This window comes from Lontra canadensis, unplaced genomic scaffold (assembly GCF_010015895.1).
Source record: "Lontra canadensis isolate GAN:19392208 unplaced genomic scaffold, GSC_riverotter_1.0 scaffold171, whole genome shotgun sequence".
Classification (NCBI taxonomy): Eukaryota; Metazoa; Chordata; class Mammalia; order Carnivora; family Mustelidae; genus Lontra; species Lontra canadensis.
This window is the reverse complement of record NW_022631165.1, coordinates 2,059,630-2,128,525: the sequence shown is the minus strand read 5'-3', so window position 1 is coordinate 2,128,525 and position 68,896 is coordinate 2,059,630. Positions and strand designations below refer to the sequence as shown.

At 58.8% G+C, this 68,896-nt stretch overlaps 3 protein-coding genes across 3 annotated transcripts; 1 reads left to right on the top strand and 2 right to left on the bottom strand.

The window, feature by feature from the left end:
- Positions 1-4,249: 4,249 nt before the first annotated feature.
- PRSS22 (serine protease 22) lies at positions 4,250-9,604 on the bottom strand. Its single transcript, XM_032846126.1, has 6 exons — positions 8,579-9,604; positions 7,901-7,927; positions 7,442-7,613; positions 6,945-7,222; positions 5,725-5,882; positions 4,250-5,225 (listed from the first exon to the last, which is right to left on the bottom strand). The coding sequence occupies exons 1-6, from the start codon at positions 8,658-8,660 to the stop codon at positions 4,995-4,997; spliced, it is 948 nt and encodes a 315-aa protein (XP_032702017.1). The 5' UTR covers positions 8,661-9,604; the 3' UTR covers positions 4,250-4,994.
- A 20,849-nt stretch (positions 9,605-30,453) lies between these two features.
- Positions 30,454-36,792, top strand: PRSS27 (serine protease 27). Its single transcript, XM_032846129.1, is given in 7 exon segments — positions 30,454-30,577; positions 30,580-30,807; positions 33,659-33,685; positions 34,357-34,519; positions 35,304-35,575; positions 35,881-36,050; positions 36,493-36,792. Coding segments are annotated over 7 exon segments (1,284 nt in total).
- Positions 36,793-41,677: 4,885 nt separating this feature from the next.
- On the bottom strand, positions 41,678-64,392 carry KCTD5 (potassium channel tetramerization domain containing 5). The gene is made up of 6 exons (XM_032846127.1): positions 64,111-64,392; positions 54,295-54,403; positions 52,581-52,672; positions 50,715-50,810; positions 48,037-48,162; positions 41,678-42,458 (listed from the first exon to the last, which is right to left on the bottom strand). The coding sequence occupies exons 1-6, from the start codon at positions 64,360-64,362 to the stop codon at positions 42,429-42,431; spliced, it is 705 nt and encodes a 234-aa protein (XP_032702018.1). The 5' UTR covers positions 64,363-64,392; the 3' UTR covers positions 41,678-42,428.
- Between the last annotated feature and the right edge of the window lie 4,504 nt (positions 64,393-68,896).

Genomic DNA, 68,896 nt, shown 5'->3' with positions numbered 1-68,896 from the left:
ATCGGAAGCACAGGACTGGGGACTGGCGTCTGGGGAGGGGCTGGGGCTGAGTCCCTCACCTGTGGGGCTGCTGCTGTCCCTGGGTGGACCATGTCACGACTGGGCTGAATTCCAGGCGCCCCCTGGTATCTGAGGAGCCCGGAGCCCGCCATGCTGGAACCGGCTCTGGGAACCTTAAAAAAATCATGGCACGTGCTTTTGTAAAATACAATAATATAATTGTAAACTATAATAAAAATGAGTAACTAACAAATAAGGGGGGGAGAAGACATAAAACACATACCTACATTTTCTATAAAAATAAAAATAGGGGGCGCCTGGGTGGCTCAGTGGGTTAAAGCTCTGCCTTTGGCTCAGGTCATGATCTCAGGGTCCTGGGATGGAGCCCCGCATCGGGTTCCCGGCTCAGCGGGGAGTCTGCTTCTCCCTCTCCGTTGCCTTTCCCTGTTTCCTGCTTTGTCTCTCTCTAATAAAGAAATAAAATCTTAAAAAAAAATTAAATATACACACAGTTTATGACCCAGCCATTCCACTTCCGGGTGTTAGCTCGGCGGAAGTGAAAACACGTCCACTTTAGGGGGAAATAGCCAAACCCAGAAACAACCCAAGGGCCCATCAACATGAGAATGGGTGAGGTCTCTCAGCGCTGTGGCCTCTCGGGAACACCCAGGCACACCACCGGCAATAAGGGCACGCTGCCGCCGCCGGGGGAGCCCCCACAGACATCCCGCTGAAGCCGAAGAAGCCAGGCCCAAGACAGGACTTGCTGGGTGACTCTGTTTACCTCAAATACCAGGAAGGACAGAAGGCAGATCAGTGGTCACTCGGGGACTGGGAGGTGGGACAGAGGAACTGACCAGGAAGGGGCAGAAGGAGGATTTTGGGGTGACTGAAACGCCCTGCAACATAGTATGTTAAACAGTAATACATGTCCTGGGGAAGGAAAGAGCGCAAAGGAAGAAGCAAGAGGGGAGGGAGGGAAGGCTGCTCTTGTAAACAGGATGGTGACATGGTGGCATCTGAGTGCAGATCTGCAGGAAGCGAAGACTGCAGGTGCAAAGGCCCTGAGGCAGGAGCATGCCTGTGGTGTTCCAGTGCACACCTGGGAGCCCTGCAGCTGCAGCTCCCTGAGTGAGGGGGAGGGGGCGGGGAGGCCAGAAGGATGACGTCATTTCCTCTGAGGGAGGCGAGGAGCCCGCAGAGGGTTGTGAAGGGTGGCGTGAGACTCAGGCTTGGAGACAGCCAGTCTCAGAGCTGTGCAGCTGTGCGGAGACAAGGCTGCTGGAGCCAGAGCAGAAGCAGGGAGCCCAGTGAGGAGGCCACTGCTGGACATATGTCCCTGATGGAGGAAAACCAACAGGATTGGCTGATGACCTGAATGTAGACCATGAGGGCAAGAGAGGAGGTGGGGGGCCCACGGCAGCCACTCACCTGCTCTCCGCCCCTGTGGCCCTGGGGCCTGGCCGGTCCCCTCAGCTTGCTCACAGGGCGTCTGCAGGCCTCGCGGGGAGTCTGCTCCTCTCAGTCGCTGAGCAAATTCTCCCGATTGATCAGGCACCGTACAGTGTGTTTTCCCTGACCGCCAGCTGGAGGGCATTTCAGGGGGCTGCACTCGACATGGACACTGGTGAGTTCGCCAGGACCCCATCAGCTGGGGCAGCAGTGAGACTCCTTCAGGTGCCTTGGGGGGCGGCAGCACTGACAAAGAGACTTGAATCAGGAAAGAGAGACAAGGAAAGGCTTGTTCTTGGATAAATTCTTTACATCCTGGGGATCCCTGAAATAACATGGCGGGGCCTCTGCAGATCCAGGATTCTTATGGGCAGGTATGAGCTCAAAGGCTTCATAATTTGGATAAAATTCGTATGTGCAGGACGCCTGGCCGTCTCAGTTGGTGGAGCGAGCAACTCCTGATCTCAGGGTTGTGAGTTCGAGCCCCATGCTGAATGCAGGGGTTACTTAAAGATAAAATCTTAGGGCGCCTGGGTGGCTCAGTCAGTTAAGCATCTGCTTTCAACTCAGGTCATGATCCCAGAATTCCGGGATCGAGTCTCGCATCGGGTTCCCTGCTTAGTGGGGGGTCTGCTTCTCCCTCTGCCCTTCACCGTGATTGTTCTCTCTTTCGCTCTCTGTCAAATATAAATTTAAAAAATCTTAAAAAAAAAATTTAAAAATTAAAAAAATTAAAATCTTTAAAAGAAAACCTAAATGTGACGTGATTGACGAAATCTAACGTAACCGTTTTCATGATAACAAAAAGAGTTTTCTGTAAAAAAACCAAGAAGTTTTCTATGAATCTAAAACTACTGTGAAACAGAGGGTTTGAAGCAGGTGTAACAGCTAGGAATGCAATTAGTGACAAGTAAAAGAAGATGGATCGACAGCGGCTTATAAGCGCAGGGACGCATGGATGGAGGCAGCTGTCGAAGACCGGATAGTGGGCCCACCATGTCCTCACACCCACATCTCCTGAACCTTTGCTGTCATTTGGTGTAGCAGCTAGCTTGTCACCTCATGGTGATAAGATGGCTGCTGATGTTTAAGCATCACATCAACATCCAAGACTAGAAGAAGTAAGTGGATGGGAAAGGATGCTGGCTGAGTATGTCCCTTTTACCAGGAAAAAGCCATCTTCCCAAGAAACCACCCACCGGACATCTGCTTCCCTCTCCTGGACCAACACTCCAGTGACCTTGCAGGAGATTACGGAATTGAGCTTTTCGCTTTTCCAGTACCTTCAGAGGAGGAAGCAAGGGAGGGGCATGGGCTTACCTGGCATGGAGGCTGCCACCGCACAAGAGCTGGACTCAGTGCCTGTGTGCTCACTTGCTCTGGACGTGCAGGCAGAACCATGGAGTCCCGGGCGTGGGGGTGGACGTCTCATCAAGGGTTAAAGACCTGAGGCGAGAGCATGTGGAGGGACGGACTGAGTAGCCCGCAGCTAAGGCAGCTCCTGCTGGAATGACATTTGTCACTTTGGGGAGGTCAGGGGAGCTCTGGGAAGGGCTGTTCTGTGTGGGAGGCTGTGGCAGGTGGAGACAGCTGCCCCCTGGGCCCCAGGGATTTCTCCTGAGGAGACCACCAGCAGGCCCAGGGACTCTGTGGTCCCCAGAGGCAGGTGGGGTCCATGGAGCCAAAACAGCCAGTCCTCCCCACCCAGAATGGTCCAGATTTGGGGGGTGTTCCTAGCCCAGCTCCAACTTAGGAGCAAAAGGGCTTCTCTACTGGCACTGGGAGGACTCGGCTTCCATCTCCTGGATGCCCCAGCCCTGAGCAAAGAGGGGTCAATGCATACAGTGCTGCGGTGGGGACCCAGGTGCTGGTTCCCCACTTGGCGCCCAGCCTGCTCTCCCAGCCCGCCATCCAGCTCCTCCAGGAGGGTGCGCTGGGGGCTCCCTGGAGGCTGAGAGCCCAACTCAGAGAGAACCCACCCCCACTAGAGTGTCCTGGCAATACCCCTACCCGTTCCCTCCCTCAGGGGCTTCTGTGGGGGATCCTGTGTTACCGGGGACCAGGGAGAACATGAGAAACAGAAGACGGAGAGGGGAAGAATGAGGAGAAGCAGCAGGGGCAGAAGAAGGGGCGAGGGGTGCTGGGAGAGCTCGGAGGACAGAGGGAGGAGGAGGCACAGCAAGAGGGGGCAGGGGCTGAAGGCGGGAGAGGGGGCAGGGCGAGTGGCAGGTAAAGAGGGGACTGGGTCACAAAGGGAGGGCTGGGATTTGGATGTGGCGCTGACCTGAGTCACCATTCCCTCTCCAGACTGGTTCCCAGGTGAGCAGGAGGCCAGGGCCCTGTTTGTTTTTTGATAAAACCAACCCCAAGGCATCTACTGTGATCTGGTAACAACACAAGGGTCATCAAAACAACACGAACCAATGCTTGAGAAGCTGCTCCTTAGGAAGGGGGCCAAAACGCAAGCCAGCCAGAACCCCATGCTGCCTTCTCAGAAACTCACTTCATGGGCAATTTCTAGCCGGAGACACTTTGTAAGCAGTCTGCCAGCATGACCGCAACCTAGCTGCTTCCTTGACTTTTAGAATGAATCTCTTTGTGTGAGCCACCATCGGGTTCACACAACCACAGAGCCCTCAGTTGGCACATCCATGGGATGCAGGGAACCCCAGGTGGGTGAGGATGAGGTTCTTGGGGGGGGGGGGCTCTGGAGGGCAGGCCCAGGAGGCCAGGGCCCCTGCTGCAGAGGAGAGGGAGGGAGAGGGGCACTCCCGGGAGAAGGGGGTTAGCTGACAGACCCTCTGTGGCCCAGGACTTGCTCCCCCACCTGCCGTGGGCTCAGGCCAGGTGACTCTAGCCCACCGTGTCACCAGGCTTAGCGACCTCCCATCTCATTGTTTTGCTCCATCCTTGTAGGACTACTCACAGAATCAGCAGTGAGTCACTCCTGAGTCAGCTCCTGGGGGTGCAGAGGCCCTGGTTGCCTCAGCCCAAATCCGGGAGACCTGGCTCTCAGGGAAGGGAGGGGACACCCCACTCTCATATGGGCGGGTTTTTCCTCGCTAGCCCAGTTTTGGAAACCCAACAGGCAGGCTGGGGGCCTGGACTGGCCCTGCAGCCCGCTGGGCCTCCCGCCTCCTCTCTCTGTGGCCTTCCGGTGGGAGGGGGGCATAGGAAAGAAGTGCAAAGGCCGGGGGTCGGAATACTGAAACACAGGTGCACAGGACACCTGGTCCCTGGCGGGGCCACCACAGAGTCACACCCATCTGCCCCATTTTAATCCCAAGTGTACCCCTGCTTCCCAATGTCCCCACACCTGGAAAAACAGGAGCAGGGGAATAAATAATTTATTGAAATTAGAATAAATAAGATATGCGGGCAGGGCTACAAATAACTATAAAAATCGTTAACATATATACACATAGAAAGGTGCTCCCGCGGGCGGGGCGGGGCCTCGCTGCAGAGGCGGCGGTGCCGGCACGCGGGCGCCCCCCGGAGGCAGGTGGCTCACTTACAATGGTGGCCGCCCATCTCCCTGGATCCTAAGGCGCGCCGCCCGCGGAGGGCCCGCGGCCCGGGGAGGGCCCACTCCTCTGCGAATGCCCGCGGAGCTGCACCCCCTGCACGATCCGCATCACCCAGGAGCGGTGGGCGGCCAGGCTGATGTAGACGCCGGGCCGATCGCGCTCTGCGCAGCCCTCACCCCAGCTGATGATGCCCGCCAGCAGCCACGTGCCCTCCACCTGGCACATGAGGGGGCCTCCAGAGTCACCCTGTGGAGAGGAGGTGAGGTCAGGGACCCAGGTGGGTCAGGGCTGGGCAGAGCCCAGGACAGGCACCGCAGGTGGCAAGGGGTTCCCTTGTAGGGTGGGGGGTGCGGTGGGCTTCTCCGACCTGGAGGACAGGCCCTTGGGCTCACTGCTGGTGAGGGGTGCTTTGTGCCAGACCTCGGCGCTCACAGCCCGAGCCACACCGGCACCCCGGGTAGCAGGGAGGAGCCACAAGCAGGATCTAGTGTCCGAGCCACCCACTGTATGGAGCTGGAGCTGGTTCTGGGGGCCAGGACGGAGGAACCCCCTCAGAAGAAGGCAAGCTCCCAGAGAATGGGGTCCGGTACCCCAAGATGCTCAGGAGAGCTTTGGTGTACGGCCTGGCAGACGGGTGCCTGGGCCAAGCAGAGGCCCAGTTCTGTAGGCATCTCGGGAACTCGCGGGACCCAGCTCACATGGGGGGGCGGGCAGCAGGCAGTGCGGGAAGAAGGTTGGTTCTCACCAGACAGGCATCTCGCTGCCCCTCCAGGTAGCCCGCACACAGCATGTCCTCGGTGATGGCCCCCTGCCCTGCCCCCCTCCAGTACAAGCGGCCGCAGATTTCTGAGTCGATGATGGGAACCTCCAGTTTCTGCAGGGTCTGGGGTTGGGGCAGGGGCACTGGGGGAAGGGAACAGGGCATCAGGCTTGGGAAATCCTCTCCTTACTGTCCCCACGGCCCCTCAGTCCCCCTTGGAGGCCGTTCTCAAAGGCTAATGATCAACTCTGTCAGATTCTCCCAAACGCCTATGGAAAATTCCAATTCCCAGACTCCACCTCCGGATCTACTGAACACGAACAGGAGTGTGCATCCTGAGACCCTGAATTTTTGGAGACTGGAGATGCCCACAAATGGAGAGAACCACGGTTCCCAGCTTGTCCTGCCTCAGGCACCGCCTTGTCCAGCGTGGGGACGGGACAAGGGAAGTGGTCAACACACCATTGCCCTATGCTGGAAGCTATTAGGCCATGAGAGTTCCCCAAGCCCTGGGGAACTGGAGGCCTTGGGGACGGCCTGCAAACCCTCCGCAGCCCATAACTGGAGTTCCCAGAAAAGCCCCGCAGGATGACTATGGGGAGGCTGCCCGCAACCTCAGACTCGGGGACCCCCAGGAACCTGGTCATTTCTTGTACTTCTTTTGGAATCTGGTTGAGGTCCCATTTTTCCTACACGTTTTCCTCTTAGCCCCCCCTCCCCATTATCTACCTACCTACCTTCCTTCCCTCCCACCTTCTGCTTCTCTGTCTCTTACTTTATCTGCCTTAGGATGTTTTCCAGACTGGGTCTGACAACTCTGTTTTCTGGTTATGGAGACTATGTCCTTCTGGAAATTTTGCCTGCAATTATGGCATGCTGCCACCAGGAGGAGCCTGTTTCCCGCTTGGGCGTTGATCCGCAGTCAGCCTGGCCCCACACGTTTCTTCCAGCCCTTCCTCCATCACTTAATAGCCTCGCTGATCTGCCTGCTGTGGCCTCAGGACATCGCCACAGATCCCTTTTACCGAGAGAGGCCCTAAGCTGTCCGCCTAGCACTCCATGACTCCCCACCTCCGGACTGCAGCCCACTTTTTGTCTCTGTCATCAGAAGAGTCTTTTTCCTTCTGCTACGCCTCTGGCCTCTGCCCCCCACCGTCCCCGTGTTCCCGGCTACCCCCCGCCACCCGGGAGGGGAGAAGCCGCACCTCCGTCACGGATGCTCCCCCAGCCTGCGATCCAGCAGCGTGTGTTCGGAGAGAGGCGGACGGAGGAATCAGGCAGGCAGATGGGCAGGACTCGCTCAGAGAAGCGGATGGAGTGCTCCAGGTGCACCAGGGCGATGTCCGCACGGGAGCCCTCTCTCCAGGAGTACACGGGGTGGGACCGAACCCAGGCGATACCCACCTCCTGGGACCTCGGGCCAGGGTTCCCCAGCCGCCAGGCCCCCAGCAGCACAGAGAACTGGGATGGGTTGTTCAGATTGCTGGCAGGAGAGGAAAGGAGGAAGGGTCACTAAGGAACCTGGGGCGTAGGGTGCCAGGACGGGTCTGGGGGACGACATGCTCAGGAAGGCCCCTGAAGCAGGGTCTCTCTTCTGAGAGGCTCTGAGGCTGGACCGAGACCTGGAGGCTGGGGCTGAGTGGAGAGCCCTGGGTCTAGGGCAGAAAGCCTGGGCGTCAAGTACAGGACAGGCCATGCGTACCCCTTGAAGCAGTGGGCGGCGGTGACCACCCAGCGGCTGGTGAGCAGCGAGCCCGCACAGTGGTGGGTCCCGTTCTTCTGGATGCTCACGACCCAGGGCCACTCGGCATCGGTGCTGTCCTCACCACCCACGATCCGGTTCAGCCGCTGGGGCTTCCCACAGGTCGGGGGAGCTGGTGGAGAAGAGTCACGTTTTGTCACCCCCGGGGCCCAAACCTCCTGCCCTGCCTATGCCCCGTGCTGTTTCTCGTGTGTGTGTGGGGGGCCCTTCCCCGCCCTTCCTCTGCCCTCCCCTCAGGCTGGCCTTCCTCTGCGCTCCTCTCATCCGCTGAGGCTGCCCTGCTCTGGGCCCCCTCTCGGCTCAGCTTTCCAGGCCCCCTTTGTAGCCTGCCTTCCTCTCCTGCTCCCCAAAGACAGACAGACTCCCCCGCCCCCGCCACTCGGTGCAGGCCCCACTCACCAGGTATCCTGGCAGCATGGAGGGAAGCTGCAGGAGAGAGAAGGAAGAGTCAGGCGAGCGGAGAGGAGCCCCCAGTGCCCAGGGCAGCTCCCCAGACCTCTAGGGTGGGGCATTTCCTGGAGCCTGGGTAGGGCTGACAGAAACCTCAGGCGCCCTCTCTCAGTTGCAGCCTTATCCTCCCACCGGACTCCTGGCCCGCCTGCGCCCGCACTCCATCCCACCTGCCTGGCAGAGGACGGCCGGCTCCTGGGCACCTCTCACGGAGGCTAAGAGTCGGGGAGCACACGCCCACCCCTCTTAGGTTTCCCCCAGACCTGAGGGTGGGGCCCGAGACCCTCTCTATCCCCAGCCCGAGGCCTGCAACAGAAATGCGTGGATTGGAGAGCGGGAAGGAGGACGAGGACGAGAGGGACAATGGATAGCTCGGGGAGGGCTGAGGTGTGGTGAGGTCCAGGCAGGGGCGCAGCCTGCCTTGGTGTGTCCTGCGGTCCTGCTGGCAGCCACAGGACACAGCAGAGGAGCAAGCCGCAGAGAAGGCAGGAGGAGGGGAAAGGAACAGAGACCAGGTGCAGGTAGGGCCAGGAGGGACGGCAGGTGGGCAGGTGCTGAGTAGGGAGCAGGAAGGGGGTGGCTGTGGGGGGTGCAGAGGAGGGAGGGGGGCAGGGCCTCAGAACTCACCTGAAGAAGCCAGAAGCAACAGTGGGGTTAAGATCCTGAGACCGCCCCCACCCAGGGCTGGGGGAGCTCTGGAAACTAGCATGGCCAGCAGGGGCACGGGCACGGCTGGGAGAGCAGTCCTGCCTGTGACGGGGTGTGTGGAGTTCCCTACAGGTCACCCGAGGTTTTATCCTGGGAGGTGGAATGCCGTTGGACCAGTCCCCCAACTGAGTGAGTGGCTCAGTCCCTGCCACCCCAGGCTATAGGTCACAGGAGGGGTGGGACTGCTGGGAGGAAATGAGCCGCTAAGGGGACTGGGGGCTCTAGCTGAGACCCCTCCCTCTGCCCTGGAGCAGTGGACTCAGGGATCCGGTTTGGGAGCTCAGGACCCTGGCTCCAGCTGTGGGCCCCGGATCTACCATCTGGAGGAGCAGAGCCTGGACCCAGAGGTCTAGGCCAGCGGAGCTGACATTGCGAAAGTCCCCCAGTTTGGGTGCTGAAGGGAAGGCCTGGGGCCTGGGCCTGCAGCAGCTGAAGGCTAGGATAAGGGGTCTTGGTGGGGTCCTAGGGCCTTGGGGAGAAGGGGGCTGCCCAGAGAGGCTCAGTAACGGCTCCTTCCTCCAGGGGCCACCGTGACTCAGCCAGGAGACCTCATCAAGCCCCGGGCTCTGGGATCCCGTTAACCACTTCCTGGAAAGCTGTGAATCAGGCCCCCAGTGACTGCTTGTCATGTGGGTCCTGCCACTTGGTGGCAAACGACTCACCCCTCACCTGCACTGCAGGGAAGACCAGGCAGGGCCGGCCAGGTGCCCAGGTGGCTGACTGACGCGGCTGCCTGGGCAGGGCTGGGTGCCATCCCCCACACTCGGGTCAGAGAGCAGCGGGGCTCCGCTGGCGCAGGGGGTGCCCCAGATGAGACCCGGTGACCCGGGGTCCCCACCAGTTCCTCCGACTCAGTGCCCCGATCCCATGATGCCCCCACCCCAAGCAGGAGGGGCAGGCCGATTCCTCTTCTGAGACCCACCGTATCTCTGTCCTTTTGTTCATTTGATCAATAAGCCCCGTGTTGGGAAGGAGCGTAACGTAGTGGGAGCTTACGGTGGGCCCTGCCCCGCTGCATCTCAGCGGAGGAAACAGGGCCTGGTGGGGGGGGTGGGGAGAGCCTAGATTTGAACCTCAATCTGGAAGCAGGTGACTGGATGGGACTCAGCAGATCCTGAGGGATCTCGGTCCAGGGGCTGGATGGTTTTTACTCAAGGGCCTAGGTGCAGGGGTGCTGGGAGTCTCAGGGCCCCAAGGAGGTGCCCGACTCTGGAGGCGGCCAGCGAAGGCTGCCCAGAAAAGAAGGGCCTCGAAACAGAGGCCCGGAGGGCAAGTGGGAGTGGGCCGTGCAGAGACTCAGGCAGGAGGGTCCTCGCAGGAGAGAGGGAGTCTGGGCTGGGAGGAGCGGGGGGCCCTCCAGGCCGCCCCTCAGTGCACCCCGCTGGGCACACCACCTCAGCCTCTCTGGCGCTCCCCAGCTTGGCCAAAATGCTCTGCTCCCACAGCCTGTGTGGGGGGCCGACTCCAGCACTGCCTCCCCACCGAGGGTCTGCCGGTGGCAGGTGTCGGCACCTGGCCGCCTCCCCTGGAGACTGGGAGTGTCAGTACCAAAGGACCATCGGTGTGTGTTACTGGCCCCCCTCCCCCACTCCCGCTTCGGTGGGAAAGGCAAGAGAAAACTGGGGGTTAAACCGCAGCCAGAATCATACCTCCACATCAGGGCGAGCCCTCCCTCCGCTGCACCCCACCCACCCCGAACAGCCCCCACCTGATGCGCTCTTCCCAGGACTGGGAGGAGGGGGCTGCCCGAGAGCACCCTCGCCCAGCCGCCAAGGTGAGGGGCTGGTTCTGCAGGTGCTCTCCCTCTACACCTGCCTCCAATCCTGGGTCACCCCTGTACTCCATGGCTAGCCTCAGGCTCCTGCAACCCACCCCCTTTCTGCACTAAGGCGGCCGGCCTCCAGGCTCATTTGATAAGCATTTATTGGGCAACTGCCGTAGGCCAAGCCCTGTGCTGGGCACTGGGACACAGGGGTGGGTAAGACACAGGTCCTGTCTTCAGGCAGCCTGCATCTTCCCCGCGCTGGGAGGTGGACCACACGACAATGGTGAGTCAGGGACGAGGGCAGAGGGGATTCTGGAGGCTTCTACTGGGCTGAACCACTCCAGACTGCTGCCTCCCCAGCGTCCTCTGTATAACAACCTTTCCTGACACCTGGATGACTGCCCAGGTGACCCAAGGGGCAGGCATGTGTCCTGAGAGGTCACTGTCCCCAAGACAGGGTAGCCAGGCCGAGGGCCTCAAGCGGAGGGACCCGGCAGGTGCCATAGAAGTCCTGGAAAGCCAGCGAACTCTGGCATGGGTCCTAAGCAAGGCCCCAGTTCCCAGGCAGGGACCCTGGCGTGATTCAACGGTCAACCAAAGACCTGCGGTGTGCCTACTGTGTGCTGGAGGGACGCCAGGCATGCTGGCTGGGCCCCTCATCACCTAGGCACCACCCTGCCACCTACCTGTAGCCGTCTATCTGGGGTGCCCTCTCAGGGCCAAGGATGAGCCCAGAGGTATGCAGGACGCAGGGGGCTGCGGTGCTAGGCCCACCACGCTCCAGGCAGAGGAGCACCCACTAACACCACCCCCGGCAGGGCAGACACCCTCACGGGGCTGCGCACTCACCCCCAACCCACAACCACCAGGGACCGCTGGGCGCCACTGCACCAGCCCAGGACACAGCAGGGAGTGAACTGAAACCAACCCCAGAGGAAAGACAAAAACGATAGGAACAAATCATTTAGTCTGATGGACGATGAAGTCCTGGGGAAGCCCAGCCTGGAAGGGGATGCGGCCAGGGAGAGGGTGGCCCTTGTGTCGGGACACAGGACAGTGCTCCCTCTCCGTGGAGTCTCATGGGTGCAGTCAGAGGTCATCCCAGCCCCCTCAACCACACTAGCAAAGGCTCCACTGGCTGGGACTGGTGGATTTGAGCTGTGGAAGAGGAGAGGCACGGGGTTGGGGGTGGTGTAGGTGACACTGACCTGGGCTCCAGGGAACCAGACAGGGACAGAAGTGGGGAGGCTGTTCCACGGGGAGGGCACAGGGACAGGGTGCTTGGGGGTGCGGGGAGCGGCTCTCAGCAGAGGGTGAGAGGACCCATGTGGCCCATGTGCCTGAGCGCCCGCCCCACGTCCGCAGCAGCAGGACCCACAGAGCCCCGAGCGGAAGCAACCCCATATGCATCCATGGACGAATGGACAAACAGTGTGGCCTGTCCACCCACCCAACGGAATATCATCGATAGTATCCAGCCATAACAAGGAAAGAAGCGCCGGACACCTGCCACGGGGGTGGGGGCCGTGGGGCGGAGGACACTGGGTTCAGTGACAAGAGCTGGACGCAAAAGGACAAGTACGGCAGGATTCCACTTCCAGGAGGTCCCGGAGGTTGCAGAGCCACAGTCCCAGGACGTGGAAGGGGTGTGCCGGGGGCCAGGGAGGGGCCCGCAGTTAGGGTTTGGCGGGGGCAGTCCTTCGGGAAGCGGGGAAAGGTCCGGGGACATTGGGACATGTGCGCATGTTTAATGCCACTGAGCCGCGCACTGAGCAGTGGGGAAAACACTCAATCCTGTCGCTCTTACTACAACTAAAAGAACAGGGAAGAAAGTCTGAATGTGTCGTCTCCCCCCCCCCCCCCGCCCCGTGAACACTGGGCCGCAGCGGAGGAGTGGGAGTGGCCCTGGCCAGCACCCGGTTGCCCAGGCGATCACACAGGCCCCTGGCACGAGCCGGCAGAGCACTCACAGGAGCAGGGAAACGGGAGCTCCTCAGTTTAAGCATCTGTGAGGAGGACCGGCCCCACCTTGCCTGTCCAGGTGCAGGAGGCAGGGCACTCAGGTGTAGGGCCTGGCAGCCCGCAGGGCTCAGCACCAGTGAGCAACACCGGCCACATGTCTGCAGGCAAGGGTTTCTGGGGCACTAGTGGCTTTCAGGAACCATTTGTCCCTGGCTGGCAGGCCCCAGGGACACCCGAGGACATGGCTCACTGGCTGGTGTTCCGTCATTAGGGATGTCCTTCCTCTGGTCTAACCACACTCTTGAGCTCTCCTAGGAACCCACAGGTCCCCAACCCTGTCCCAGGTCCCATTCAGAGCCCCACCTCCACCCCAGCCCCCATAGCCAGAGCCTCCCATTTTCCTCTTCCCTGCCCAGGCCCCTCATGGTCTTCCCGGTTCTGCCCATCCCCGTCCTGGCCTTGGAGCTCTGCCGCTCCCTTCCACCCCTGGCATCTTGGGATACTCGGTGGCTCGACCGGGGCCTCAAGCGGCAAGCACAGGGAATCCTCTCCCCATCTTCCAGCTCTCCGGCCTGGCCTGTGTGGTCTGAGCACATCCCCAGACCACCACCTACCCAAAACTCGGGAAAAAAGCTTTCTCCACCTTATAATAGCATTGCCTTGCCACATCTCCGTAAAAGTAGAGGCTGAGCAGCCCCTGTTGCCCCGCCTTCCTTTCTCTGGTCTTAGGGGTCCCCCTGCCCCACTCCCTTCCTCACTCCCACACTTCCTAAACGCAGAGCCCAGCTGCCTGACTCTGAATGCTGGACTGCTACGGTCCACTTGTTAATTACAGGACTCTGGTATCTCTGTGCTGGCAATGTCTTCCTGGAATAGAAAGCATTATCAGTTCTTGTGGTCCACTAGGACCTTCAGGCATCTTCCAAGCTGCACTTAGAGCTGCTCCACTATCCCTTACTGATTTACTATCTTCTGCTATGGCACCTCTCTAAGTCAGCTTGCTCTAGAGTTTTCCTTCCATGCCTTAGAGCACTCTCCTAAGTTTTGTTCACAACCATCTCCTCCTTCAGAAAAGCTGGCTGTACACTGGGTTTCTTAGGGCTAACCACGCTTTCTCAGTGACTCTCACTGTTCTCATGGAAAAATAACTCATCAGTTTGGCTGCGAATCTGTGAGGAGGAAAGCGGTCAGTCCTACAGAAATGGCACTGGGCTTGTCCACTCTGGGGGCCAGAACCCCTTACACCTCCACCTCTCACCTACGCACCACCTCTCTGGTTGGTGGAGCATCCTTTCTTTTGCCCACACCACCATCACAAGAACTGTCTCCTTGTGTCTGGGCAGGCTGACGGATCACAGGTAAACGCAGCCCCCTTTGCTCTGTTCACCTTTCAAACTGCACGTTTACTAGAGGGATGTGTTCCCACGGGCTCTGACTGGCTAGCAAGAGCTGGTCGTTAAGCTTGCAGGAAGTCTTCAAGGGGCTGACATCACGTTCGTACTCTGAAATCAGGTGAGCACAGCGGGACAACTTACACCACCAAAATCAGCAAAGGCCACAAAACAGGCCTCTCCCCCGAGGTGGCGCACCGCGAAGTTCTGACCAGCTTGTCCCCAAGTGTCTTCCACGTGACCAGCCTGGGCTAGAGCCAGACTCCCAGGACTGGGGCATGTCTCCTTCCACCTGGACGGACTGGAGCCCGCTCTCACGACAACACTGACATGGGTCCAAAGGGCTGTGCTTCTCCGCGACCAGGAAGCAGAGGGGAGCTCTAGGTTGGGAAGGCCCAGGGCCGGGCCCAGAGGAGCCTGCTGGGAAGAAGGGCAGACGGCAACAGGCAAGCTGGCGGTGTACCCGTCACCAGGCTGGGCAGCTCCCAGCACTCTTGGTGACATATAAGTGACTCACAGACGAAGGAGGGGGGCAGGACCTCAGAGTCTTGAGGTCAGAAGTCATGGCCAAGGGCTCTTGGAAAGGAAGTGAATGCTGCACGGGTCAGCCACGTCTGGGGGCAGGTGCAGAACGAGGGGCCCTTGTCCAGTTCCCGAGGGAGCTGGTGCCAGAGCCAGGAGCGGCAGCACCCCAGCCTTCCTTCAGAGCTTCCCACAGACACGTGACCTAGCCCCCCGGGGTGACCTGCACAGCCAAGTCATGCCTGCAGAAAGGAAGCATGGAAAACCAGCTCCAGCCACCCCCACAGGGTGGAGAGCCACCTCCAACCACGTTCCTCCTCCCCCTCACCCCTCCAGGGCAATGGGTGACTTCTGGTTTCTGCTAATGAATGGCTTCTGGGTTTAGTCAGTGTGGTTTCTCCAGCCTGGAGGACAGACAGCTCTGGAGCATAGGTCAATGGCTGGGATGGGGACCCCTGTCTGTGCTGGGAGTTGGTGGAGGGGGAGGCCCAGTGCACTTAGTGAGGTATGAGGCACCCACTTCCACTTATCACTGCCTGTCCTTCAAGCCCATCTGGGTGCCCCCAATAGGCACCCCCACACCTCAGATCCACTTGGAGGGTCCAGCTCTAAGGCGAGCCATCCCATACTCAGCCTTTGCCTCTTTACCCATGTCCAAATGAAAAGGAAAAACTACTCTGTACACGCAGAATACTCTTCTGACACCAGACGCGTGGGATTTTGCTCACCAAGCTGGGGACACCAACCGGACTTGGCGCAGACCCCACAGGGTAAGGGCTCAGCCTCACAAGATCCCCCCGACTCCAGGTATCATCCGACATGACTACAAGTCCAGGGTTCCGAGGACCCCCTCCTCAGGTTCTGTATTTTGCTAGGATGGCCCACAGAACTCAAGGGAACACTCATATGTTTTCTAATTTATTGTATGATAAAGAATGGGGGGGAACAGCCAGATGAAACGGTACACAGGGCAAAGTCAGGAAGAGTCTCGAACACAAGAGCTACCGTGTCGTGGAGCTGGGGTGTGCCGTGCTCCCAGCACGTGGACGTGCTCACCAACCCGGAGGCTCCCTGAACCCCACAGTTCAGGGATTTTCATGGAGGCTCACCCCGTGGGCGTGAATGACGATTCACTCCATCTCCAGCACCTTCCCGTTCCCTGCAGACTTGGGCTTTCTGGTGATGGGCCTATCCTAGAGCTATCCGGAGCCCACCCAGAGTCGCCTCCTCAAACAAAAGACACCCCTGCCACCCAGGAAATTCCAAGGGATTTAGAAGCTGTGGGTCAGCCACTGATCCCAGTGTGTGTATCTGCAGCAGGAGGCCTGACAAGAAGCTTTGGATCACAGATCACAGGGCATCCGTTTCAAAGACAGCCATCTGGAATAAACCCGTCACCAGCTGCGTGACAAAGCTACCAGTTACAACTAGACAAGGAGCCAGGCCGACCCCCTTGTGGAAAGCCCCGGGTGAGCTAGGTAACTGGCCCCTAGAATGACCGCACTCCTCCCTTCCTGCGCCCTAATTCCTGCTCTTTGTTTAAATTCACCAGTAAACGGAGAGATCAAGAGACCCCAGCCCTGTCCGGCTTGGACCCTAGGAAAGGCAGAGCCCTGGTGGGTGCCCATCCCCACCTACTGGCGACCTCATTGGGTGGCCCGAGGGTGAACGGTGGCTTCTCCAGGACTTGTGAGTAACAAATCTGGGTTTATTTTGTTTCCAGTTTCCTGATGGTCCTTGCTGAGGTGCATCTTGCAATCAACCACAGGAACCACAAGGGCCTAAAGAGTCACATGGTGTCTGGGGTCCCGCCACCGTAGTGCAGGCAGACAAGTGCCCTGAGTAGCCCCGCCTAGAGAGAGCAGCACCGTCAACGGGACCCGCAGCAGGCCACGGGAGTCCAGCTGTGAGTGGGGCGTCCAGGCCCCTCTCCCCTGCCGCACAGCTCATGAGCTCTGCCCCGGAGTCGGCAACAGCCTCTTCTCCTCACCACCAGAGCTGCTTAATAAAACTCACATTAGATCAGGACTCTTCCTCCTTTACAACTGTGCTGGTGCCCCCTGCCCTTGGGAGGAGCCCCAGACTCCTCCCTCAGGCTCTGCATTACCTGCCCCCTGCCCCCCTCTCCCTCACATTCCCTCCTGCTGGCTCATTCCTGCCCAGTCACATGACACAGGGGCCCTCCCTGTCCTGGAAGCCCTCTGCCCTCAGAGAGCCGTGTACAGGCCCTTTGATCTGGAAGGTTCTAATCCCGTCCTCGTCGTCATTAGAGTCCGCACCTTCTCCCACAGCTTAGTTTAAGTGACACTCTCTCCCCTACTCGCCTGCAGGGCATAGCGTGGGAGATCTGCCCTGGGCCAACGAGGTGATGCGAGCAGCCGATCGGCCACTAGAGACGAGCCGATCCTACCGGGTGTGTGCCCTACTCGGTCTCTGATGAGGCTATTTACAACCCTGTAGGGACATAACTTAATTGGCAGAAAACAGACAGTAATGCCAGTAACTAGGATCTCTAGAAAAGCAAGTCACACCCCCAACGCAACTGCGCTGTTTCCTCCGTGTCCTGACAACTCCTTGTCAGTTGGCGAGCTCATTTCAGCTCCTTCCAGGACTACAAATGTGTGGTGGTTTGTGCCCTCTCCTCAACCAGTTAGTAACTTACTGGTTCCCTCCTTAACTGATGAAAAAATCTCTGTGATGATCTTAGGAAAGTCATTTTATCTTTCGATGAAAAAATCTGCTCTCAGCCTGTACATTTCTCTTATTAAAGTCACCACATGTTTGTTTAGAAGCTATCATGGTGAACGGTCAGTTCCATGAGGACAGGAACTCCTTTTGCTTCTCGGGAAAAACCTTGATACTCTGAAACGTGTGAAGAGGGAACCTGGCTGGGGCGCCTGGGTGGCTCAGTGGGTTAAAGCCTCTGCCTTCGGCTCAGGTCATGGTCCCGGGGTCCTGGGATCGGGCCCCGAGTCGGGCTCTCTGCTTGGCGGGGAGCCTGCTTCCTCCTCTCTCTGCCTGCTTCTGATCTCTGTCCAATAAATAAATAAAATCTTAAAAAAAAAAAAAAAAAAAAAAAAAAAAAGAAGGAACCTGGTTGTGCTCCCAGCGGGGGCTGAGCATGGAGGGCAGGTCCTCCCGAGCTACCTGACTCTACAGGGTCTCTGGTCTGCCATCTTCCACCAGGCTACTTCACCACTACATCTCCCTGCTCCAGCCTGTGGAAAAGAGGATTCTCAGCACCTTTTCTTGCTCTGTAGGATACCAACCAGTTCTGCATCCAATTAGCAAACTGATTTCAGCACTCCTGATTTCCTATATATGTCCTCTTCAGAGTCCCTTTTGTTTTTTTCTCATTTATTTATCTATTTGACAGTGAGAAGGAACACAAGCAGGGGGAGTGGGAGAGGGAGAAACAGGCTTCCCACCAAGCAGGGAGCCAGATGCGGGGCTTGATCCGAGAACACTGGGATCATGACTTGAGTTGAAGGCAGACACTTAACGACTGAGCCACCCAGGCGCTCTTTCAGATTCTCTTTTAAACTAGTTTTGACAACCTCTTGGTTTCCTCATTAATGAGTTAAAATTTTTGACACACGCCCATTTTTTAATTATTTGAAAGTCATGCCTTTACATTTCTGAAAATTACATTAAAAAAAAAAAAAGATTTTAGGGATGCCTCAGTGGCTCAGTTGGTTAACTGTCTACCTTCAGATTAGGTCATGATCCCAGGGTCCTGGGACCGAGTCCCACATTGGGCTCCTTGATCAACAGAGAGCCTGCTTCTCCATCTGCCTGTTGCTCCCCCTGCTTGTGCGCTGACAAATAAATAAATAAAATCTTAAAAAAAAATTATTTTTAAATAATCTCTATGCCCAATGTGGGGCTCAAACCCACAACCCTGACATCAACAGTTGCACGCTCCACCAACTGAGGGAGCCAGGTGCCCCTTGAAAATTACATTTTTAATGTCTTACTACTATACCCTAAGGGCTTGAAAAGAAATGGTAATTTTGCAGAATCAATTAATTAAATGAAATAGTTCGCAAATTTATACTTAATAAAGCAGGCTGCAAATTCTATTTTTTCCCTATTATATTATTTCAATCATGCTATTCCATTATTTAAACCTGCTTTTAAAATTTAACACATGGTTGGGACGCCTGGGTGGCTCAGTTGGTTGGACTGCTTTCGGCTCAGGTCATGATCCCGGAGTCCCGGGATCGAGTCCCGCATCGGGCTCCCAGCTCCATGGGGAGTCTGCTTCTCCCTCTGACCTTCTCCTCGCTCATGCTCTCTCTCACTGCCTCTCTCTCAAATAAATAAATAAAATATTAAAAAAAAAAAATTTAACACATGGTTAAACACAGGGAGCCTGGGTGGCTCAGTGGGTTAAAGTCTCTGCCTTCAGCTCAGGTCATGGTCTCAGAGTCCTGGGATCAAGCCCCGAATTGGGCTCTCTGCTCGGCAGGGAGCCTGCTTCCTCCTCTCTCTCTGCCTACTTGTGATCTCTAGATGAACAAATAAATAAATAAAATCTCGGAAAAAAAAAAATTAAAACATGGGGCACCCGGGTGGGTCAGCTGTTAGGTGCCTGCCTTTGGTTCAGGTCGTGATCCCAGAGTCATGGGATCAAGTCCACCATCAGGCTCCCTGCTCATCAGGGAGCCTGCTTCTCCCTCTCCCATTCCCCCTCCTTGTGTTCCCTCTCTTGCTGTCAAATAAAAATAAATAAAAATTTAACATATTTTATGGGGCAACTGGGTGGCTCAGTAGGTTAAGCCTCTGCCTTCAGCTTGGCTCATGATCTCAGGGTCCTGGGATCAAGCCCTGCATCGAGCTCTCTGGTCGGCGGGGAGCCTGCGTCTCCCGCCCCCTGCCTGTTTCTCTGCTTACTTGTGATCTCTGTGTCAAATAAATAAATAACACCTTTAAAAAAAAATTTTAATTTTTTTGGATATTTTGGTATCCCATGTCAGTAAACTACTCACTCCTAACACAACTGTTTGTGCCATGAAATCTTCCACTGTATAATCTACCCGAGGCCATGTCCTCTGATACTGGACATTCATTCTTTTTACTGTCGTATATAATACTTCACTAAATAACCTTGTTCATAAATCCTTAAAAGACATCTGTTTAGTTCCTCAAGTTATGTTCCTGGTAAGGAAATCACCAGGTTATAAAACTTAATTGATACGTATTGTCAAACTACTCTCTTAAAAGACTTTTCTAGAGTTGTGTAGTGATTTCTTTCTCCCCCTTTTCTTACCACAGAAAAGTAGAATCCAAGTATTTTCCCTTGTATCCTGGCAGGGTTTGAAGGCTCAGCCTTCCTTGCCCTTAAGGAAAAGAAGAATTAGCTCTCCAGTGGCTAATGATGTGGTGTCCAGGCTGAATTCACCAGCAAGGTATTGTGAAAGAGGGGAGCACTGGTGTGGAGAGAGAGAGGAGACAGGAAATGTGTCAGCTAGGAACAGGAAAGGGGAAAGATTTCCCCAACTCTAAGATGGACGGGCCTGCAAACCTAGCAAAGTCCCGTGAGGGTGCACTCAAATGTCCAGGAGCCCCTGGAAGCCGAGGCCTCACCGGCAGACCCCAGCTCTCACCAGGACCCTGTCGATCATGTGCCAGGGCGTCCCTGCGCAGGTGGATTTTCAGCCAGGATGCTGACAGGGCCCAAACTGAATGTCAGCTATGGACAGGTAAACAGCCACTTCCCCAAGGCCCCAATTGCCCCTAAATGCCCGGCTGCTCCAGCCCTCCCCTAGACCTTCCCAAACTCTATCAATTGAAAAGTTCATGCTTGGGGGCCTCTGGGAGGCTCAGTCAATTGCACAGATGACTCCTGACCTGATTTCTGCTCAGGTCATGATCTCAGGGTCCTGGGACAGAGCCCCATGTTAAGCTCCCTGGTCAGCAGGGAGTCTACTTGAGGGACTCTCTCTCTCACTCTCCCCCTGCTCCTCCCCCCTGCTCTCTCTAATATATAAATAAATCTTGGGGGGGAAAAAAAAAGTAAAAGTTAATGCCTGTCGAGGCATGGGGCCTCCCAGCCTCTTGAGCAAGCCTGTTCTCATTGTTTAGAACTGGTTATTGAATATGTTTAATGTCACCCTTGCACCTGTTCTGGGGGGCAGGGGTGGGGAGTAGTGTAGGAAAGGGAGGAAACTAGACTGTGCTGGTACAGTGGTTAATATCCCGTCCACTTCTTCTGCTCTCTCCCAACCTGGTTAACACTCCCAGTCCTTCCCAGCTTGCTCACTCGGGGCCCTCAGTCTGTTCTAGACCCACAATATGCAGAGCAGCCCGCACTGATGACGGCTGACGCTGCTCCAGGATCATGTGGACTTCAGTTCCGACAACAGCTGGCTGCCACGCTCAACACATGGCCTCACTTCCCCCGTACTCTGCTCAACGCATCGTCTTCCCCGCTGTACAGATGAGGAAACGAGCTCAGAGAGGGGAGCAGCAGGGGACGTGGGAGGCCAGGAGTCAAATGCCCCAGGGCCATTTTAAGGTTCTGATAATCCCTGACCAGACGGTGTCAATCACACGCACCTACACCTCTCCCTACAGGGTAATGCAATGGACCCGTAACTATATGCCTTGAGTTGCTGCTGGCTGGTGAGCAGTAATGCTTTCAAGATATTAATAAGCATCTATTCATTTCGATTTGGCAACTCCCTTTTCCTATGTGAGAATAACAATTGTTTAAAAAAAATAGTTTTTCAGGACTCAGACATTTTTAGGAGCCCCATGGTGCTGCAATAACAAAAGGCTAGCATAGGCTGAAACCCTGGTCTTCTCAGGGCATGTCCAGCTCCTGCCCCTCCCCCTGCAATATGATCCCCACTCTACAGGTAAGCAAAGCCCATACAGGATTCCTCTGGGTGCAAATAACCAAGGACAGTGACTCACCCGTTGAGGCAAAATAACGTGACTATTACTGGGACTTAACCATTACAGGAACACCTGCCCAGGGAAACAAAAGGTGCAAATAAACTGACTCTCCCACTTCTCAAAAATCCATTTAAAACCGCACAACTTTCGGGGCGCCTGCGTGGCTGAGTGGGTTAAGCCTCTGCTTTCAGCTCAGGTCATGATCTCAGAATCCTGGGATCGAGCCCTGCGTCGGGCGCCCCGCTCAGCACGGAGTCCGCTTCTGCTTCTCCCTCTTCCTCTGCCCCCGCCCCCAGCTCATGCTCTCTCTCAAACAAATAAATAAAACCTGAAAACTAAACGAAACACCCGCACAGCTTTCAACAGTTTGCATTAAACAACAGTCGAAGCTCCAAGACTGGAAACCCTCACCTCACTGGGACCACAATCCTTAACTTTTGTGCCTGACCATGCTCAACTAGGTAGCCCGAATCTCACCCAATCCTAATTAAATCCTGCCTCCAAAAGCCCTCCTTAAGCTGGCCCCAAACCTCGGTACCTCAACGGTGCCCTCCCACCACCTCCTCGCGCTCCCCCTGAACAAGTCAAGCAACAGGTGCTCTCGACGCTGTTCCCAGCTTGTGATTCGGTGGCGACCGCGCTGGCGCGAACGTCTCTGCCTCAGAGCACCGCGTGAAGGAAGAAAGTTGGCGTCTGCTGCAGAAAGTGAGGCCCAGCGGGGCGCGGCGCCTTGCCCACGGTCACGAGAACCGGCCTGCGCCGCGGGAGGAGAAGGCAGCCCCCTGGTCCCCCCACCGCCCGCGGGGCCCTGCCCTCGTCTGCGCCCCTGCCTGCAGCTTCCTTGCCTCATCCCCCGGGCGCCGCTGACTCAGGAGGAAGCTCCGGTGGCTCGTCCCTCCGCACTAATCCAGCCGGACTCAGCACCCGAGAAAACACACGCGACTCCGCGGTGACTCACGGACTCCTAGCGACGAACGACGCGCACTCGCACGGGTTCCCCAGCCGCCGGAAGTGCGGCCACCGCGCAGGGAGTGCCGGGAACGCGGTCGGTCGACTTCCGGCCGCAGGGGCTGCTGGGTGGGGAGGTGTGCGCGCGAGGCTGCCACGCGGAGAGCGGCGGGCGGAAAGGTCGGGTGGCGCCCGCGCGGGCCCCGCCGGGTGCGGGACTCCGGAGGGGACCCCGGCCGGGGTGGAGGGGAAACGCCCCCCCGACTCGGAGCTGAGGCCTGTGTCCGGCGTGGCCGGGAGCCCCCCAGGTCTTACCTGCCCCCGTTCAAGAACTAGAATACGAACCACCAGGAAAGGGGGGCGCGCAGCCGGGCGCGTGCTGCACCGGCTAGTGCCAGTCCCGAGAGCCTCCTTGGGCATCTTGCAAGCGGGCTGGCAAATGCTCATGATCTTTAAACAGTTCTGTAGACCTACAACTATTTACATTAGAAACAAGCAAACTGGAAACCCTCTTGCTAACTATTGTGCTACTTTTTACTCTGTCCTGTGCGCTACAGACTTATTGTCTGCATTATGTCCGCTCTGCGTGCTTGCGGACGTTTACTTCCAGCCCCCAACTCCGCGACCCGAAGCTTCCTCCCTGGGCAGGTCCGGGAGCAACCGGGAGAGTAAGGTTGGGCGGGCTGTTGTAAAGTAAACTTCCATTGGAGTAAACCGGGAGTGCTAAGTGTGGGGGCTTCTCATTGGCCGGGCTGTGACAGTCTCTCATTGGCTGGGCTGTTGCCTGGGCAAGAGGAAACCTTCCTCCTGCTGGGAGAGTAAAGCAGCATCCACCTGCGAGGTGCGTTGGTGTGGCCGTTCCTGAGTGACAGGGCTGAGAGTGCCCCCTGCTGGCGTCCTGACTGCCGTCTAAAGGAGGTTTCCTTTTTACCAATTTTCATAATAAACACTGGGGGACTCTAGAAATCACAACTCCACCCCGCTCCCCCAGAGTTGGTTGTTAAACATTCCCCAGCACATCCCTTAGTGACACAACAACCAGGATAGACAGTCAAGAAAATAAGGTCCAGGGCTTTTTTGGACCTACCCAGGGACGCAATCAGCCTCCTCTTTATAAAGGCCTCCTGCAGGTTCTGACCATGCTGCGCGCAGAGCCTGTTTGAGGAAGGGAGGGAGGAAATCACGTGCTACCCTGGGCTGTTGGTTTACTTAAGGTCGGCTTGCCTAACCCTGACCCTGACTGTGACTCTCACCTGACCTTTCTCTAATTGTCCTAACAGCCTTCACTGCACCCGTGCAAGGCCTTGAATGCCAACACTCAAAAGATTTTGCCTGGTGAATGTCAGCTAGGAAAGGATTTTGAATTGGGGTGATAAAATACAAACTTTGCTTTTGGGTGAGAATCATGCCCGTGTGGAGGACAGCCTGAGGAGAGGGATGAACGGACACCAGGAGACCAGTCTGTTCATTTGGGACTTTGTTCAGTACCCACTGTGTCAGACCTGCAGAGATGAGCATGAGCCACAATGCATGGCTCCAGGGAGTTCAATCTAATGGGGCAAGAGACAGTAAACAGACAATTACTATGAGTGTGATAAGTGCATTGAAAAACGCAGATCAAAGTGCCAAGGGGTGACTCATTCTTTCTGGAGGAGGTAAGGAAGCTGTAACCCAGCCAGGACTCGTGGGGCTTGTAGGCAGAGGGAAGTTGTCAAAAGGAGGAAGTGGGTGGAGCTCCCAGGCTGACAAACTGCCCTGGCAAAGGGCCTTGTTTGTAGAGGGCCTAGGAGACTGGACTGGAACAGAGAGGCCAAGAGGGCAGGGAATGGGAGATCGCCTGTCAGCTGTAGGGGGCAAGAAGCCAGTCCCCGCAGAGTGGGGTTGGGGTATGTTCTCTATTATTCTCCAGTCATGAGCTCTGTATCTGCAGTGACACCTTTCCAGCTATATCTCCCACCTTCCTTCTGTGCTCCTGCCAGAAAGGAATACTGTTCGCAGCCTGACTCCACACGTGGTACCCTCTGCTCTTATGCCCCAAACTCTCTTCAAATACACATATGCTCTGTTTCTCTTTTTTTTTAATTAAAAACAAATTTATAAACATATAATGTATTATTAGCCCCAGGGGTACAGGTTTGTGAGTCGCCAAAAGTAGCACTCACCATAGCACATACCCTCCCCAACATCCATAACCCCACCACCCTCTCCCCACCTCCCTCCCCCTGGCCACCCTCAGTTTGTTTTGTGAAATTAAGAGTCTCTTATGGTTTGTCTCCCTCCCGATCCCATCTTGTTTCATTTATTCTTTTCCTACCCCCCAAACCCCCCACATTGCATCTCCACTTCCTCATATCAGAGAGATCATGATAGTTGTCTTTCTCCAGCTCTTTCTCTATTTCATTCACACGCTCTATTTTGTAAATTCTACCCAAATTTGTCTAGTTGAATGTATGACTCAAAATCATTCCATAGGACAAATTAAAGAAAATAAAACTGCACAAGCGGGGGGGAGTGCCAGGCAGAGGGAGAGGGAGAAGCAGGCTCCCTGCAGAGCAGGGGATATGGGGCCCAATCCCAGGATTCCAGAATCATGACCCGAGCTGAAGGCACTCAACCAACTGAGCCACCCAGTTGCCCGTTGTTTTAATCTTTATGACATTTGTCTCTGTTTTTGTATTCCAGGGTGGTAAACACATTCTATATTTTCTTCCAATAGGTTTATAGTTTAGGGCTTTAAAAACATTTTTGTGGGTCATTCACAGGAGCAGAGTGGTGGTTGCTGGGGCTGCAGGTGGGGGAAATGGGGAGACAATGGTCAAAGGGTGCAAAATTCTGGTTATAAGATGAATAAATTCTAGGGATCTGATGTACAGCACAGACACTGTAGTTAATAATAGTTAATAGTTAATGAAATAGTTAATAGTTAATAAAATGCTTAAAATCTGCTAAGAGATTACACCTCAAGTGTTCTCACAACACACACACAAAAGGTTACTACAGGAGGTGATGGATGTGTTAATTAGCTTGATTGTGGTAATCGCGTCACAATGTATACATATATGAGACCACACTATAGGCCTTGAAGATATACCACTTTTATTTGTTTATTTATACTTCAATAATGCTGGATGAATAAATAGACAAATAAATGTTTATAATAGAGAAAAAGAAAAAGGATGAACAAACTCTACAGTTTAGCAAAAGTGAATCTATTTTTCACATTTTGCAAGGTCATTTCATCGGCAGAGTGGTAGATCTGGTTCTTCTGTCCCTGAGTAGGTTTTCTAGAGATATCAGAGAAAACAACTGCCCTTGTTTATGAATTCTGAGAAAATCTGGAGAATCGCATGGTGGACATAGGTGACAGGTCACATGATGTTTGTCCTTATCCTGCAGCACCTTCTCAGCTCACCCAGGTGTGCACCATTTCTCTCATTAAAATTTCTCAACACCACCCCCCCCTCAAGAAGAAAGTCCCACAAGCTCTTAAAAGACCGTATTTGACCCTGAGGCTTGGTCTTTGTGGACATGTTGTGATTTGTTGGACGCCTGTTCAGGATAATGGTTCCGTGGCGATCTCTGAGCACCCAAGTATCCAAAAGTACAAAAGGTTTAGTCCAAGAACAATCACAGCTATTGTGAGAAAGAGGAGGAGATATTTTGTCTTCAATGTTTTAGTCAAACAAGGCCTACCTAGGAGAATAAGTGTCGAGGGCTGGTCAGATCGGTCAACTTTCTCAAGTGGCTTTTAAAAACTAGGGTGCCTGGATGGCTCAGTGGATTAAGCCTCTGCCTTCGGCTCAGGTCATGATCTCAGGGTTCTGGGATCAAGCCCTGCATCGGGCTCTCTGCTCAGCGGGGAGCCTGCTTCCCCCTCTCCCTCTGCCTTGATCTCTCTCTGTCAAATAAATTAAAAAAAAAAAACTTTTTAAAAAAGCAAAAAAAAAAGTAAAACTAATGGTTGGTTTTACCTCTTTTTTGGGTCAGAGTAAATTACAGGTACACAATTTTTTATACAGATTTTATTTATTTATTTGAGAGAGAGAGAGAGCATGAGCAGGGTGAGGAGCAAAGGGAGATGGAGAAGCAAACTCCCTGTTGATCATGGAGCCCATGGGGACTCAATCCCAGGACACCGGGATCATGACCTGAGCTGAAGATACTTGCTTTACTCACTGAGTCACCCAGGTGCCCCCAGGTACACAACTTTTAAATAATTCTTAGCTAGGGTGGAAATTCTTGTACCAACCAGTGACACCCAGAGTATTGGATGTCTTCTGAGAATTTAATACATAAGGTTCCTAATCAGGTATTGGTTACCTGGGAGTTTGGGTTAAATGCATGAGATGCCTGAAAAACAAATGCAAAAAAGTGGAACCTATTAACTTTTCACAGTCTACATAAAGTTCTTGGTGTACCAATTCACGCAAAATGTACAAACTTTGTAATCATACAGGTCATTTTCCTTGCCTTGTACTTTATAGTTGTCCTATGCCTTATATCTACATGTTACAGACCCCAAAACATAGTTTTTGCTTTAAATGCTCCTGTATTTTAAAGAAACAAGGAGGAAAAAACCAGTGTTCTATATTTACCTACATAGTTTCCATTTCCAGGGCTCCTTTTTACTCTCTAAAGATCTGTGATTTCATCTGGGATCATTGTACCTTTAGTCTGAGACCTTCCTCTGGCTTCTCTTACAGGGCAAGGCCTACGGGCAATCCATTCTCTTAGTTTCATTTAACTGACATTGTGTTTTTCCTCTCATTCTTGGAGAGTATTTTCATAGGACATGGGTTTTATGGGATTCTGGGTGGACAGTATCATCAACGCCACTACCATCATTATCATGGTATTCCAACATGAAGGGGGTCCACTGTCTTCTGGCCTCCCTTACTTCTCAGGAGAAGTCAGCATGTTATACAAGCTTGAATTAAATGAAGGTTCTTTAAGATTCCCAGCTTTCTACAGATAAGAAACAGGTTGGCAGAGAAGATTATCCTACTATAGACACAGATGGTTTCCTATGGAAAAGGACAGATGATTCAGAAACCAGAGCCCAAAGCCCAGAGGGTGGTAGGGAGAGTCATGAAGAACGACTTCCAGGGACTCCAGACAAGCCACACTCCCTGCTTCCAGTCAGAGAAAGTAGCACCATGTGCCCAGCTGGATTTCAGAACTGCTATGGACCAGCGACGCTTTGTGTGGTTACAGATGATGGCTGCCCTGTCCCTTCCTCGCCGTGTGTATGTTGGGATCCCAGAATGGGATGAGGCTTCGGGGGCATTGGGCACACCTTGCAGTGTATTTCCTGTGTTTCCTAACTTGACTCTCTGAAGTTAATGATTGCTTTTGTTGGTGGTGTTCATTTCCTTTGTACTACCCACACTTTCCTGTTCTGCACAAGGTCAGTCCCATTAGGGACTACATCAGTTGCTCCTTCTCCTTGTTCACCACATCCCTCCATGAGATGCCCTCCTCTCCTGGACATCCCATTAGCCGTTATCCTTGGAATGCCGTTTGCCCTTCTCCTGGAGTGTACTCCCTGTCCTGGATCTCACGTCTTCCTCTGTCTCGGCTTCCATCTTGTTTTGGTGGAGCACATCCTTTCGTCATTTCATGAGACTGAAAAGAGCATGCAGCGGCAGATGGCATGATGGTAACGATGTTGGCATTCCTGTTGCTTATGTCCCAGTGTCCCAGTGAGGACTCCCTGCCCTCTCTGCTCCGGAGCACAGCTGTCCTTCCAGCTCCCCCTCACCAGCATCCTAGAGGGTTCCTTCACCGCTCTTCTGCGTTGGAGCTCCGTGTTCCGCAGCACACATTTCTTAAATTCCTTGCTGCACCCCCACAGTCAGACAGCATCTCTCCTCCAGTAGCTTCCCAAGGACAGTGCATGGGGGCTACATTTTTTGAGATGCCCCATGTCTGAAAATGTCTTTATTTGACTCTCATATTCATGGAGAGTGTGGTGGTTATTGCTTCTTACTGACTGGTATCTTTCCCTCTTCCTTTCTATTAACAAACTATCCTGGGGGCACCCCGGTGGCTTGGCCAGTTAAGCATCAGCCTTTGGCTCGGGTCATGATCTTGGGGTCCTGGGATGACCACACAAGTCAGGCTCTCTACTCAGTGGGGAGCCTTCTTCTCCTTCTCCCTCTCCCACTCCCCCTGGTTGTGCTCTCTCTCTTTCTCTCTCTCAAATAAATACATAAATACAATCTTTATTTTTAAAAAAATTCTGTCCTATGGCCATGTGGCGGCATTTGACCAGCCTGGGGCGATCACACGGCCAGGAGACAAGTTGGCCATTTAATGTCCTTTCCTGGGGTGGTTCATCTGAATGGGACAGAAAAGGAGCTCTGTTCCTCTCAGCTGGCTTTCCTTAGGGGAAGACATTCTGGCCGGCAGCCACATTCCTGGCTTGGGGAGTCATCCTGGGCACCGCAGAGAGAGGTAGAGAGCATCCTGGGGACAGAGAGCCAAAGGCAGCCACCCGGGGTCCTGCCTCTCTTCCTTCAACTGGAACATCGCAGCAAGGTCGCACGGAATGGGTCCCACCAAGCCACCAAATGTTCCATGAACATTCCTTGTGTTCCACGAATCTAAGCTGCCTTCCTGTCACTTGCTTTCGAAAGAAATCACCTGATCACAGACATGTTCTGTGAGTATGCTGAACATTGTGCCCCCTTTTCTTTTGGATGCTGGACGATATTGCTGCTGTTGTTCTAGAACTGAAAACGTCTTTATACTTGGGAATTCTACTCATGGCCAGACTAGTTTCTGTTTTGTTGATTTGTTTGGTGTTTCTTGTTTGTTTGTCTGTTTTTGCCATATAAACACAACGTGGCCCACTAACACGTTACTGCTTACTCTGTATTTCGGAGTTTCCTCTTGGAATAGCCTGCCAGTAGCCAAGTCGTTGCATCAAAGGAAATAACTTTTAAAAAGCTGAAGCCACGGACCGACCAGCCGGCTGCCGGGAGAGCTGCGCCCACCAGCCGGCCCACTTCCGCACGGCCCGACCGGCAGCATTCCTCGGCCACCTGCTAACTCCCGCCGGGAGAACCGGCCTCTCCCGGCTGGCTCTGATTTGCATTTACTTGATTAAGGAGGCCGGACCTTTCTCAGTAAAGCCTATTAGTCAAATTGGTTGTCGTTTTGAAACACTTTCCACAGTTCACGATTAGCCATTTTTCCCTGTAAAGCATGCCTCGTGGTCTCCGCGCTGGGAGCTGCGTCTGTTTCGTCCGCCTCGACAGTCCCGGTGGCTGGGTCGGTGGTGGCGGGCACCGCCTGCGCTCAGGAAACCGTGCGCAAGGACGAACCCGCGAGCGAACTGGGGGTGACGACCCCCCGCTGGGGGACCGAAGCGAGAACCCGGGGCGGGGCGGGGTGCCCGGGAGACACCGCATCCGCGCGCCCCGCGCTGCAGCCCGCGGCCACCAGGGGGCAGGCCCGCGCCGACCGTCTGCGCCACGCGGGCCGGGGCCGGGGGCCGCCGCACACCCCGCGCGCCCCGAGGCGGGCGACCCCGGCCCCACTCACTCCCAGTCCGCGCCCGCACCCGCTGCGCAGGCGGGAGAACCGAGACGGGGCTCCGTCCGCAGACCGGCGACCACCCGCCGGGGCTGGCGGGGTCGACCGCACCCGGTCCCGAGCCGGGACCCCGCGGCCCGGGCGGGGAGTGGCTGCCCCAGCTCCGAGTCCGGCCCTGACGTCAGCCCCGTGCCCCAAATAACTTCCTCTGGAGACTCTTCCGCCGCGGCCGCACGTCCCGGAGCCCGGCAGCCGCGCCCACCGGCCGGGTCTTCCCAGAACGCGCTTCCGCCCCGCCCGCCCCGGCCCTCGGGTGCCGGGAAGCCCCCCCCCCCCCCCCCCCCCCCCGCCCCCCGGGGGGCGGGGGCCCCCCCCCCCCCCCCCCCGGCCCATGGCGCGCGGGAGAAGGGTGCAGCCCCGGGGAGGGGACGGGGGTCGGGCCCACCCTAGTTGGGGGGGTGGGTCCCGGGACGCAGGTTCTCCCGGGGCAAGGGCTGTGAGGGATGCTGGGGTCAGCTAGGGATACTGCCCCCACACCCGCAGTGCACCCCCGCCCTTCGTTCGGTAAGCACCGGTGACCCGGACTTCTCCGTTTCCCCGTCCTCATCAGGGTAAACCACAGACCTGATGCCCTGATACCAAGTTGGTGCTCAATAAATCAATGAATGAAACAATCAATGAATGAATGAAACAGGGAGGGTGGTGGGCCTGCTCCCGTCAGCTTATGTGGGGCCTGTGGCCAGTTGGGGGGTGTCTGGTCAGTGATGGTGGAATCCCAGACCACAAGCACCCAAATGGGGCGGGCACACCCCTACCCCAAGACTCTAAGGTATTTTGGGCCAAGGGGTCTGCTCTCTCCGGGTTCAGGCACAGGTCATGGAGAAGTTGGAGTTCTGGGGCACCTCCTTCCGCTGAGAGGAACTGGGCAGGCCAGGCCAACAGGTCCAGCGGCATAGCCAAGCCGACACTCACCTCCAGCATAAAACCCCACTTCATGGAGCCCTGCACCTTGAGCCGGTGCTCACGGACCTCCGGCTCCCACTGCGCCCCCGCCCGGTGCCCCCGCCAGGCTGAGACCATGAGGTGGCGGCCAGCCATGGCCCTGCTCCTGTGGTTTGGTGAGTACTGGGTGCTGCAGGAAGGTGGTCCGCCTCCTGCCCAGAGGGGCGCCTCCTGGGCTGCCTGGGGCTCGAGAAAATCCCCCACTCCCCAGCCAGACCTGGGGCTGCAGCACCGGCCTCCCTTTCCCACCCAGCGGGCATTGCTGGGCAGGTGGGAAGGCTCCAAGGTTCACTCTTGGGGCAGCGACGTGCGGAAGGCAGGATGAGGCTGGGGGCACAGGTCCAGGAGGACCCTGTGGCAGAAACATGTGAGGGGCTCTCCTCCCTTTGTGCCCCCCCCCGTTCTCTCTGTTGCTCACGGGCCAAGCTCTGGATTTGGGGTTTCTGCTTCCTCCCATCTCAGTCTCTTCCCATCCCCAGATAAAGACATGGGGCTGCATGTGTGCAGGATCTGGACTTGGGGCCCCCGGGTTCCAAAGCCTTGGATCACCTTGTGCTGGGGAGGGGGAGGGGTGGCTGAGATGCCACCTGAGCCTGGGAACCCTCAGGAGGCGGGAAGGGGTTCACCGTAGAGTGGGGGGCGAGGGGTGCAGGCTCTTGCCCCCGCCAGGCAAGGAGGATGTGTGGGGAGGAGCAAGGCCTCCCTCTCTTTCCCCTCTCCCAACCCTGGGTCAGGGTCAGCAGGTGCCAGCCAGAGGGACCCACCTGCCAGGCCCCTTCCCACAGGGCAGGCTGCTCCCTGCCCAGGAAACACTCCCGCATTCCTGGGCTAGCCTGGCCGGCCTGGTGCCACCTCACTTCCCTGTCCTCAAGTCACCTCCCAGGGCCGGGCCAGGTCACTCCAGCCTTCGACTCTGCCGGGGCTCCGGGCTTCCTACCAGGGGTCAGAGGACACCAGGGTGGCACTTCAGTGGGGAGGCCCCCATCTCCCCAGGCTCCACGGGGCCTCCCCAACCCTCGCTGCCTGGCTTCTGCCTCCTGGCTTCCTGGCACAGGGATAATGACATCTTTGGAGGGAGCCCATTTCCCCTTGGGGTGTAATGCCATGATTGCTCCTAATGGGGTGAGTAATCACGGTCATTGCCAAAGTGGAAACAGCAGTGTGCATCCACAAACAGCTGCGAGCAGGAGCTGTGGGCTCCTTCAATGCCATCCTCACCCCCCACCTACTAGAACCTTGGGTCTCTCCCATCCCCACCAGCCGAGCCCGACCAGCTATAGGAGGATGGGAACATTGGCCCAAACGGGGGGCGCCTGACACCCCAGGTGGCTCACGCAGCCCCTGACAGGACACCCACCCTGCAGAGCCCAGGACTCCACAGTATGCCTTCCTGGTCAGCCTAGCCCCCATAGCTGTTCTCCTTCTCTCTATACATTCCCTGGGCTCAGGGCCCCTGGAAGGGGGCTCCACCCGGACTGAGCTCCTGGGTCCCTAGGTGAATTGAGACCATGATACTCCCTCCACAGTGAGGTGGGCAGAGCTCTGCGTGGCCCAGCAGGAGGACGGAGAGCTCAGGAGTGGGAGGCAGCCTTCCTAGACAGACCGCACAAGCTAGGAGGGCTGCTCAGAGGCAGTGGCATTTCTCTTGGGACTCGTAGGATTCACACGAGTAGGGACTAGGAGGAAAGGGCCTCTAGGCAGAGCGGTGTTGTTAGTAAGCACCCAGAGGTCAGAAGGCTCAGCCTCTATGAGAAGCAGAGTTGCATGAAGCTGGGTTGAGGAAGTCTGCAAAGACTCAAGAGGGGGGTCCACCGGGCCACAGGAGTGCATACTTGATCCTGGGTGCGGACAGCGGACCCAGCTGCATGTAAGGGAAGGGGGGCTGGCTGTGGGGGGGAACCAGAAGGCCCTGGAGAATCTGCACAGGGAGGGAATGAGCCTGAAGGGACGTCAGTGCCCACGAGGACTGGGGTGAGCTGACGTATCAACCAAGAGCAGAACCATCAGGGCTTAGGAAGAGCAGCTGGTCGGGTGTCTTCAGTCCAATTAAATTATTTTATACTAGGTAAGGGGGGCTGGAGGGAACAACCCTCCCAGGGGACACCTGCACTCTAGAAGGGCACCTGTTAACACAAATCAGGCACTGGAATGTCCAGGGCAGACTTCCTGTCCCCATCACTGGCCTGGGCAGCACGCCTGCCCCCACACTTCTGCCTGGCACCCTTGCTTCGAAAACAGTCAGTCCTGCCTGTGCCTGCTCAGCCCCCTGGGGCCACCTCCTCCCCGTCACAGCTTCATCGTCCAACCCCACCTTCAGCACTGGGAAGCGCACCCCCAGAACAATGCTCTAGCAGGAAGCATGGGGGGCCTTGTAAAAGCCCCCAACATCATGGAGAGGCATGGCTCCGCCCCTGCAGCCCCTCCCCTCCGGGGGCCTGCTGACCTCCTCTGGTGAGAATGAACTTGCCACACCCTCAACTGGACAGCTTCTCCCCACCTCAGCTCTGATCAGATTCCCCACCCCCCAGTCAACCAGATATGCTGGAGGCGCTGGGAGACCGGCAGGTATTTCTAGAGTGTTGCTGACACTGGGCTGGGGTGGAGGTTTCCTGTGTGCCTCACTGCGTCCAGAGATGTGGCGGGTGACGGGTCCTGGGGATACGGACTCTACTCTGACCCCTCTGCCTTCTCCCCTGGTGGGGTGGCCCAGCGGGGGGTCTCAGGCTCCAACACACTGAGATGCCAGACAGGTGTTCGGTACTTAGGGGTCTGGAATCTTGGGGGGACTGACCCATGATGCCACTGGCTGGCTTCTCTCTACTCCCTGGAGACTGCAGAGACTTGAACAAGACTCCGGGAAGAACCCTAAGGAGGAGGAGGGGCTGCCCTGACCAGCAGTGGTCAGAGGAGAGGCAGACCTTGGCTTTGGCAAAGCAGGCTGATCACCCCCTTTTTTCTCACCTCCAGGGACTCAGGGAGTTGCAGCATCAAGTGGTAAGCATCTGAGGCCCCTGGATGGGGTCAAGGGCAGGGGCCCGTCTGAGAGCAGCAAGACTGGCCAGAGGCTCGCACAAACCCCTGGAGCGAGGCTCAGAATCCAGGGGTGGGGCACGGGGAACCCCAAAGTAAGGAACAGCTGTGGCTCCACAGAATGAGAGCCAAGACAGGAGAGGAGGAAGGCCTGACAGGCGGTGCAGCAGACACGGGAGCCCAGCGAGGCATGACGCACAGGGGAGGCGGGCAGGGAAGCGTGACAGCGGAGAGGCTAAGGGCCATCTAAAATCGTTCTGCCGTAACAGTAACAGACGCCACAGGGTCACCTACGTGTGTGGGACAGTCCCAGTGCCTGCTGTCCCTCCCAGAGCCTGTTTGCCGGGCCCTGGGTCAAGACCTTTCCAAGAATTATCTGAATCCTCTCCATGTCTCATGACTGGGGAGGTAGGCCTGAGGTCACGATTTCAGAGGTGAAGGGCGGGGGAGGGGGGCTTTCCCACAGCCAGGAGGGGTCTGCCTGTGACCGGTCGCCCACGCCCTTGACCTGCCCAAGGTCTCCCTGCAGATCAAGGGTAAAGAGGGCCCAGAATTGGGCAGAAAGTGGAAACGGGAGTGTGGGGCTAGGAACCAGAAGGACACCCAGTGAGTGCCGCCCCGGCTTTGTCCCTTAGTGTGCGGGCACCCAAGAATGCTGAACCGGATGGTGGGCGGCCAGGATGCCTTGGAGGGCGAGTGGCCCTGGCAGGTCAGCATCCAGCGCAACGGAAGCCACTTCTGCGGGGGCAGCCTCATCACAGAGCGCTGGGTCCTCACGGCCGCGCACTGCTTCTCCAAGTGAGTCAGTGGGCCCCAGGCTCCCTCCACACCCAGCACGGGCTCGGCGGTGCTCCAGCACCTCGGACAGCGCCATGGCCCAAAGGGAGGACCTCCTCCCCCCCCCCCCCCCCCCCCCGGCACTGGTCTCACCAGTGAGGCCCTCTGCCAGGCCTGGGGCCATGGCCCTGCCACGCTGGCAGGCTCAGCCAACATCCTGGCTCTCTTCCCTGCCCCCCTCCCACACCTCGAATCCAGGACACTCCCTTTCCGACTGGGACTTGGGTTCCAGATGAGCCTGCAGGCTGAGGTCCCCCACGCCACCAGACTTGGAGCCGCCTGGCCCCAGACCCCCACCTGCTCTCTTGCCTCACCAGTGCTGCGATGCTTTGACATCTGAGGTTCAGAAATGTGGGCTCAGAGGGAGCAGGTCCTTTGCTCAAGCAAGGCTCGCAGGCTGGCCCCCAGCTGGAGCCTGGGGGTGGCAACTTTGCCAACCCTCCCAGGTAGAGACGGTCACAGAGGAGGAAACTGAGTCCCAGGGAACGTGCCGGGTGACTTGCCCGAGGCCATCGGGCTCACCAAGGGTGTACATTCAAGTCAGGAATTAAAGCTGCTTCAGCTTCTAACCCCACCGTACGCCCCCCTGGGGAGGACGGTTCCGAGGACCTCGGGCAGGCACGGTGGCCCGCGGGGAGGGGGCTGGTCTCAGAGGGACCACGAAGCCCCTCCCTGTTTCGAAGCTCCGTCCGACCCCTCCCAGTCTCTCTTCGCCTCACACCAGCCCTCTGCTCTTTCCCACCAGCACCTCCCAGACATCCCTGTACCGGGTCCTGCTTGGGGCGCGGCAGCTGGTGAGGCCAGGCCCACACTCCATGTACGCCCGGGTGAAGCGGGTGGAGAGCAACCCCCTGTACCAGGGCATGGCCTCCAGTGCCGACGTGGCCTTGGTGGAGCTGGATGCCCCGGTGACCTTCACCAACTATATCCTCCCCGTGTGTGTGCCTGACCCCTCGGTTGTCTTTGAGACGGGCTTGAACTGTTGGGTCACCGGCTGGGGCAGCCCCAGTGAGGAAGGTAATGGGGTAGAGCCGGGGGAGGGTGGGGACAGGCCTGCAGAAGGGCAGTGTGTGTGGGGGGAACCACTCCGACCAACACTCTTTTTCTGTTGACTGCATCTCTCCTCCGACGGGGTGAGGGGGTACAGGAAAAGTGAGCTCCAAGGAGCCATGGGCAAGCAGGGAGAAGGGGGGCAGCGAGAGCCCAGGTCCAAACCCAAGCAAGAAATGAGGAGGGACAGAGCTGTGGTTCTTAAGAACGCAGGCCCGTGGGGTGCTCGGTAAGCCGGGGCGCTGACCTGCAGGCTGTCCCGCCCCTCCCAGACCGCCTGCCCAACCCGAGGGTCCTGCAGAAGCTCGCAGTGCCCATCATCGACACACCCAGGTGCAACCTGCTCTACAGCAAAGATACTGAGTTCGGCTTCCAGCCGAAAGCCATCAAGGATGACATGCTGTGTGCCGGTTTTGCCGAGGGCAAGAAGGATGCTTGCAAGGTAGGGGCCGGGTGGGCTGTGCCCGAGGCCGAGCCCTGCTCCCTAAGCCCAGGTCAAGGTGGGAGCCAGCCTGGCTGGGTCCAGGAGGCCCCTGTAGGCGGGTCTGCCCCAGAGCCTGGCATTCCATCAGCTGGGAAGCGCAGACCCCAGGACCCTACCCAGCATGGCCGTCCAGTTCACTGGTGTGCAGTGGGCCAGCAACCTTTGAAAGCCCCTTGGAGGCCAATCAGAGCAGGTGGTCTGGGGGTGCTAGGGAAATGGGCACCCCACAGCAGAAAAGGACCAGCCAGCAGGTGGCCGGGGGGGGTGGTCCCAGGTAGGGACGCTCCTGGAGGAGCGAGGAGGGGTACAAGGAGAGGCAGAGTGGGTGCGGGCACCTGGGTGCCACAGAGGCTGGCTCTTGGGCCCGTGGGCTCTGATCGTGCCTCTGCTTCTCTCACAGGGTGACTCAGGGGGACCCCTGGTGTGCCTGGTGGGCCGGTCGTGGCTGCAGGCGGGGGTGATCAGCTGGGGCGAGGGCTGCGCTCGCCGGAACCGCCCAGGTGTCTACATCAGGGTCACCTCCCACCATGCCTGGATCCATCACATCATCCCAGAACTACAATTCCAAAAGGCCGGGACCGGTGGCCTGACGCGGGAGCCCCGGGGCCAGCAGCCCTCCGTTCAGAACTCTGTGCCGGGCCTGGCGGCCCACGCGGGCCTCTGGGCCTGGGCCCTCGCAGCCCTGCTCACCCTCCTCTGAGCCCCAGGACCCATGATGTACATTTGTAAATAGCGCTCCCTTTCTCTCCCGCCAAACGCCCATGTTTTATTTATGTTCGCATTCCAATAAAAGCCCAGCCTCAGTGCTGGCTCCGAGGTGCCTCAGGGGGAGGTGGGTGGCGCACCAGATCGGGGGCGGGGGGCTGCTGCAGCGCTGGGCTGGGGGCAGAGGCTCCCCAGCGGGAAGGGAGCTGCGACAGGTGCACTGGACACCTGTCCCCCGGCCCCCGCACAGGAGCTTCCCTGCGCCCAGCCCTGTCCCAGCGCCTGCTAATAGCGTCCTCACTGTATACGTTGAAGGCGCCCCTGGGGGCAGCAACAGATACCGGCAGAAAACAACAGGGGCCCCATGGAGGGTCCTAGAGAAGGAAGGCTTTGCTCTCCCACGGCCCCTATGGTGAGTGTCTGAGTCACCCCAATATTCCTCTAAACCCCCTCACCAGCAGGGTGACTTGCCCAAGGCTCTGCTTTCCTACTGCAATGTCGGGGCTGACACGAGGGCTGTTCCTGGTGCCCTGGGATCCCCCCAGGGACTCCTTGTTCCCCGGGTACCTCTTGGCTCCTGGCTCCTTTTCCTCCACACCCTCCCTCAGCATCAACTTCCCAGGGATGAGTCCAAAACTGCAGGAAGTAGAGGGGCTGGAACTGGGTGGGGCCCACGTCTGCTGGGAGACACGGGAGAAGTTGTGACCTTCTCTTAGCCGAGACACAGATCCTGTTCCTGGGCTCCCATGCCCGCACATCTCCCTCATAGGTTCCAAACCCCCTTGCAACAGCCTGGGGGACAGCTCTGCTGGGCCACCAGCCCCGATACCCAGGGAGGCCAGACCTCCCTAAACCTCAGGGATGCAGGGACCAGCACGAGCCCCAAGTCTACACACTGCCTGGGCAGGCCACTCACGACCTTAGAGGTGAGCAGGACGGGTCCCCCCTGCCCAGGCCAGGCCCCACTTCCTTCTTCCATCCCCAGGATTTAGGGTTTAGACCAGACCAGCCAGAGTCTTCAGTGGTTTGTGCAAGGATCCCCAAGAACTCAGAAATGAACTAGAACCTATCACCAGCCCCCCAAGCTCTGCAGCCACCCCTGCTTCCCAGCCACCCTCTTGCGGCCTGTCACCACCAGGAACCCAGCACAGAGCTCTGGAGCTCGGGTCCCCAGAGTGCTCCGGCCCTGCTCAGGTGTGGCCGCCCCGGGGGGCAACCTCAGGCTCGCCGTCTGGCCCAGGCGCACCCACGGCAGGCCCCCCTTGCAGCCAGTCAGCCAGGTTCCTGTGTGGACCGACTCCTGGAAGGTATCCGGGCTGGTCTGTGAGCTCAACAACCATCCATGGGACGAGACTCCTAGGAAGGCAGGGCCTTCCTCCCCCCACACACACCTGTGCAAACATGTGTGCACACGCACGCACACACACCTCCGTACAAGACACGCACCCGTGCACACACTTGCCGGCGTACACAAAGGCACAGCTTGCCCAGGCCTGGTGCTGGGAAGAAAGCAGACCTGGGTATTTCTGGAATGGATCCATAGCCACTCAGCAAGCACCTGCTGTGAACCGGCCCCGGGGACAGAGTGCGAACAAATACCAATTCCCTTCTGTGCCCCACTTTGTCTGGGCACGTCCCCACCACCAGGCAGGAAGGACTGGGAGGGGAGGCACTGGGGAGAGGCTCAGAGGGCCCCACCTCCCTGCTGGCTGCTCTGTGGCCCTCTAGGGACCAGGTGGCTTCAAGAACTCCTTCTCCAGACCAGATGGCCTCCAAGTCCCTCGGGTGCGGGGGGTTGTGCAGCAGGTGCACTGATGGGGTCCAGGTCGGGGTGGGGGGAGAGGGTCTAGGCTACGAGTGTCTTGAGGGGAGCCCTAGGGATGAATTCCGGGTCATCCTGGCTGGGAACAGGGGCTGGTCTGGGTCCTGCCTGGGTTAATCCACCGCTCCACTGTGGGGGTAGAAAAAGACGGGCCCTGGGCTGGGATGGGGGGTGCTTCGAGGTTAACTGGCCTCTGGAGGGAGGCCCCTCTGCTGTCTGTGTGTTGAGAGCCCAAGATGAAACCGACTGTGGGAGACGGGACAAGGACCAGGTTCCCCCTGGAGGCCCTGCCACCCCACCTCTGCCTCCTCTTGTGGGCTATTCCAGCTTTCTACTGTCCTGGGGGCACTCCCACCACCCTATCCTCCCGTCTCTGCCACAGGGCAAGGGTCTGGTCAGGATCCTTTGGGACACGGCTCCCCGAACTCGGGCGCACCCAGATTGGGGGCAGACATTGAAGAGTGGAAGAGAAAACGGTCTCGCACAGGCTAGGAGTCTGAAGGGAGAGATTTCCTTCAGGCAGGGGACACCCACAGCAAGCAGGCGAGTGTTGGGACAGGAGCTGAGAAACTGCCCAGCCGTCACCATCCCTTCTCCCACCCTGGGCAGGGTGGCAGCTCCTGCAGAACTTTCCATGTTGCTGCCAAGCCTCGGAGCCACCTGCCAGGGTGCGGAGGGGGCATCGGAGAGCGGACGGACACGGACTAGAAGTCCGTCCACTGGCCTAGGCCAGGGCCCACAGAGAAAAGCCCACCTTGGGGCAACCACGGGAGGAGGAGGGGGCGGACTTCTCCGCAGGCTGCAGTCAGACACAGACATCCGCACCTGTACGTGCACGACGATCAGCCCATGGGAGCCCCAGGAAGGAAAACCACTGGGCCAGCTCCCCAGGCCCCTTCTGGCCTCAAGGGCCAGGGATCAGCCATTGCTCTGAGGTCACAGGACTGGTCCTGGAGCATCTGTGCGGGGGCGGCGGGGGTCAGGGGGAGCCTGATGCAGCTAGGCCAAGGTCAGGAGCTCCAAAGGCAGGGAAGGCGGCATGCGCAGGAGGAAAAGGGGTATGTGTGCAAGTCAAAGCCAGAGACCAACCCCCTTCCAATCCAGGGGCCACCGCCCACACAAACTCCGAGGCACATGCACAGGGGACTCCGTGCCTGGCCGGCCTAAGGGCACAGGCTCGCAGGGATGGACAGACAGCTGCAGCCTGGGGCCCACTGAGCCAGCCACTGCCTCCCACTCTGGGGAAGATGGTAGAAGGCAAGAAAGACCCGCTGGGTGGACACAACAAAGCTTAGGTGGGAGAAGCCAGGCCAGGGGACTAGAAGGTTCCGGACACGGGCTCAGTGGGGGGCCCAGCAGCTGCACACTGCATGTGCCTGCCCACCTCTTCTGTCCTGCCCGCTGGAGCTACAGGGCTGGCTGCCCAGAGAGCTGTGCCCCTGCCCTCCCCACAGCTTCCCCCAGCAGGCGGGCCGGAAGACAAGGTTCAAGAGGCAGGGCTCCCTCCCTGCCTGGCGCACCCAGAGTAAGGGCCCTCAGTGTCGGGACCTGGGCTGGGCAGCTGGCTCCCCTCCAGTCCTCTCCTTGGACACGTTCAGATTTGCTGCTGGCATCAGAGCTGGGAGATGCCGAGTCAGCCTGTGCAGAAAGCAAAGTCTCTGAAGCAGGATTTGGAGTGCTTCCCCACGTGTCCCCGGCGGCGTGCTGAACGCCAACCCCCACCCCAGGCAAGCAGGTCCCGCTCCCCAGCCTGGGCCCACAGGACAAACCACCAGGACCCTGGGAGCCCTGGCCAGGCCAGCAGCACACCTGCAAGCAGGATGGACGCTCAGATAAGGCTGGGGGTCTGTGCAACCTCAGGGAGGGCGGAGCTCTCCAGGGAACACCAGGACAGGAATTTCCCCCAAGCATAGGGGCCACGGCTCAGAGCTTCCCAACAACAGCCAGCAGGGGGAGCCCGAGCAGTTGTGGGGTGGGGAGAGGCGCCCCAGGACGCAGGTGGCGCTTCTGGGCAGGGTGAGCAGGGCAACATCACTTGAAGATGCTCTTTGGATCTTTGTCCCCTGGGGATGGGGCAGGATGCCAGCAGGGCGTAGGCCGGCGAAGGTGGGAGACTGGCCCTTGGAGCCTTTTAGCGCTTGCGCAGCAGCCCCTTCTCTGTGCATTTTGAGACACTAACAGTTATTGTCATTCATAAATACACAATTTTATTTGCTATTTTCAGGGGAAACTTAGGCATTAAACTGTAAGCTGATAAAATACGGATACCTAAAAAAGTATAAAAGTATAAATATCCCCTTAGAATAAATTTTAGTGAATTAAAGTCTTAATATCTTTAAATTAAAAAACCACAAGCCTATCTATTATGTCAAGGTCATGAATCAAACGACGCTACGTGGCCAGCAGCGCCCACAGGTACACCCCAAGGCCAACGAGGGGCTGCCCCCGCCCCAGGCGCACCGGGAGGATGGGTCGCCGGGGCCTCAGGGCGCCCTCTAGAAAGGCTGCGATGAATCTGAAGCCAAACATTTAACAACATATGAGAGACCTTACAGAGAGGAGGAGGTAAGTCCTGGGCGCCGGAGAACCTGGTTCATCAGGTTGTTGGCAAAGAGGAGGGCACAGGCAAGAAGCCTCCGGAAGCACTGGAGACTGAGCACACCCGAGCCAGCCCGCCCCCGCCCCCCCGGCTCTGACAGTCCCCCGACAGCTAGGGAAGGCCTGTCCTCAGAGCTGTGGGCGGCGCTGTTTACAGGGGTTCTGGTCCCTCTGGCGTCGTGTCCCGCGGGCAGAGCCTGTACAGGGCGCATCTCAAACACCCCAAACCCCAGAGAGAACTGCATAGTTAGACGAAGAAAATGAGCGAGCCGGCAAGAGGGAGAGACTGGTGATGCACTGTAAACATTCGGGTTTCAGCGTGACCTGGAGTCTCGGCTCCGGAAGCCAGGCGGACAGGCCCCCACCCTGACCTCCATCCCAGGCGAGACAAAGGCACTGACGAGCAGCAGCTCCCCACAGGCCCGCGGCCGGGCCGCACCGAACTGCTACCCCCACACATCCGTCTGAACGCAGCCGCGTTCGTAGGCGTTTCTAAGGACTAAGCACTCTGGGTAGTCCATCCACACGGGGGAAGAAGGGATGCAAAGTTCTCTTGCCTGGAAAACACAAGTGGAGAAGCCTCGACTGCTCCAGGTGGGGTCAGGCCGGGGGAGCCGGGCTCTGAAGGAGGCCAGGCCTCAGGGGCGAGGCCCGGGAAGTAGTGAACACGCAGAGGTTGCCTCTCTCAGGAGCCACACGCCGCAGCTGCGAGAAATCGCCAACCATTCCTCCAGGGAGGTTGCGCGGACTCCGTGACCCGAGGACCAGGGCCTGGTGCGTGAGTGGGTGACCAGCGGGCACCTGGAGCCTGGGGCCACGGCGCTGCAGCCACGTCCTGCCAACAAGGCCCAGGCTCCGTCAGACTGTTCATGTTAGCACCAAGAGCGCTGTCCTTTAAATGACCTTCGGTGATTACAGGGGTTGGCTGGAAGTATCCTGCCACAGGCCCAGGCAGCCCGGGGAATGCGGCACAGGGGCCCCTGTAGGGACACCCACCTGGCTAGCAGGTCTGCTCCAAGTGGGGACGCCCGGCCTCAGCGGGTCCCGTCTCTCACCGCCCACCTCAGAGGCAAAAAAGGATCCACACCCAGATCTCTATAGAGAAATTGTAAAACACAGGTTTCTTCTCACGGCCAAGCTTCCTCCACGTGGCAGATCGTTGCAACTTGGGACAAGATAAAATGCTTCTTCAGTCGTCAACACTGTGCTTCTCACATCCTTGAACCCCGTTCTTGCAAAATCTGAAAATGCCAAACACAGACAGTGAGGTCCTGGGTGCTGGATGGGGCTGCAGCCAGCTGCCAGCTGGGAGCCACAGGGCCCTGAAGTAAAGCACTGCTCTGGGAGCAGGGCCCAAGACCCCAAGTCCACCTGCAGGGAGCTCAGGGGCCAAGAACAGGCTGAGAGACCCTCAGCTGGGGGGCCCCTCCAGATCTCCATCCCAACCCATGGCAGACACACACGCCCCAGCCTCCCACCTCAGTAGCCGGCCTGTCCCCCACCAGGCGCCTCTAGACAACCTTGGGGAGGCCTGAGACGTGTTGGGGACAGGCACCTGGGACTTGGCTCCTTACCAAGTGCCCAGAGGTCCCTGGGAGCACCCGCTGATGGCTGCCGCTGCTCTCCTGCAGGTGCCAGAGCCTGGCTGCCAGGCACCAACTCCTGAGCCTCCAGCCTGGCCAGGTCCTGGGCTGTAGACACAGCTGCACCGCCAGAGGCCTCGGGGTATGTATCAGCGGGCCCCACCCCAACCTCCTCTCCTTCCTGGCCCCATCACAAACCAAGTCCCCTGGGTGTCCCCTCAGCCCTGCCCCAGTCACACGACCCCTAAGCCTGGGCCCCCAGGACCACCCCATCACCTCCACACCCACCAGTTCAGCCCAAATGCTGCCACTGCCTGGCAGGCCTTGCTGCCTCAAGGCCGCCAGCCTCTCCTCACTACACCCCTGCAGAGTCCCCTGCCTCTTGGCCACCATGCCTGTCTCTGTTTTTCTCACTTCTTAGTGAGAGAGCGGGCCCCCAGCCTCCCTCAGCCCTGAGCACGGGTGGACACCTGCAGAGCCGGCACATCTCTCGCTATTTCGATGAACACACGCAATACAGAACCATGAGACATGCCCGAGTCCCAGCCTGGCCTAGTGCAGCCACGGCCAGTGCTGTATGATGGCCCGTGCCATCGGCCATGGACAGGAGCCTCCTGGAGGCATCTTCTGCTTGGATTCCAGAGTTGAGCCACATACAGCTCTGGGGACACTGTTTCTGAGTCCCAGACCTGGGCACAACGTGGGGCTGGGCCCTGGGAGGGGCCAGCCTGCTCACGCCAGGTCCAGGCCCACATGGACCCTCTGGCCAAAAAGCATCTCCTGGCCACCTGCTCCCAGGCTGGGCAGTCAGGGGGATGCCCAGAGCAGCAAGGCCACAGGAGCAGGGCACCGGTCACTCACAGTCACCTAGGGCTCGTTTGGAACCACTCAAGAAGGCCCAAGCTATTGAGCGCCACTCGGCCTCTGCCCCGTGCCTTACATACCGCTGTCGGCCCCTGGGCCCGCGCCTGCCACGTCTCAGAGGGCTCCGGAACGCCCGGCTGGCATGGCTGCATGCTCTCCTGCCCTCTGCGCCCGCCTCCTGGGACCCCACTCTGCCCCCTGTAGGATGCACCTTCAGCTGTGATGGCGGAGCAGCGCCCCAGACTGAACGTCCCTCCTCGGCCTGTACCACGACAGGGCCTTACATCTAGTAGGATTTGCCAGCTGGCTGGGACAGCCCAGGAGGCCCCTGTCAGAGGGATGAGGTCTGGGGAGGGGACCTGGGACTGTCACACACAGGTCCCTGCTACTCCCACAGGGCTGGGCTCAGTTCCACTATCTTCACTGTTTGCCGGGCAAGCTGGGATCTGTGGGCGCCCTCTAAGCAGAGCTGTCTCTCACTCCATGGGGGCCCAGCAGAGAACACGGAGTGTCTAAGTCCGCAGGAGAGAGGATGAAGCCCGTGCCCCCGGAACGTGGCCTGGAGCAAGGTGGCCACGCCAGAGGGGCTGCCCCACCGGAGTCAGCCCCAAAAACTATCTCCTGATGAGGACTGAAAAGCAGTTCTAGACCTGTGACAGTCACAGCCCTTCTGTCCGAGACAGGATCTTACCTGGGCCACCGCCCACAGGGACCCACAGCATCCCCCAGGCGGCAACCCCTCGGACAGGCCAGGGCAGGGGAACACGGCTTCGCCATGCAGAGTCAGGGCCACCGTGGGACCCACGCTGCCCAGCCAGGCTCCTGTCACAGGCTGTGAGGCGTGCTCAGCAGCCAGCCGGCCAGGTCAGCGTGGCCACTCGAACAGAGGTGGGCTGCAGATGCGGACCATGCGTCTGCTTGCAGGGACTGAGTGAGGACGGTCAGACACCTCCGTGATCTGAGGTTCTGCACATACTCAATTGATAGGATTAGCTTAAGTCCACGTTGCTCTTGACTTTCTCAACGTGGCTACCAGAGAGTCTGAAGAGACAGGCGGACCCGGGCTCTGTATCTCCTGGGCCGTACTCGTCCAGGCCAGGGCTCGGCAAACTGTCTCAGGGAGCCGGGTGACAAGTGCGTAAGGGCCGGTGGATCAAGAGGCAAGACTGAACACGCTATATGTGTACGTAGTCACCAAAAAGTGACCGAACACGTAAATGCTGCTCTCCGTCTGCGGTCCCAGTCCAGACCTCTCACGGCTGGCAGTCAACCTTCCGGGGACTGGCTGGCCACACGCCTCTCCCGAGCGGCTCCTAGGGTGCAAGCTGAGGGCCCTCAATTGGCATGGCTTGGCCCATGACCAGGGGGTGGGGGGCCTGGAGGGAGCAGGGGGACCCCGTGGACAGCATGTGGTTCGCCCAGCTGCAACCTGCCTCTCTGGGCCTCGACTCCCTGTGTGCAAGCTGAGGGCACAGAGCAGGCAGCCCCGGCTCGCGGGGAAAAGTTGGGCTCTGGACCCATGTAGCGGGGAGCGGCGGCGGGGTGAGGACCGGCTGGGGCGGAGGGGCGTTTGTGGAGACCCCCCCCACAGGGCAGACGGACAGAAGGTCCTCACAGACCCCCGTCTATCGGCATCCCTCTCCTGAGGCTCGGGGCAGAGGCGCAGCCCTGGCTCTGGGGCTCTGAGCCCATGGCAGAGCAACAGGAGGGCCAGGCCGTGTCCCTGCCCACAGACACCCACGGCAACGACGGCATTGTAGGGCCCGATGCACAGGGTTCTCAGGCCCCCCAGCCGAGGTCCCGATGCCGCACGCAGAGACCCTAGAGGAAACAGGCCGGCAGCCCCCACCCCAGGCAGGCTGGCTCCACTGCACGTTTACAGTCAGCGTCTAGTGCGGAAGGTTGTCTGTCCACTACAGGAATCAGAAAGCGCAGCGGAGGAAAGGCTGGGGTCAAGGAGACTAAAGTGAGTGGTCACTAAAGGGTGACAGAGCTCACCATGACATTTACACTTAATCTGAGTCATCCCCATCGTGACCCGCGTCCTCGTCGTCACTCTGGCCCGGCACGCAGCATGCGGCAAGGGAGAAGAAGAGAGGGCAGCGTGAGTGTGGGCTGGGACGGCGCAGCGGCTGGGGAAGCCCACACACAGAGGCCAGGACACCCCCCTCCCACCGTGCTGGGTGGTGAAGCAGAGACGGGCCAGTCTCATGTGGGGGTCCTGGGCCCTGAACCCACACGCCCAGACATGCCATGGAGGGAAACCCTGGCTGGAGACGCCCCACTGCCTCCAGGTCTGGTGCTCCCAAGGCTCCAGACCTTCCTGCCCTCCTTTTAGTGAGGAAGTGAATCTTGCCCAGACTGCGGTGAGGCCTTTGCTACTGGCCCTTTAATGGCCATGACCTTCAGGCCACACAGACGGTCTAGGAACATGATGGGGTGGGCTCAGCGGGCCAGGGGGCTGAAAGCGGCGCTCAGGCAAGTGGACGCTCAGTCACTCATCAGTTCTCTACCAATCTTGTCTGTGTCACCCAACAGTTAAATCCCTGCACGGGGAGGCAGGGACACCCCCAGTGGTCAATGTCTTGTGTCCCCCACCTGTCCCAACTCGGCAGAGGAGCCCTGCGCTGACACAGGGCTCGTGGCTCCAGGCCTCAGCCCCATACGCTCCCTCTCTGTCCCAGGGTCCCCTCAGTGAGTCCCGCAAGCCCCCCAGCTCAGCTCGGATTGGCAGATGGGTTTGGGACGCCCCTGATCTGGCGGAGGTGGGCTGCCCTCGTGCACCACTGCCCTCACTAAGCAGCCCAACGGATCCCGCCCTGCGCCGGGAGGCTGGCCCCTGGCGCCCCCTGAAGGCGCGGCACTGTACAACCAGGCTGCATCTGGTATCCCCAGGTCACTGGGCCCGCCTGGCGCAGCATTCTGGAGGTGCCACCCACGTTCTGCCTCCTGGGGAGCTCCTGGCACTGTCCCCGCTTAGGAGCCACAATGACAGCCATGCTTCAGACCCAGGTATTTTTGGAGAAAAAAGCAGGGCACGTTTTCAAAAGCAAAGGATTTGGGGTCACACCTGGAGCTCCCTCAAAGCAGAGGTGCAGCCGCAGAGCGCCCGGACGGACAGGAGCGCAGGCGGCCGTCCCGCTCAAGCAGAGCGACGAAGACTTCAAGTTCAGAGACCAGAGCTTCCACAGGTGAACATCTCACACCGTAATTCTGCAACTGCTCGGAAAGATGTGGCTCCTCACGACACTTGGGGCCCCGGGGGTGGGGGTCACTTTCCAACCCAGACTCAACAGGAAGCACGTCCCTGGGCCGAGCACTGCCGCCCCAGTCCTGTCCCGGGCGGCAGGGGAGTGGCCTGGACACGCTGGGTGCCAGACAGTTGCCCCGTCGTGAAGACATGGGACTGCTTCATGCCGCCATGAGCCCCTTGAGGACGGCCACCATGGGAAGGCTAACACGCACGGGAACCGTGCTGTTTGCTCCTAAGGCCACACCTCCAAGGGAGGCCCTGAAAGGGTCACAAGGCAGTTCTGGGCCAGTAGCACCAACGAGGGGCCACCTGGGGCGGAGGGAGGGAGCTGAGAGTCAGGAAGCATCAGGAGCCCCCAATTTAATGTCACTGGTTATAATCCTCTGGGCTGGCTCCCCTCAGAACTGGCTTCAGCGCTGACAGGCTACCACCAGCCTCCAAGGCCCAGGAGTCCTGCCGGGTAGAGCCAGCCCAGGGCAGAAGCATCTGGAGTCCGTGACCCTAGGGGCGACACCCGCTGCTGCTCCATGCCGTGAGGCTAACGTGAAACCCGGCGGGGCCGCCCTACATGGACCCCGGGACCCCTTGCCCTCCTTGGGAGATGGAGGTGCCTGCGCCCACCAGGGAGCCAGTTCCCACAGGGACAGCCCGGGCCGAGCCACCACTGAGGAGCCTGGAAATTAGAGCCTCTGCATGATCTGCTGCTCCCTGTCCAAATCAAACACGGCCCCCAAGATGTGGTCGGACGTGGCTAAGACAGGGACCACTTGGGAGACCCCACTCTCCAGCCCAGATGTCCCAAGCCCCAGGAAATCCATCCAAACTGGCATCGAAACACAAACTTTCAGAAGCAACTCTGCCTGTCCAAAGAGGTGTGGGCAGAGGGCGTGGGCTGCAGACGCCACAAGGGCTTGCCTCAAGGGGAGCCCCTGCTCTAAGACCCCTCGCACCGCCACCTGTGGCGCTCCACCATGGCGGCCCGCGGGACCCTCGTGTCGTCCCTGTGGGACTCTGTGGACGCATCGGGCAAGAACTCCCAGGAAGGAGAGCACGAGGCGGACAAGCCCCCCACAGATGGGAGCCGGAGGGTCAGCGCCGGAGGCGCCCACGGTCACCCACCTTGGCTTTCTCGCTGGGCTCACTGGTCGTGCCGTACGGGGAGCTGTGCAGCTCCTTGGAGACCACGCACAGGAACTCGGCCTGGTCTTCGCTCCCGTAGTTGTAGGAAGAGCCGATGCTGACCAGCTAGGAGGAGAGAAGGGCAGCACCATGGGGCCAGTGCAGCACGAGCCTGGCCCTCCTGCCGGCAGGGACACGCCAGCCCGGGAGCCCACGCTGGGGACAGCCAGCGTAGCTTGTGGCCAAGAGGTTTCTAATTTCTAATGAAATCCCCACACAGCCGTACACGGCACAGACACGCACACATGCCACCCCATGACAACACCATGCACGGGACAGGCCATCACGGCTGGGCCATTCAGCTCTCCCAGACTTTCTGTGGGGCCCATGGGAGAGGAGGGCCCCGGTGCTGGGAGGTGGGAGGGGGCAGGGGCAGCTGGCTCAGAGCAGGTGGTGAAGTTGAGGCCTTTGGCACAGGCTGAAAACAAGCTCCCAGGGGAAGCCTGAGCTGACCTTCTCCCAGCAGGGCTAGTAACCGGAAAGGGCACACACTCTGGGGCAGGAGGGGATGGGGTGCAGGTGCCAGGGCCAAAGAGCCTGAATCTCAGAGATGGACACGGTCAGGACCTCAGGCTGAGCTGGTGTTGGTGGCATAGGACAGGGACACACACAGCCGGCCGGTCCGCTCCAGCGACAGGGACACACACAGCCGGCCGGTCCGCCCCAGCGACAGGGACACACACAGCCGGCCGGTCCGCTCCAGCCCGCCCCAGAGCCAGCACAGACTCATGTGCTTCTGGAAGCAAAATGAGGCCAGAGGCAGCCTCACACCACAGAGAGGCTTTCCAGGGCAGGATCGCTGAGCTGACGAGTGCCTTAAAGGGCCCTCGCTCTTTGGCTGCACACGCTGGAGAAGGCCAGGGGCCGGGGGACCTCGAGGCGCAGCGCGGGAAGGATGAGAACAGCGTGGGGGCGGACGGAGGGCAAGGCCGAGCAAGCAGAGCGCGCCGGCCGCGCAGCCGGTCTGGCCAGAGACGGGAGAGCACGGCGGGCCGGCCGCTGGAGGGTTGCCCGGAGAGGTGTCTCCCTGGCTCTCTGGACAGACGTGCCCTGCCCCCCGCAGACCCCGGGGCGGCCGAAGCAACCTCGGAACTTTGTTCTCGCCTGCGCTCACCACGGGCTGACCCCGGGCTTGACGCCAACACCTGTCAGGGCTCTGACCCCGCTGTCCTACAGCAGGCCCGGCTCCTGCTTCTGGGAAGGAGAGCACGCCTCGTCAAACGGGACTGGTTCTGGAGTCTCGCGGGCAAGAACTGGGAGGAGCCCATCCTCCAGCGACAACGACTTAGGGACAAGAGAGGAACCTGGCGTGTGTGAGGGGTCTGGGACCTGATCGGGGGAGCTAAGGACAAAGCCCTCACGCTGAGCACAGAGAGGAAGGGAGAGGCCCACGCAGCAGGCAGGAGATTCTCCTCCTCAGCGAGAGAGCTACAGAGGGGCTTTGCTCCCGGCGATGGCGGCCAGGTCAATGCCCTGACCGGTTTGCCTTCTCCGGGCCGCACGGCAAGGGAGGACACCAGGGGCACGGGAGGGGACCTCTGTCTCGGCACGGTCTCTGGCACGAGTGTAACGAGGTCAGACGCTCCCTGGATCCCCAGCACGCAGGCAACACTGTGAGAGGACACGGAGAGCAGCCCTGGTGGCCGCAGGGCCCAGCTGCTTACCCTGCTACCCTTCCAGGCCCCGCGGATGGGAGGGAGAACGCAAACCCTGCAGCTGTCTTCGTGACATTTTAAGGGGACCCCAAGCATGCTCTACCACGTGACCCACTGTTTCAAAGGACCCAAAGAAAAGGCGTGGCCTAATCAGAAGGGAGCCTGGGATGAGCCTGTCCTTTCCCACCCTCTCTCCCATGGGACCGCTTGCCGCAGCTGGAACCTGCACTGGACAGAAGCAGAAAGCTCTGAGGCCTGAGGGGCCTGGCGAGCCGGGCGGCTGAGACCTGGGGCTGGGGGGCCGGGCCGGGTCACAGGTCCGAGCCTTAGTCCCACCCTGCCTGAGGGACAGGAACAGTGGGCACTTCGTGGAAAAGGTGCCCGAGAATGAGTGAGCATCCCGGATGTGCTCCCAGGCCACCCGTGGCCGCAGCTGCACAGGCGGGGAGCCCGCGCTCCACAAAGGGAAGGAGCACTCGCGCACCCCCGCGTCAGGCCGGCCGAGGGGAGGGCACAGCTGCACCAGAGCCGAGGGCAGGAGAGGGACTGGGGGCCACAGAGCAGCCCCGCTGGGAAGGGCATCTGTGCCAACCGTAGCACAAAGGAGCCCAAGCCGCCACCTGCTCAGCCAGCATGGGAGGGGATGTGAGGGGACGGGAAGGTGGGGTCGGGCCGGGACGCACTCAGGCGGTCAATCCCACGCGCACGGAGAGGCCAGATGGGAGCAGAGAGAACAGTCCCTGCAAAGCACGGGCTCAAGGAAGACGGAGAACTAAAAGACAAGGGTGTGGGCAAGTCGGATGGGACTTCCACGGGGGGCCCCGAGAACAACTCCACCCGCCCCACCGAACCTGTGACCAATCCAGTCAGGACACGGCACAGGCCGCCGTCTGCGAGGTGCCGGAGGCCCCCGACAGGCCGCCGCAGGCCCCCGACACCTCATGACTGGGCCCCGGGCTTCACCTGCTCGAACTTCCAGCCGTCGGACATGGTGGACACCATCTGCGTGAGCTCCTCCTCCTGACACTGCAGCACGCGGTACACGTGCTTCACCGGCACCTGCGAGAGCGGAAGCCGCGGCTGAGACGGGCCGCAGGCACCCAGCCCGGCAGCCCGGTCCCGGGCCCATCCTAGGGACGGCCCCGTGGGGGACCCAGGGCAGGCTCGCGCCCCTCAGGCTCAGGTCGCAGCGCGCAGAGCGAGCCCAAACGCATCCGGCAGAGCAAAACAGGCTGAAGAGCTGCTGTTCTCCTCCGCCATCAAACGTCCTTCTGCTTCTAAATCACGAAGTTCAGGGAGTCACGATCCTGAAACCCCAGCGGCACCCCGAGCTAGACGTGAGCACGCAAGGACGCGGCTACGAGCGGGGGCAGCCGGGAGGGCCGGCGGGGAGGCCTGCGGAGCCACGCATGGCCTCAGACCGGGCCCTCCCTCAGGTGAGGCAGCTTCCCCAAAGCTGGCGTGTCCCCTAGTGCGGCGGGCACCCACCCACCACCCTCCCCTGAGCTGCATGCCGGGCACACTGCCTGGTGCTCACCGCACCCCAGGGACGTGCCCACCTGCCCTCGCGGAGCTGCTCCTGCTGTGGGAGGTGGCAGCTGTAACAGGGGGCACACGCGTGCTGGGACGTCAAGGCAGCGGCTCATGACACAGTGGTCACAGCGAGAGGGCGCTGGCTGTCGCACAGCCCCAGTGCGCTCATTCACGACAAGAATGACAAGGCCCTATGGAGGGGCTCTTCTACCCCCACCAGGCAGAGGGGGACTCTGAGACAGACAGGCCTCAGTGCTGCACGCATGGGTCAGCCCATTTATTAAGCAGGACGGCTGGACAGAGGGGAAAGTGGCAGCAAATGGCCACAAATGACCAGGGAGCCCGTGGTCGGTCTCCTGCCCCCTCCGTGGGCCCCTCCCCGCTGTCCTGGTGCCTGAGGGGTACCCGGAGGAGAGAGAGCTGGGGGCACTGTGGCCCAGGACCGGCCACTCTGAGTGGCCAGGCAGTCAGCGAGCCTCTCGCAAAGGCTGACAGCTCTAGTTCGGCGCCCACCGGACACCCAGCGGCAGCCCATGATGGGACAGGGTGGCCAAAGGGCTTCAGGTGGGTGCAGACTCCGGATACCCAAGGCGGCCCTGAGGGCACATCCACCGCGTGGCATCCTCCCGGAGGTGCTGCTCAGTGGGAGACGGCTTGGTGCTCTGCCAGCCACTGTGGCACTGGCGTGTTAGCAAAGACGGACGCCTCAGCCCCATCGGCACCTCCCTCTGCAGAAGATGACAGACTGGCTCCAGCTCTGCCGACTGGCCAAGTGCACATGGGCTCCCCGAGGCGATCTGCCCCAGAGGCGGGCACACAGAATGCTGACTGCACCCTCCTCTCCCAGGAAAAGCCAAGACTTCCTGGAACCTACACTGACCTGCAGGACCCCCACCTCCACTATCTACCCCTGAGCGCACTGCCAGCCGCAGGCCCTTTGCACTTGCTGCACCCTGCTCCAGTATGCTCCCTGGTATGTCCACACCTGCTTCACACTGGAAGCCTCCCTGGAATTGCCCCCATGGCACTGTCTTGTCCCCCTGGAGTGGGGCTCCCATAGGGCTGGCTGGGCAGGATGTGTGAACATGCCCAGCGTGCAGGCTACGGCGCCAGCTGGCAGTGCCACGGGAGACAGCTAGCGAGCAGGCTGTCAGGCATGAGGACGATGCCCGAGGAAACCCAGTGGGACAGGGCCAGCACCAGGGCCTCCTGCAGAGGCTGCCCCTGGTCAGCTCGAAGGGAGGGAGGGAGCTGTGCCTCCGTGCAGGCCTCAGAAGCCACAGCCACGGGTCTTACCTGTGATGTTTTGCTGTCTCGTTCTCTAATTTTGTCCTTTACAAGTTTTATTAGTGAGGTGATGTTGTAAAACTCCGCTTCCTCCAGTACTCCTAGAATAGAAAAAAGTAACTTCCAGATTCAAGAATAAACATCCTGCCCCTGTCCCTCTGTGGACCACGGCCTGAGCCCGGCCCGGCCCAAAGCAGCTCCTCAGCTTTTCCGAACGGACGCCATGCAGACACTGTTGGCTCTCAGTGGGGCACCCTGGGATCAAGGGCAGAGGGCCCATTTCCTGAACAAACCATTGGCACATGCCACTCCAGGTGGCCTACTGGGCACTCTGTCACACACACATCTACTCTGAGCTCCGCCCTGGGCACCCCTGGATGGAACTCAGAGACTTTCCCTCCGTTGCCCGCGGGTCATCTACTTCCCTCGCATGAGGCCCAGAGGTGGCAGATGGCCTCATGCAGGTCTGTCACTTGGTGCCTCAGTTTCCCCATTCAACTGGAAGACAGGCTGGTTGAGAGGGCTGCTCCTGGCTCTAGGATTCATGCCAGTTTAGGGCTGCCTCTCTTCCCCAAGACTGCTGCTTGTGCTGCACCCTTTGAGGGACTCTCCGGGCCCAGGACCCCTCCTGCATATTCTGGAAGGGCCATGCTGGCCGCCCTATCCAGGCCTTGCTCTGCGTGGTGTCCCCACAGTGGCAGCGCCGGCAGCTTGGGGCTGTGGACTCCACTCAGGTGCATTCTACCCAGGTCCCCAGGCAGCAGAGTCAGAGGAGGAGGCTGGCAGTGGGCGGCTGCACCTCTGCTGTCCTTCTCAGGATGGCATGTGGCTGTGTAAGTCAGGGAACGCAGGCCTGGCACCAGCCTGCCGCTGTCCCCGACACCTGTGGGTGAGTGCTGGGGTGCTCCACACGCTGCACTCCCAGGGGCAGGCAGGCAGCCACGTGGGCCCTTCTGAACACGCACTGTTTGAAGCTGGCCAGGAGGCCAGGGACGAGGCCGGGGGTGGGGGCCTGTCTGCAGCAAGCCGCCCCAGGAACAGGCTGTGAAGTTCTGGCTTGAACCTTACAGATGCACCAACGAGACAAAAGAAGGTGCCACACAACGTTTGAGTGCACGTGTACACAGAGGGCCAAAAGGCGCAGGCTCCGGGCTGGAGGCCCAGGAAGGAAACCGACCAGGAGGCAGCAAGAGTGCAAGGAGTGAGCCCAGTTCAGTCCCGCGGTGGCTACAGGACCGCAGTCCAGCAGGAGCCAGAGCCCACGCGGAGCAGAAGTGCCTGGACCGCTCAGGGCCGCGGACGCGTGAGGCTCCCCACTCGCCGTGCCCAGTGCCGGACTGCGGCGGCACAGACGGCGCTCAGAGGTGAGGCTGAAGAGGGCCCTGGAAGGAGCGTGCCCGGGGCTTACCCAGCAGCCGCATCCAATGCTGTGCGAGCCAAAGTCGCCGTGAGAGGGAGCGCTAGCCCCAGCGGCATCGCTCGCCAGGCTCCTGACGCGGCCCAGAGCCCACGGCCAGCCTCCACCTCCCGGAGACCAGTGCCCACTGCCCTGTGGGGCACAGGAGAGAGGCAGCCGGGAGCCAGGGAGGGGACGTGGGCACCTGGGATTTCTGCAGGGGAAGGTGTGTCGGGCCTGCTCCTCGCAACCCTGTCGCTCGGGCTCCGAGGGGTCTGTGTCAAGTGACCCGTCAGCTTGTCCACTGGGCGCCTGGCCCCAACTCACCTTCCTCTGCGAGGTCTTTGTTGACGACCAGTTTCCCGTGTCTCAGGTAGTTCAGCACGGGCCCAAAGTAGGTGGGGTCTCTGTCGATTAAATAGGCACCCGTTTCATCCTACAAGGAAGAGAGCACCCTGAGTCCTGGAGGGCAAGGCAAGGGTCCCCCAAGTGACTCCAGGCCAGGCCGCACGGAGATGGCTGCAGAGGCACGCGGGTCCTGTGTGTCCCTTACCCCACAACCAGACTGCCACGGCACTTCAGGAGGCAGCTGTGCACACCTCTGGCAGCTGGCAGCCTCGCACCCTCGTGTGTCACCACCTCACGTCTAGGCCAAGTTCACCTCCCTTTATGTCCTTGGTAGCATGGTGACCGTGGCTCAAGGCACGGTTTGGCCTCCGTGCGGCTCAACGCTGCCCAGCACGAAGGACCTAACACACACTCTCCCCCTGGGCACCTGTGGCAGGGACTTCTCATCGGGGGAGGGGATCAGAGAGGCGCACAGAACCCTGCGGAGAGGCCTGTCTTCCACGGCAAGGTGGCCCCAAGGCCTCCCAGAGATTGCTGACCAAATGAGCAAGGACACTGCACACCTGCCGTGGGTCTGCTGGGCAGGGCCTGGCCGAGGCTGCCTTCCCATGGGGCAGCCCTGCAAGGACAGACCACACAGCAGCTGCGTGTCCGCCAGTGCCCACGGTGGGTCCTGCACCTCCCGTGAGCCCACCTCCCCTCCCCGTGGCCCCAGGGAGGCCCCCGAGACAACAGGGTGACTCCATGAGTCAATGGAGCGGTCAGTGTGGTGGGCTCTGGGGGACCCTCAGCAGGAGCGTGACCAGCCGAGACAGTGGGACACGCAGAGAACAGTGTGTCAGCACTTCTCGCAGGGCGAGCATGGTGGCGGGAACACCTGGAGCTCCTGGGTGTCTGTGCCTACGGACACTGGCCACAGACCTTGGGCAGCGGGAAGCGTCCTGACCGTAAAGCAGTAGGCCACATGAGGGCCCTACTTCTCACCAACATGTGCCAGAGGCTTCCTGACGCCACCCCCTTCCCCACTGCAGACCTGCTCTTCTTACATCAAGTCAATTAGGGCTCTGGATGTGGGCGTGCCGAGACCTGGACCCTTGATGCTCAGTGGGCAGGACCCAGGCACTCAGCCCAACCTCCTGGCAAGACAGGCCACGGCCTGCTCCCGTGGGCTTCTGTTCCCCAAGGTGCTGTCCCAACCACACACAGACCTCCCGAGTTCATCCTCGTGCTCGACCCCCTCCACCCCGCCATGGACCCCTGCCTCCCATCTCTCTGGACCCCTACCATTCTCTGAGCAAGACCAAGGAACCCGTGGACCAGCTTCTGGAGGAAGGATGCTCTACCAGTCTCCCTACTGGCAAAAAGTGGCCATGAAGTCGGGGGCTTGTCCCCAACCCCGGCTCAGGTGTGAAAAGAGCCCAGTGCAAGACATCGGTGCGTCACCAAGCTCAGGGATGACCCAATGGCTCACCACTACCTCGACAGACAGCTAGCAGAAGGACAAGATCAGACAGGGACAGGGCTCATGTCTGCCCTCAGGGCACCTGGGGAACCTCCTCGTCACACTGGGCCCAGGCCCCAGCGGACCCAGACTAGGGGCCCAAGAGGACCATCACAGCAGGCCCAAGCTCCGGCGGGTTGAGGCGGCGTGCGCTCAGCCCAGCGACTGTCTTCACGTTGGCACCACTGCGCCGGCCCTGGAGGGAAGGCAGTTCCACTAACCACTAAACCACCAACGCTGCCAGCCGTGGAGGGACATGCGGAGCCCACATCCCGAGGCTGCCCGGGGGGCCCCACAGTCGTGGACCCAGAACGGCGGGTTCGCTGAATGGCCTTGTGTGGCAGGCTGTGCCCCGAGTCATCTGACACCCGGGACGTGCCACCCCCTACCGGTGACAAGCCGGCCTGCCCAGCCCTGCCACCGAGGAGCAGCACTTACAGAAACTCAACAGTGGTTCCTTCCATGGAGGCCCGCCAAGGCTCTCGGACCGGTTCCTTCCTGGGGCTTTGTTTGGCTCTGATGGAGTCCGAGGTTAGGCGGGGCCGGCGGCAGCGTCAGGACGCCGAACTCCCTGTACTCGGACCTGTGCTTGTTGGGGGTGGGGGTGGGTGGGTTCAGCCTCCACAGCAAGTGCGGGGGACCCAACGCCAAGACCCCAAAACCCCACTGGGCTTTATCTCGGGCTGCTGCCCAGAGGCTCACAGACTCTCACCGAGATGCGCAGAGGCAGCAGGCTCTCGAGCTGCTGAGCGGGGCAAGGGCAGGCTGCAGACGGGCTCCCAGGACACTGCGGCCGGCTCGCTGACACGGCCCCTCACTGGCTGAGCTGGGCGTGCAGCCCTGGGGGCCTCCCGCCCACAGCAGAAATAAGGAAAAACACACAACACAGAAAGAAGAAACAAACAAAAAAACCCAATTCAGAATATAAATCTCAGGCTCACTTCTGCAAAAGCCCGGAGAACAGCATCTTGGTGCCACCTACACTGGCGACGGGTGTGGGGTGGGCAGCAAGGGCCGCACGCAGTCAGCTCCACCGTGTCCGCACGCGCCGCGGGGACCCCGGTCTGCTCACACCGGCGACGGGCAGCAGGGAATGGGAGCAGGACACAAACGCTGGCTGGTGGCAAGACTTGAGAGTCCCTCGTCTCCTCTGGCCATCCTGTCCTCGATTTATGCAAGCGTGTGCTACATTTGTAGAGTGGCAAGCTTTGTGTGTTTTTGTAAAAGAGCCTGAATTAAGCCTCCTTTCTTGACAAATCATTTCCCTCTGTTGACCTTCCCCACTTCTCACTGAATTAGCGTCTGACCTACTTGCGAAGTGCTAGCTTTAAAAATACACATGCACCTTAAAGACTTGAAACAGGGGAAGCTGGCCCTGGCTTAGAGATATGTAATGAGGGCCAACTCCCCACAGACTGTCAGTCCGCACGCTGGGAGCAGGGCAGCCCGAGGATGTCCGGGTCACCTGGATCCCTCTCCTAGGGGGACCCGCTCCAAGGCCAAGCTGCTGGTTTGCCCGGCAAGTCTGAAGCCTGGACCCCTAAGCTTGGGCTGCTGGGCCACTGGCGCCAGGCAGGGAGGCGGCCAGGCCAGAGATCGCGCCCTGGCCACGAGCCCCCTGTGCACAGTCATTTCTCCAAAGGAGCCAGTGAGCAAAGGTAGGGCCAAGCCCACATCACATGCTTTCGCAGGAGACCCCTAACTGCGGCCCCGACAAGGACAGGAGGCAGAGAGGACAATCCTGACTTGAAACTCCTGTCCCCTCCCCAACCTGGCCCGTTCTTTCCTTTCCGGGCCTACCCAGCATCCTCAGCCCACACCGCTGGTTAGGAAACAACGTTCTGCAAGGGGCAGAAACACACCCGCGCCCCTCGGGAGGCAGCCCCCAAGACCCAGGGTCTCCCCACTCACTCTGTACCCAGAAGTAAAACCTGGCCATGAGGGGCAGGGGGCAGGATCGCACGCACCGCCCAGCAAAGTGCCACGGGTAAGGCGGGGGCTGCTCATCCCTCAGGGCCAGCTGGTCCTGGAAACGGTGATGAGGAGTGAGGGTCAGGGATGCTGAACTCTCCCCAAGATTCTAAATGGACAAGAGCTCTGGGAGCGCGCTCTCCGTGGAGCATCTGCACTTGGCCCGGTTCCACCACCTCCAGGGCCTCCACAAACACGCCGGGAAGCAGGGCTCTGCCACCCCCTTGTTGCGGGATAAAGCCCAGCCGCTGGAGCCTGGAAATGAGGAGGGCTGAGTGTCCTGAGCTAAATGGGAGAAAAATTCCGTCACATCTCCCTGTGAAAATCTCAATGTAAACGCACAGAATTCTCTGTGCACCGACATCCGCGATCAACCTAATTAGAAATACTCAGCTTTTACCCTAAAATGATCCATCTCGAGGGGCTGTTCCAAATTTGCACAAGAAACCTTCAACTTCCACCCTCTCCGGTTTCATTTTCTACAGTCTGTCAAACCTCCGTCCAGGAGAGGCCTGGGATGTCACCAGTTACAAAGGAGAGGCAGAGACCCGGAGACCGGAGAGAGCCGTGGCCCCGGGAGTGTCAGCGGGCTCTGACTGCGCGTTCCCTGCGCGAGCCCCCCCGAGACGCCCATGTGTGCGGGATCAGGCGCACTCCCACTCCCTTGCCCACCGGGGGCCGAGGCGGGGTGCGTGCGTCCAGGTTCCAGGTCATTCCCAACCTCAGTGCCGGCCCTGGCAACAACCCCCCTCAGACCTCCAACAGCACCCAGCTCCCAGGGCCCTGACCCCCAGAGCATCCCAATTTAGAATGGCATACACGACCAGATGAGGCTCGCCCGGAAGCAAACACGGAGGCCTGTATGAAAGGACCCCCGCAAGGCCCAGGCTCCTCCTGAGCAAGGGTGTCTCAGACTCAGCCACGGCAGGTCCCCCGGGACCCCAGGAACCCGTGGGGGTGATTCAGAGTGACCCACTCAGTGTGGCAGGACCGGGGGCACTGCCAGCAGATGCCAGGTCACCTGTGCATACACAGGGGCTGGGTCACCCTGGGGCCAAGGGACAGTCCTGGGCAAGGTGCTCAGTGGACTGGGCAGCCCGAGAGCCAGCCATCAGAGTCACAGCTGCCGTGAACATTCATGCCACAAAGCCAGGGACCGAGTGTCTGCCAGGCCTTCGCAGGTGCTCCCCTCCCGAGAAGGTCTAGCCTCAGAACACCTGCACCTAAGTCCTCTACACATGTCACATTACTGACTCTGGGGTGAGAGTGCATGTTTAACATAAACCTGCTGGCACGAGAAAGCCAGCTAGCGACAGAAACGGGGGGGGGGGGGGCACCACAATCACCTGGGGCAGAAGCACCACACAGTGACTGACCCAGGGTCCCCAGCTGCAACACCCCTCGGCCACCTCGGAGGGGAGGCCTCCTCAAGCCCAGAGCCCCCGGGTCCCCAGGCGCCACGCTGCCCACGCCTCAGCCTAGCCCACTGCTCCTGGGAGGCCCTCGAGCCCGCCCCGCCAGCTGTCCCCGCAGCCACCGCCCTGCTGGCTCCAAGGCGGCCTCTGCTCTCTTCCCACACCCAGCCCCACGGGCAGATCTGGTGCGGAGTTCACCCGTGCTTCTTGCTGGGGCCGAAGGGCAGGCCCGTGGCTCCTCTGCTACCTCGCCGCACCTCCCCACTCCTTGCCCACTGCACAGTGCTGGGGCTCGGCCAGTGCCCCTGCGGCCTGCCTCTCCCTGACCTGTTTCCAAAAACCCACCTCAGTCTCTCTGCTGGAGCTGACCCAGCTCACCACCTCCACAACTGGGGCCACCCAAGCCTGACTGGCAAAACCAGGCCAAGCTCCCAGAAGCCCAACTGCTGAGGAAACTAGAAGCCACTGGAATGCGGACCATGGGAAGAGCCACTCGTGCACACCCACACGCGGACGCCTCAAGCCCATTCTGAACACGCGGGCGGATGGGACCGGAACCCTGGAGTCACGCTCGCCAGGCTCCAAGACCTCGTTTCTTGCAAGAAAACTCGCTGGCTGCCCAGGAAGCTGTGTCCCTCCCCGACGGCCCAGGCTCCAGAGCTGGGAAGCCGCCCTCGGGCCTGTCCTCAGCTCGGCCAGGAGCTCCGGGCCGAGTGCAAAGAGGCCAGCACGAAGGGCGGGAGGGCGGGAGGGCCGGAGGGCCGGGCTCACGCACGCACAGCGCCTTTCGAGGCCGGCAGCGCAGACCAGGCTGGGCGGTAATTCAGAGGCTACGCGCGTGACACAAACCGCAGCAAGGACAAATTCCGAAGCAGAGAGGAAAGCGCCCTCTCTAAGAACAAAACAGGGGGCAGTGTGAGGTGCTGTGGCCCGCACCGTCTTCCTCAACGCTCATAGCTCCTCCGTACCCCAGGGCTGCACAGCGGGTTAAGTTCTGGTAAAGGTCCAAGCCAGGCCCAAGTCCCCAGTCTCGCTCTGCCACCAGAGAAGACGCCCCGTCTCCAGTACCCACAGCACACCGGCGCCGGCCCGGACGTTTCTGGAGCTCTGCAGTCTGGGGGGAGCCCCCGGGCCACACGCAAACCTCCCTCGGTGCGGAGCCGGCCCGTTTACAGGACTTTACGGACTGCTGACCTGCAGCGGCCCTGGAAGGGAGCTGTGAGCGCGCAGCCGTGGGTGAGAGCAGCCACGGACACCCTGGCAGCGAGCCGGAATGAAACCGATTAGCAGCATCAGCCCGGTGGGCCACGGGGTCCTGTGGTTGAGGATGTGGCTCTGAGCACAGCTCCAAACCAAGCCTAGTCCCCGTGCGGGGCAGAAAGAGGAAGTGCAGAGACGACCCTTTCCGCCCGGGCTGCCCTCAGACAGCCGACGGCGGGGACAGCTGCAGGCCCAGGGCCTGTGTCTGATGCCCTAGAGCAAGCTCTTCTCACTTAATGCAAGTCCCTTCCTAGGACGGTCTGGCCTGGACTGGACTCACAGGCTGCTTCGGGTCCGGGGCTGTCCACTCAGGTGCCCTGTGGAGATGTACCGTGGGCTCTGCCAGCAAGCATCTGCTGCACAGGGGGAAGGCGGGGGCCCCTCCCTCGGCCTGGGTCCTAGGCCAACCACGGCACGTGGCCAGGGCTAAGAACATGCTCAGAGCCACATCCTTGACCACAGCGTGAAATGAAATGCACCAGAGTCTCAGGTCACCCACTCCGGGCCTCAGACAGGACAACACGGCTCTCTCGGGTGCCCGGGATGCCCTTCGGAATTCGAGAAGTTAGCCTTTCGTCTCTGATTTAGTTCCCTGGAGCGTAATCTGCTCTTTCCACACTAAGGAATCCCCACTTCTCTTGCCAAGCAACTTAAAAGTTTGTACTTCCACCCACATCCCTCATCGCTTGGCCGTGCCTGTAAACTCCCTTCCACTCTCTCTCCAATCCCAGCACTCTTGCCAACACCAAGCGCACCCAGAGTGAGCACAGGCAAAGAGCTGCAAGTGACAGGTCACCAAGAGGCCCTGTGACGGCCCCACCCCTCAAAGACCCATCTGCAACACAGCATCTGCCAGGACAAAAGCTCAGGTTTTCTCCAGGCCTGGCTCAGGCAGCACAGAACCCACCTCAAATCCTACTTAATCTGAGTGGTTTCCAACCACCAAGCATCAGTATTTCCTGTTTCCCTTTCAACTCCTAGAGCAAGCATCTCCACACCGAAACACGGGCTGATTCAGCTCTGAACAAACGCTACCCTGTTTTCAGCAGTGCCTGACGGGCCAGGTACCATGGAATCCAAAGAGACTTAACCCCAATGAATCACACATCAAGCATTCACCAAGCACTTCCAGGAAGGAGTGTCACACCCCGCCCACCCCTTACGAGAACCTGGGAGAAGATGACCCAGACAGCAGGGGGGCAGAGGCTGAAATGAACACCCCAGACGCAGCCCCACTGAGGAAGTGAGAATTCATACTTGACCAGTCTACAGAGAGCCGCACGGCAGCCGTGGGGCTAGAGTCAGCACTGAGACAGGAGGGTAAGGGTTTGCAGCCCAGAGCTGGTCTCAGGCTTAGTCCCGAGAGAGGGAACACGGACTTAGGGGGAGGGGGACCGCCTGCAGTCCTGCTCCCCACCTCCTCCCTAACAACCTGTTCGTGGCCTTCAGAAAACACTCCATCACTCCACCTCTCCCACAGGCTCCCGCAGTGTTTAAGAGCAAGCTCCAGGCACTTTCCCAATGAATTTCAACCCATCGGGCTCCCAAAAGGTTCCTGGTCTCCCCTTCCATGGAACAACACCCCCCCGCCCCAATCTCCCCACTCAACCCCTATCCAAGCACCAGCTTGCTGGAGCCCAGGAGCTCAATAAACACTCTCCAGGTGCCCAGCAGGAACCTTCCACCAGGTCTGTGCTGACGTCCAGCCCTAGGGACATCTGTCAGGTATGCTTTCATCCATTTTAACTATGAAGTGAGGGCTTCGAGGTTTTTACAAGTGAATCAACATCCTGTTTCTCTTCCATCATGTCCTAATCACTGGCTGTCCCACTCTTCCAAACACCCCTTCCCCTCCGCCCTCAGCCTCCGCTTCCTCTCACACAGGGTCTAATTATCTAGGAGTGAATCCCTGGGACATTCTTTCATTAGAAAGGCAGAGGGGGGAAACGGCACTGAGGAGACCCAGTATCTTACACTTTGCAGCTCATCTGAAGGAAAGAACTCACTCTCCGGCCCCGACCGATGTGAATCAGCATTACTCTTTCTGGCAAACTCCCATTACGCTCGACAAAAACGCACGCTTATTCGCGAGCAACTATCCTATGAGACAGAAACAGTATCTGCTGCATTTCCTTCGTGTTCTAAAGTTCACTCTTAAAACCTGGAGATCAAATGCGGGCAAGCGCCCCACGGTGACAAGAAGCGACCGCACCAGATGCATTGCACCAGATGCATTCCGGTGGGTTAACTACCTCCCCCAAAGGGCTGTTATTTACAGTAAGCATGTTTTGTTTTTTTTTTTTTAAGTCGTTTTGAGACAGTAAAATGGAGGCACAAACGGACTTAACTGGGAGGGCTATCGTTCATTGGCTCTGCCTTAATTGTTTTAGTGAACAGAGAGACTGTGCCTCAAAAAAGAAAAAAAAATGCAATGGACAAGAGAAATTTTTAAAAATCAGATTCGATCTACAAAACAGGAACTCTCAAGTAGAAATCCCAGTGAATGACCGCTGTGGCCCAGGGTTTTAATACCAACCAACCAACCAACAGAAAAACGTACACCCTCACCATGAAAGGAAAATCACAGCAAACAAAAGCCTATTTCTGTCCTGGAGAGGTCTGCCATTTTCTGGGAGGTCAGTTCTCCACCAGCGGAGAGCTGGGTCAAAGCGGTGGAAGCAGCTGGGGTCGGCGGCGTGGGCAGGGGGACGACTGGAGCGCGGGCATCTCAAACCCTGATTTCTGCCAAGGACAAGTGGTCTTGTGGTAGCTCAGGAGCTCTCGTTTCTGGATCCTAAGGTCACGCCACCCGGAGGATGGGCTCCGTCAGCCTTCCCAAACTTGAAGAGGGAGCTGCATCTCTCTGGGAAGACTTGTGCCTGGCAAGCGTTGAGAGGACGAGGCACAAAGCCAAGTGTAATTATGTACGCTCCACTGAGAAGACCAAGGAAAGTTAGAAGGTTGTGAACCGCCTGGGATAAATATAGGTGACAACTACTCTTACGACTGAGCCTTCTCCGAGTCTCAGCCGGTACAGATCCTGAGCCGCTCTTCTCAGCCACACGGGTCTCACAAAGGGAATAATCCAGTTTCCATTATGATCGGCACCACCGGAGGAGCCCTTAATGAAAGACAAGCTCCCCTTTCGGGAGGCCGGTGGGGACGCAGCCCGTAAAAACATCCCTACCTGGTCCCTCCTGGCCACCCCTCGGCCCGCGCAACCTTCGCTTTGAGAAATTACTCCACGGACGGCCCCTTCTGCGAGTGCTGAGTGGGCGCGTGTTGTGGCTGTAAACGACGGAGCGCCAACTCTCTAAATGCAAGTCACTGGGAAAGGCAGGTCACCCGTGTCACCCCCCCCCCACGCCAACGTGAAGGCAAACGTCTGGAATGCGAGAAGATGAGGAGGCGGCCAGGGCTCTCCGATTCCAGGACCACGAAGTACACGGGGACACAGACGAGGCGCTCCCACGGGGGAAAAGAAAGTGGATCCCCAGCAAGGTCCGGGGCGTGGGAAAGCTCCGCCGGGGGGCGGAGGGGGCGAGAGCGAGCCGAGGCGGGCCGGCCGCGCGTCCTCAAGGGCGGTGGGCGCCCGGGCAACCAGCCGCGGCCTCCCCGGCCCGGGACGGGGAGTCGGGCGGCCCTCACCTTGTCCGAGTCCAGGTCGGGGTCGGCCTGGCACAGACGGTACAGGAAGGATTTCGGGTCCCGGCACAGCGTCTGCCGGGTGGTGAGGAAGTAGGTGCCGCCGACGTTGAGCCGGACCCACTTGGACACCCCGCCGGGGCGCTGGGCCAGGGCGCCGAGCCCCGCGCTGCAGCGGCGGCACAGGCCGGCCCCCAGCCCCGCCCCGAGGCCGCCCGGGGCCGGCGGCAGCACCTCGCAGTGATTCTCCGCCATGATCCCAGCAAGCCCCGCCACAGATCCTCCCCACCGGAAGCGTCCGGCCTTTAATACCGTCCTCCTCGCTCTGTCCCGCCCACGGGTCCGCCCTCATAACGCGCCCGCCCTGGTGTCACGCGGCAGGCGGAAGTTCCGGTCCGGAAAAGCGGCCGGCCGAGCCCCCTTCCGGCCGGAGCTGGGCGTCGGGCTCGAAGGGCTCGCCGGCCTCCGCCCCGCGGGCGTGCACCGCGCAGACGCTGGGTTCCGGGCCCGGAATGCAGGTGGCCACTGTGCCCGACCCGCGCCCCCGGTCAAAGAAGAGTTACGCCAGCGACCGTCTACACTCTACATGCTTTTTTATTACAAGACTACCGAGCATACGTGGAAAATTCATCATCCAGTAACTACATCTAAAGCACAAATATTTGAAAAAAAGAGAAGAAACAGATTCATTAAATTATATGATTAAATCATTGACCAAATAGAAAATTTATATAATAAAGCCAGAAAAAAAGTTGTAAAATATAGTTTACAATAATTATTCACATTCAAGGCTGTACATCAATACATACAACAACGTGGCCCCGAACATGAATTCAATCCAAATAATTCATATATTAGATTTTAAATAACACAGACTGAACTAGAGGCCAACAATAGCCAGCAAATAACCTTATATAAGAATAAAAATACAAAAGTGTATATCCTAATATCATTGCATTATTTGTTTTCATAGGTTTTAAATTTTTGCTTTGCCTGTACATCACAGTTACAGCTACAGACCAGGTAGAGAATTTTACACATGTTCTAACTGACTGCCACCAACCTGAAAGACAGCTACCATACTATTGATTCATCCTATTTTGTGTAAAGGAACAGCTACAGCAGCTCTAAATACTGCAAAAATTTATTTTTGTCAACGTCCAATCAAACTTCTGGTAAGGATAGAGGCTTTTCACCAGCAAAATGACCCCTATTCCTAAGTCATTCTGCCAGACGGGTTGGGACTAGGGCGCATCACACGCGAAGAAAAGGTCTGCCTTTGTAAAAAGTTCTCTGCACGCGAAGGTTGGTGCTTCTTCATACTGAAGAAGTGGGTTCTGGGGAAAACAGGTACCCATGCAGGCCGGTCCAGCTGTCTGTCACAGCAGTCTTGAGCCACAGGGAAAATGGCTCTTCGCTGCAACAGCTCCTTCCCCAAACCAGTTCTCCACAGGCAGCCTGATTTGCAACTCCGCAACCCGGGCCGGCAGCCTGCACCCCTCGGACGCTCTGGAAGGGACTCCTGCCCTGATTTAAGGCACTTGCCATATAGGCTGCCTAAGAGGGAAGGGCCACACCCACCGGAGTCACCGTCAGCTCACGTGAGCTCTGGATGAAAAGAAAGGATGTGGGAAGACGTACATGGCGACATCTCCAAGAACAGTACCTTTATCGTACTCTGGCAAGTGGCTGCAGCCTCTGCATCTGGGGAGTGAGCACCCCCAGTCTGTGCATCAGACAGGGGGCGGGGGACCTGGGGTGTCAGGGGAGGGCAGGAAGTCCAGTTCTGCACAATCTAGCCAAAATCTCTGGCAGACTTGTGATGCTGCGTACGGCACCAGAAGAAATCTCTCACGCACCTCTCCCCTCGCAATTAGTGGACCCCAAACTACAGTGGAGAAATTAGGAATGAAAGCAAACTGGGTGGCCTGGGTTTGAAGCCAGCCAGACAACCTGCAACACCGCAAGGGCGGACAGGGAAGGAGTCCCAAAGGCCAAAAGGGTCAGGGCCACCAGCCTCTACTGGAGAAGGCCTGGCCGCTGCGCTGGAATGAACGGCTGAGACCTCCGTACTGAGCACCACGCCTTGAGCAGCGTGGGGCCAACAGCCTTCCGGGAAACCCAGCTGCCTCCGTGGTCTCTTTCTCAAGCAGAGGGTTTGCTCTTCTAAGGATTCCAAATGGCCCAGTGTATTTTCTGAGTCTGCAAACTTAATGACAAATCACGCACTGAGTGTGTGGCAAGGTCAGTTCAGTATCTCTGCTGCCTGTGCAGATGCAGATTCAGTACCGTTGTGGACACGAAGCACAAGCTTCGGAAAATCCCAGCAAGCGCCTGAAAGCCTTGGCAGCAGGGACGGGAAGGTGCTAACATGCAAGCGTCATCAGATCGTCCATGAAAATAAGGAAACGACTTTCGGAAGAATCTGTCACAAACGGGCTGCAATAAATGGGATCACTTTAGCATTGTGGGGGAGAAAAAAAAGAGTGTCTTACTGGGACATCCTTTGGGACACACACTTTAGCAGAGACGGATTTGTTCTGAATGAGGAGCTTGTGGACTAGCTCTGAGCACCCAAGCCTCAGGTCAAGACGGAGCAACACAGACTAACGCCACCTTGAAAACAAACACTCTGTGACCCCAAAACACTACCTCTAGAAACTGGGGGTGGGGCGGGGGGGGCATCGGAGTCAAAATCCAGGATTTAGGATATCCACCACAGCATGATGTAAATAGTGAAAACCCAGAGACCATCCAAATGTTTTATAATAGGAAAATGGTCAGATAGGTGATGGTAAAATTTATAACCATTAAGCTCTACAATCACTAAAAACGTTTTTAATCACTGTTTGTGACGTGGAGAAAGGCCCAAGATTAACGATCGAGTGAAACAAGCTAGACGCAGAACAGTGTGTGCTTCATGTTCCCAGTTTAGTTCAAAAAGCAAACACATGTGTGTGCATGCGGGGGGGGGGGGGTGGTCTCTCCTGGGCGGAAAGCCTACAGGCGATACTCTTGGAAAACAAAATGTTTGAAGAAAGCACAGAACCACCTGGAACCCCTGGGCTGGCACATGGCCCTGGGAGAGTCTGTGCCACGGGGCTGCCTCCTGCGATGCCCACAGGCCTTGGCCACAAATACCACAGAGCGGCAGCAGGGGCCTGGAGAAGGCGCGGGTCCTGCCAGCCCTGGCACGAGCGTGAGGCATCTCCCGCAAGCAGGTGTGTAACACGCTCTCCTGAGAGCCAAGATCAGAACAGCAGGACAGCACAGTGCCGGGCCCCAGGCAGGGCCTTGTGCAGCCCATGGGGCCACCTGATACCACAACCCAGTGTCCACACTCCTGCTCAGGCCCACAGAAAGAGGAAAGGAAACAGTCCCACCCAAACCTGGCTTCCTGGAGTTCCCAGAGAGGGGCGACGCGCGGGGGGCCCCCTGAGCCTGTGGAGGCCACAGGCCAGCCCCCTACCCTATGCCTGGCGAGGCCACGTGGTGTGGGACCGGCCCTGCTTGCCGGCTATGCGGTTTGGCACTGAACCTTCTCCTTGCCCTCACTGACACACGGCTCCTGGATCTAGTCAGCAGCAGGGCACTTTCTCGGCGTGGCTAAATCATCCGTCCTTTCACGTACGCCTGTGTGCATACTCGACCGACAGCCATGCCCACGTCGTAGAAGGCAAGGCGCCCGCACGCCGGGGCAGGAGCTCCGAGGACGAGCTGCACGCGACGAAAGCGGACACGGGCGAGCACAGGGCAGGGAAAGAACATGCATGTGCCTTTGGGGGCGCGAGGGCTCTGAGAGAGAGGAAGGTGGCATGCGGAGAAGGGCTCAGCTGTCCCTGGCTCAGGTAAGGGCAGTCACTTCAATTCTGTCAGCTGCAAGCTGAACCCCGAACCCCTCATTCTCTAGTTTTGGAGGCCACGATGGAGCGGGGGGTGAAGCCCAGGAGGCAGTGGCACCGTTCAGGGGGAAGGCAGCAGCGGACTCCCGTCTCCCCCAGAGCAGCCCAGCTGAGTGCTCTCGTTCAACCGGTGCCAGCTCCGCTCGTCCCTGTAGCCGGACCCGCGGAAGCCGTGGTGCAGCAGCAGCCCCCAACGCTCCGAACGGCCCACCCACGGGCGTGGGGGCTCCGAGAAAGGCAAATGATCAACATGGGGAGAAAGCTGGAAATGACGTTCCTGAAGGCCCGGCAAGACCTACGTTTCTGAAAAGCAGGTGAACACAAAAGCAAAGAGGAGGAAGAGGGGAGATTGACTTAGGACCCTGGCCCGGGACAGGCACGCCCCCAACAGCCTGGCATCCGCCCTGGCGTGGGCACGCGTGCACACGCACCCTCGCTCGTGCGCAGCTCTCACACAGCAGTGCACAAGACTCAGGCCCCACCTCCGCTCCCGTCCAGCCCCCGCATGGCCCAGCAGGGACACCTCCGCGGCCATGCTTCCCTCCCTGGCTGACAAGGGCCACTGTTCTCACTAAACCCGTTTGAGAAAGACATCTTTTTTCTAAATCTGGACCACTCTTCAACACGGGGTGTCGAATGCTTTGAGACAGGAGATGGGGGCAGAGTTGTCAGGGGGAATCTTTCATGTGTGAACCTTGTGCTGGTGCCTTCATGAAAGTTAAAGGAAACTACAAAGTTGTTCATCCCCTGGAGACAGACAGAATGTCTGTGAGCGGCCTGCAGGCTGTGGACCACCCTCACGGGACAACCTGGGCAGGGAGAAGAACTCTGAGCCCCACCAGGCCCACAGGCTTTCTCTGTCCAGGGGGCAGCAGCAAAGAAATCAA

Coding starts and splice junctions, on each gene's coding strand:
- PRSS22 (XM_032846126.1), bottom strand. CDS start 8,660: ATGCTAGTTTCCAGAGCTCCCCCAGCCCTGGGTGGGGGCGGTCTCAGG. Junction 7,928..8,578: donor GTTGCTTCTGGCTTCTTCAG/GTGAGTTCTGAG, acceptor TCTCTCCTGCAG/CTTCCCTCCATGCTGCCAGG. Junction 7,223..7,441: donor GCCGCCCACTGCTTCAAGGG/GTACGCATGGCC, acceptor CTCTCCTGCCAG/CAATCTGAACAACCCATCCC.
- KCTD5 (XM_032846127.1), bottom strand. CDS start 64,362: ATGGCGGAGAATCACTGCGAGGTGCTGCCGCCGGCCCCGGGCGGCCTC. Junction 48,163..50,714: donor ACGGCTGGAAGTTCGAGCAG/GTGAAGCCCGGG, acceptor CTCTCCTCCTAG/CTGGTCAGCATCGGCTCTTC. Junction 42,459..48,036: donor AGCCCAGCGAGAAAGCCAAG/GTGGGTGACCGT, acceptor TGGCATTTTCAG/ATTTTGCAAGAACGGGGTTC.